Below are 70,409 nucleotides of genomic sequence, written 5' to 3' on the forward strand. Positions count from 1 at the left end.
CATCTGCCAACACATGATCTTTTTTTTCCTAAGCACCATACTACCGTCAGTAGAGGATAATTGATATGAGTGGGGAAATTAACATAGATAACTGTTAGCCTAATAATACATTGAAATTATGCTATGAGTCAAGTAAATATGAACAACATTAGGTTGGGTTTTCTTGTTGATATTTTACAGTAAAGAATTCACTATGATATTTTACTATGAAGAAAAACGTCAACTCTCCTTTGCTGAAAAATCTAACATTACCCTTCAGGATGGAGGTAGAATCTTGGCCAGTGAGGAGAGGGCAGAGATGGGTTTCATGGCAACCACAGGAGGAAGAAAAGGGAGAGATACTTGAACTGACAGGTGTTTTGATAGAAAAAAGTAAGTGTTTTATACCACTCCCTAGACTCCAGTGTATGTGAGATCATCTCACAGCAAAACTTTATGTTCCAATTGTGGTCACAACTATTTTGGTGGCAAATGACAGGACTCAATCAATGTAATCAGGAAATATATAACCATTGCTGTATCTTTGGGGTACACTATATATGGTAGAAATTTGGGTTCCAGTACCACGAGACTCACATTCTATTAGTTAGAGATAGTTTTTTCCTTAAAAGTTCCTGCAAAAGACTGAAAGAGAAGACCCTGATGACTTGGCCAGGCCTATTTAAACATTCATGGCTGGGACAGGACTGGAGGTAAAAATTACAGTTTATTTTTTCAACATGCACATCTTGTTTTCCAGCATAATTGAATTATGTTAGTGAATTAAAAACAAAAACAAAATCACACAACTATATATTTGTAGAACTAATTGTAATCTTTTAGTATTGCTGTAACCAATATACCTATCCCATACCAACCCCACACTGTTTGGCTTATTGTACCTTTATAGTAAGTCTTGAGAGTACATAGTATGAGTCATCTACTTTTATTTTGCTTTTTCAAAATTGTGTTGGCTATTCCAAATCCTTTGTATTTTCATATAAATTTTCAAAGCATCTTGTTAATTTCTACAAAAGCTGGTTGAGATTTTTGACTTGAATTGTATGGGAACTATAGATCAATTTGGAGTGGCTGGAGTTATAAAAGATTAAGTCTTTCAAATCATGACCGTGGTTTATTATTCTACTTATTTAAAGCATCTTTAATTTCTTTCAGCATTGTTTTGTAGTTTTTATTGTACAAATCTAGAACATCTATTGTGAAATCTATCCCTATGTGTTTCACATTTTTGAATAATATTTCAAATGACATTTTAAAAAATTTAAATTTCATTCCTTATTACTCTACAGAAATATTAATCTTTATAAATTTAATTATTTATTCTAATAGCTTTTTGTACATTCTTTAGAATTTACTATGTACATGTTTATTTCTGTAAAAATATTATTTTCTAATATGTATATCTTGTATTTTTTGTTACATTTACTAATAAGTATAAATTCAAAATATATATTTATTTTGTTTTTATTTTGTCTTGACCTCTAGTTTTAATGTTAACCAGAAGTGGTAAAAGTACACATCCTTGCCTTTTTCCACAATTATAGGAGAAATTTCATCCTTCCACTATTAAGTGAGATGTTGCATATAGAATTTCTCAGATACTTTTTATTTAATTTACATGCTTACCTTTTTAAAAAAATATCTTTATTGATTTCATAGAGGAAGGGAAAGGGAGAGAGAGATAGAAACATCAATGATGAGAGAGAATCATTGATTGGCTGGCTGCCTCCTGCACGCCCTACACTGGTGATTGAGCCTGCAACCCAGGCATGTGCCCTGACCAGGAATCAAACTGTGAACTCCTGGCTCCTGATTCATAGGCCAACGCTCAACCACTGAGCCACACCAGCTGGGCTATGTGGTTACCTTTTATAGTGATAGCTTTGTTTTTTGTTTGTTTCATATTAAATGGGTATTAAGATTAATATGCTTTTATTTGCTTCTATTAAGATGACTATGGGTTTTCTTCTTTACTCCCTTAATCCCGTTAAATTACATGAATTGTTTTTCAAATGTTAAAAAAACCTTTTATGCCTGGGATAATCCCCATTTGAACCCCATGATGTAGTATCATTATATATATACTAGTGGCCGGGTGCACGAAATTCGTGCACTCAGGGTTGGGGGTGGGGTGGTCCCCCAGCCTGGCCTGTGCCCTGTCACAGTGTGGGAGTCCCACAATCCATCGCCCCAAAGAGGTAGGTCCCGCCTACCCATCCAGGGCTCCTCGATGGATTGCTCCAAAGAGGTAGGCCAGAGCCAGGGGAGGCCTGCGGACCTCCACGTGCCTGCAGATCCCCAGGCCGGGCCCGTGGCAGAGGGGCCTCTTCGAGCACCTGTGGACCCCTGGCGCAGGTGTGTAGAGAGACCTCCCTGCCGCGGCCCCACCCCCGTCCCCGATGCTGCAAGTCCCTGCCCACCTGTGCCTGCTGCACACGCAGCCTGCTGATCAGTCATTCCTGTGACAGTGTCCCGACCAATTTGCACATTACCATACTATTAGTATAGATATACATATAATATATTAGCTGTATTACAATTGCTAATATATTTTTGCTAAGAATTTTTAAAATCAATGTTAAATGATTATTCATTAAATGAAATGGCAAATATTCCCTTCTAATTCCTAAGAGATTGTGGAATATTATTTCTTCTTTACACATTTGATGGAATTCTCCACTGAAGCTATGTGGGCCTGGCATTTTCTTTGTGGAAAGACTTTTAGTTTTTTTTATATTTAATTTCTTTAATAGTTTCAAGAATATTCATATTTCCTAGTTATTGTAGAATAAGTTTTTAGCAATCAGTGCCTTTTAAGGAATTGCTCCTTTTTATCTAAATATCAAACTTATTGGTATGACATTGTTCATATGGTTTCTCTTGCAATCATCTTAATGTTCTGTTGTGATGGGCCTTTTTTCATTTATGAAATGTCTAATTTTCATTTTCTCCTTTATTAGCTCAATCACTCTACTGAGAAGGTCTTCTGTTTTACTGATCTTTTCAAAGAACCAGCTTTTTGTTTGATTTTTCTCTATTGCTTGCAGTGTTCTATTTTGTGCTGTTATTTTTACTTTCCTCCTGGTTAATTTCTGATTTGAAATCCTAACCTGAAATGTGATGATGTGGGGAAGTGAGACCTTTAGGAGGAGATTAGGCACGAAAAGGGGACCCCGGAGAGCTCTTTTACCTTCTTTCCACCTTGTGAGGGTACAATGGCAAATATGTAACCAGAAGAGAGCTCTCACCAGAACCTGACCATGCTGCCACCCTGACTTCAGAGATTCAGCCTCCAGAACGATGAGAAATAAATTTATTTTGTTTATAAGCCATCCAGTCTGGCTATTTTGCTATAGCAACCCAAGTGTAATAAGACTCTTATCAGTTTGAGGATGGGATTGAAGCTTGTGAGAATGGTGGAAGAATAATATTTCTGAAGCACCAAAGGCGAATTTGATAGAGCTCTCAGAAAGGCTTTATTTTTAGTAATGGAGCAACATTGGCCCTTCAGTGAGGGCTACACCGGTTCCCACCTAATAAAGCTGAAAAAACTCACAAAAGAAAAACTGTTTCCAAGTAACTTAACTGTGCCTCAGAATAAAGTTTAAGTATACTTATGGAACACAAAAATATCTCCAGCATTCAACAAAGTCAAACGGCCATTCTGGCATCCAATAAAAAATTACCAGCCTTCCAACAGTGCAGGGAAGTATTACTCAATATGAAGACATTGGTGTGTGTGCGAGGATTGGTGGTAGCAGACTACCTTGGGGCAGACAATAAAGTGTGCATTATCTTTAATGAATTTAAAAATAAGAATGAAATGGACTAAACATTGTTGCTATTTATTAGCACTAGGGGCTAGGGATTCTAGACAAAGACAGTGAATAAATATTCCTTCTCTCTGAGTGGGCTATTTCTATCAGCCAACCCTCTTGTTATGCCACTGAACCTCCCACTAGAATATGATCTCATAAAGGTACTAAATCTTAGTTATTTTTGTATACGAACTCTCAATGCAGCAAATGGTAAATGATACTCAGCAGCTATTTGTTGAATGTTGCTAAGCTGGATTTTTCTCCTGTGTACTCATGTGGAGAAAGCCTGAAGAATTTAAAAATCCTAAATCTAGAAATTCGTGACATCAAACATAGGCTGAATAATACTGAGGGAAAGATTGAAAACCTCAGTAATTGACTGACTCTACTTATTTCTCTAATAAGGCACCAGTAGAAGGCAGTCATACATAAAGATTTTAAATTACACCAAATGAAGATGATTATTGGTAAGGCAGACAGATAAAAAGAAATGCACTGAATTGATATAAAATTGTCTTTGAAATAATTTCATGGCTATTTTGAAAGTCTAATGTAATATAAATATAATTTTCCATTTCAATAATCTTGAATATAGAAGTGATAGTTATAACTATGAGCACAGAGATTTTAATTTATTTCAACAAGAAACAAGAAAGCCTTGCACAATATTTTTCATACCATTTTTATTTATTTGGAGGCTATATTACCATATCATTTAATGTTAAAAATTTCAAGAAAACAGTAGAGTATAATATTAAGAATGTAATTGCCACATTTCTTCAAGTCAGTGATCAAATATAGAATGACTCTTTTAATAATTAACTCACAACTTTTGTGCTTAAATAAGTTATACTTTACATGACTACAAATATAATTATATCCTTAAGTTTAAACTCATGGCTCAGTGGAAAGAGAGATAACTTCAGTTAGGAGCTCTGAATTCCAGTATGATTGTGTGAATTTGGGCCCATGTATTAACCTCCTTGAGCCAAAATTTTTCACTCTGTATAAAAGGGATAATAAAAGTTTCTCTATCCACAAAATACTGTGTCTATTAAGATATTGTACATCAGAGAACTCTATAAAGTACTATTTGTTAAATATATCTTTATTGTTGAAAGTATTACAAATGTCCCCCCTTTCTTTCCCCATTGACTCCCTCCACTCTACACCCCCTCACCAGGTCTTCACCGCACTATTGTCTGTGTCCATGGGCTATGCATATCCTATATAATAAAAGCCTAATATGCTAAGTGTCTGATCTTCCAGTCAGCCATTCAACCAATCAAAGCGTAATATGCTAATGATATGCTAAGGCCGCTCAACTGCTTGCTATGACATGCACTGACCACCAGGGGGCAGAAAGTTGACCGGTCGAGCAGTCGCTATGATGTGCACTGATCACCAGGGGGATATGCTCTGACTGGTAGGTGAGCTTGCTGCTGGGGTCCAGCTGATTGGGACTGAGTGAGATGGGCTGGACATGCCCTGAAACCCTCCCGCAGCCCCTCCTTGGCTGGCCAACCTCCCATGTCCCTCCCTGGCCCCGATCGTGCACCACTGGAGTCCCTTGGCCTGGCCTGCACCCTCTTGCAATCTGGGACCCCTTGGGGGATGTCGGAGAGCAGGTTTGGGCCCGATCCCGCAGGCCAGGCTGAGAGACCCCACTGGTGCATGAATTTGTGCACCAGGCCTCTAGTATGCTTATAAGTTCCCTAGTTGATCTCTCTCCACCCCCCATGCCCAGCCCCACCTTCCCTCTGAGATATGACAGACTGTTCCATACTTCTATGTCTCTGGATCTATTTTGTTCATCAGTTTATTTTGTTCATTAGATTCCACATATGAGTGAGATCATGTGATATTTATCTTTCTCTGACTGGCTTATTTTGCTTAGCATAATACTCTCCAGATCCCTCCATGCTGTCCTAAAGAGTAAGAGATCCATCTTCTTTAAAGCTGCATAGTATTCCATAGTGTAAAAGTAGTGGTTAAACAAGTTAACATTAGTTCTATGTATATTATCTAATGCATGACAAAATTAAAATAGACTGAAATATTTGTTCAAGAATTCCTACCTTAGAAGTTAGCATATTTTATACTAAACATAAATTTTGGACACACTGAGGTATGTTGAAAGAATAAATATTTATGTTTGATATTGAGGCACTCACTGAATAAGGTAAAAATAAATTACAATGATTGATCAATAACTGTGGTATGATAGCAATTAATCAACCTCTGGGTCACTGCTTAATTAGAAAGCATAGTCTTCTAAAAATGATCTCAAAAACCTCAGCAACACATAATACCATGGTAATTACAGTAAATGTGTACATTGCAATGAGAAAGATGGTCTTCTCAAAGTGATCTGGTACCATGCATTTTATAATAGTAAACTTTCCCCCCAGAGATCCAGCATCACACAGGTAGAGAGGCGTGACTTGGAAACCAAAGAGGTGAATCTGAAGCCAAAATGATATCACCTCTAGACTGATTCTTACTAAAACAGAGACGATATAAACCACAGTGTAGATGGGCTTTTGAAGAATGCATTCTTGACTGATGCTTTTAAATGCAGCATAAACATGGAAAGTAGCACCAGGAACCAAGACAATCACTAGTTGTAGTGCCCAAAACACCTAAAGTATGTCAGAAATATCTTAGTCAAATCAATCAACATATAACCAAAATACACTTTAAAAATTCATTGATTATCAAGAGTGGCTAACTTAAGAATTCCAAGTTTCATAAGTCTTATAAGCAATAAAAATAATATAATGAAGGTAGTAATGAAGAACATATCTCTTTTAATTAATAAATTAAATTGTGAAAATGTAGTCATATTATACTATCATCACCTACCAATTATCTAATATTGTTGAAATACTTTATTTTAGTAGCTATGTAATTTCCATTTTCTAATTACAGGCCTGGAGTATAATTTTAACATCGGTAGATAATAAAATGTTGGAAGAAACTCTCAATCAACTCAAATTAATTTACCTGAAATAAACAACTGGGTAAAAATAGTAATAAATCTAGAAATTATACCTATTAAGGTATTTTTAATTTCATTATGGCATTAATTTATATTTAAAAGGAAACAATTTTATCTGGTGTAGAGTAAGGCTTATGGGCACACAGAAAAACTTACTTGTGGAGTGATTGGCCTGAACTGATTGTAACAGAAGAGGTTTATTTCTCTCCTGTCTGGATCACAGCTGAAGTGCAAAGCCTCATTCCCGTAGACTGCAAAGCCTAACACCCCAAGAAAGAACATTCGGATGGATCCAAAGAAAAGGGTGTGGAATTGACCAATCACAGTTGGAGGCTTCACCTATTATAGTTTTAGGAGAAAAAAATCTTTTGAAAACAAACATTAAAGGAGGACATTTTAAAGGTTTTTATTCATTGTCACATTTTTTTAAAATTTAAGATTCATAAAGTTTTGAGGCAAGAAAGAACCTTAAAGATCACCAAGCCCAATGCAAATCCTGTATTATGAGATTTCACCCCTTTGCACTCTGAAAATATGAAGGGCAACAGTGACAAGTTACTAATCAAATGTATAATTTTGGAAATATTTAAAAAGCTTAAAATTCAATTAATATCCCTAATCCTTTTGTAATAAAATCAAGAAAATGTTAGAATATCTAGGACCTCTTTTGGAAAAGTAAATAACAAATCTAATAATAAACTCAAGCACTAACTTAACAACCAAATAATGATTATGTAGTTCTCATTCCAGTCTATTTCCTACTACTTTATTGAATTGCAAGACAGTGAACTACTTTAAACAGCAACAGCTAAAAGTACTTCCTCAAATATCCTAATTATAGTTTTAAATTCAGAATATTTTGAAGTATATGGTTAACCTTTATATTACCCTCCATATATGTAGAGGAACTTATTATTCATTGACACTCACAAGAATCGTGTTAAAATACACAGACTGGACTGATACATTTTTAAAAAATTTGTATAATACTTACACATCCTTCATAGAAGTTTTTGATGTAATTTAGAGACATGTCTCAGGAGATGTTATCCTCGCATCCCTGTAGGTTAATTCTTGACCCACATTGCCAAGTTTGCTTCTGCCAGAGTCAAACTCATGTTGTGTCATGATTTTTACAGCAGAAATCTCTTATCACTGCACATTTCTTTCCCCTCCTTCTTTTCTTTGTTTTGTGTCCCCCCCCCCCATAGATCTCTGGGGCCCCAGTCAAATTTCCTATCTCTGTCTCCAAACAAAGAAACAAAAGCATAGGGCATGTGGTTAATCTAATAACAATGCCTTGATTTACACTGTCAGCACAGCCAGCCAGACAGGAGTCCCAGCAAAGCAGTAAGCCAGACTGACAAGGGCCCCAAGCATTCAATGCTTCTCAATTACCTGAGAATTGTTCATATGTAAATCAGCAAACTGTGGCTTATAATTTTCTAAAAAATATATCATGACCTATTATTATCATTATTTTGGCTTTTATTTATATGTGTCTGAACAAATAAGTGCAAGGAAATATTCTTGATTCATTCTTGTTTTCTTCCATGGAATAGACCTAATTTCTGGGAAGTTTAAGAAATTATAATATAAGTTATGATAGTTATTACTTCATTAACTATTACTGATGTATTGCTATATTTTTCTTTTGGCTGAATGCTTACCACAGATATGGGAGAATCTGAAGTTAGAGCTCTGTTCTAAGGAAAAAGATAGGGTACTGCTAACCAGGATGAGACCAGGATCTAGCAGAAATCATGTGAATAATTCCCCTTCTTTTGCCTTTCAGTAGATATACATCATCTGCTAGATGTTGTTACGGGTGCTGATGGTCAGCAGGGACCAAGATAGACAAGCAGTTGCCTTCGGATCGATATATCTGCTTAATATCTTCCATCTACCCAGAATGTCATGCAGCCAATGGTGGGTCAAATCTGCTTTCTTCACCTGCCTTTTTCATCTTTGTTTTGTTTGTGATCTGCAAAAGTTGTGACTACAGAAAACTTCATTGCTCTCTTCACCAAGCGGAAAAATGACTACATAACACATGTAACTGTCACCAACCGTCAAGGGACAGTGGCCTTGTTGAATCAGTGTTGTCTTGGATAGAAAAAAAAATAAAAAAGAACAACATAATGATCGTTCAGAGCTGTTGGATAAGGCAGTTTGAGTATTTGTCCTCTTCTCAGAAACAGAATTATAGGTTTGCTATGTGTTGATGTCTTCAAGGGGTTCCCAAAAGTCACAACAAACATTTGCACAGAATGAATTCTGTTGGACTTCTACCATTGTATAGTAATGAATTTTTTTTGTTTAGACAAATACATACCAGTGTCAGACATGTAAAAAACCATCAGTCTTCCTGTGTTCTTTCAGAGATAAACCATATAAACCTGAACCATAATTGCATGTATAGAAGAGAAAAATGCAGCATCATTTTCATTGTTGGTAACTGTGAAGGACCAAGTAAATAATACCAGTCTCACTATTATAGAGTATCATCCAACTGAGTTGTAAAACAAAGGGATATGGCAGATATCACCTGAGTATACTCTTATTAACATAAAGATTAGGTTGGAGGAGAGACATGGCTTGTCTCTTTGGGAAAGTGTTATTCTTAGATGCCATGCACACCTGGTCAGTGCCATATCATGGTTTCCTTTGCTTCATGGAATGCCTCCCTGACTGTAAGATTAATGCATGAGAGGAGCAGAACAGAACTGAAGACACTTGTGGACAACTTGTTCCTAAGGGAAAAGTGCTGCAAAATAAATGACGCATGCCCAGTTTTACCTTCCAGATGTAAAGTAAACTCACCATAGAAGATAGCAATTAATAGTGAAGCTGGCTTCACATGTATGGCAATTGGTAGGGCTGTTAATTAGCATAATAACCTGAGCTTCTTTACATGTGAACAGCTGCAGGGTCTAAAAGTAGAAAAAGAGGGCAATCTCTAATGTGCAAGCATTATTTAATCCTTTGCTTGCTTCATGTCTGCTATTACATTAGGCAAAGCAAGGTAGCGCCAACTCAAATTTAAGAAATAGCTTATGCCTTTTATACAGTCACATTGCTTCAGGGATTGTAGCTAATTTTATATTTTACCACAGTGTGCCCTCTGATCACATATATTCATATCACTCCCACATGTCTTCACCCTCATCCTGGATGTCATCTAATTACAGCATTAGGATTGAAGTCCAGGATTTTGTGATTTGTATCACGTTCAAATCTGGATATGACTCAGATGTGGCTCTTTGTCATCCAGAATCTAATGAAACAAAAGGAAAAGTTATCTTCCACACAAGATCAATGTACGATGGTGACAGAGGGGTAGGATGACTTCAATAGACACTTCCGCTCCAAAAATGGAAGAGCAGGAGGCACACTGGTGTCACTAGTTCATAACAATTCTGAAATCTTTTGAGGACGATATTGCTCGTTCTTCCTACTCTGGAGGGAGGGGAGTGTTCCATGAATAAGGCACAGGACTATTCCCTGAGAGCTGCTCTCTAGTCTACTGTACTCCACTAGAGCAGGTGGGGAAAGAATAAAAACAAGCTAATCTGTAAATGCATTATGCTTATTAAATGGCCTGCATTGCTAACTAGTGTTTTAAACAAATTATCTCCCTGAATTCTTACAACTCCATGAAGTATACACTCTTACAGGTCTATTTTGCAGACAAAGTTTAGAGGGTTTAAGTAATATATTCAAAGTTATAATTAGTAAGCGGCAAAACCAGGTAGTGGCAGATAGTGACTGAGTTGCTTGTTGTTAACTGGTAGGCTACAGGGCACATGAGAATATTGTTAGGTTGATTTCTGGAGCCTTAAAACATGGGGAGTTAGGGAGAAATAAGCTCAGACTTTCTTCTGTGAAGAGCTTAGGGGATTATTGGGGTGTATAGCATCTGGAAAGGGCTTCAGAGCTTGGCCCTTTGCCCATGCTCCTGGCCAGATCTCATGTGAAAAGGAAAGGCCAAACAGAGAACTAACTAAATATCCTATGTGCCAGGGGATCTCTTGAGAAGCATGAAGGACTTCACAGAAATGAATTCAGCACATGCTTCTTTCTCATTTGGAGTCAGTGTGAGGGAAAAGGAACACATGGTACCTAAGATTATGGGCTCAGGAGTCATAGAAACTATGTTTGAACCCTGGTTTTACCATTTGGCTTGATTTCAGGTCTCAAAAAATATTGACTCTGAGTCTGTTTCTCCAATGGGGGATGACAATAGTATTTGCCTCATAGGGTTGTCGTATGTCAATTACTAAAGCATTTGGGGGAACATTCCTCCTGTCTTTAATGAGAGCCTGAGACATCTATTATTTTGTTAAAATATATTTCTATTGACTTCAGAGAGGCGGGGAGTGGGAGAGAGAGATAGAAACATCAATGATGAGAGAATCATTGATCAGCTGCCTCAGGCACGCTTCCTACCCAGATTGAGCCCACAACCCGGGCATGTGTCCCAACTGGGAATGAAACCATTACCTCCTGGTTCATAAGTCAATGTTCAACCACTGAGCAACACTAGCCAGACGTGAACTATCTATTATTTTCTATTAATTTCCCTTTTGTTGTAGATTACAGAAAATTAAAAAAGTAATCATCTTTCTTAAGCAAGGAAGAGTACTACTTCTCCAATGTAAAGAACCTTCATGTTTATCAGAGTACAAAGACTTGATGTCTTTTTACAATGTCTATCTATCTCTTTTGGGAGGGGGTGCACCTTCCTTTAGAGACTATTAAGATGCAAAGACATGGACTTCTGTTCAGCATGGACTAGTGGATCGACACCTGGGAGTGCTTTGAGTAAATTTAATCATTAAAATTACTTCTGTTTTCCCAGCCCTAAAGATTTAAAAAATGACCATAACATCTCCAGCAATTTTCTGAATAAAAGACTAACATTTGAGGAAACCACATTGGCTTGCTTGCTCAAATTTGCTAAAAGCTTTTAATTTCAGATAGAGGAATGAAGGCAAGCTCAGATCTGCCACTTCTATGATGAACACACACACACACACACACACACACACACACACACAAATTGCTGACATTTCTTGATCACCACTATCTTCCAGTACTACTCTAAACCTTGAAAGTCACATATAGTCTTTGAATATATATTCTTGGGGTCCTAAAATTTCTGAGATTAAAAACATTTAAGGCTTGTTTGGTCTAATCCTGAAAGGGGATAGACTTCTAATTTCATGCAGAACCCAAGACAGGATTGACTGAACTAAAAGTATAGAAAAGCACTATCCATAATGGCTAACACATGAAAATCAATCTATAAATGTTATTTATTATTGTCATTTACAATCTTCTCTAATTAATACTTTAAAATCTAGTTACATGTATTGCTTCAGATCTATGCTTTTCCAAATGTTTGTGCTTTTTCACTCGTTTTTTTTTCATCCACCCAATAAATATTGAGCACCTACAGCCACCAGCTGCCCAGCTGCTATGCAAGGTATTGGGAATGTGTGAGAATAATGCAGCCCCTGTCTTCATGGGGCTTACAGAACAACATGTGTGCCTGAATCTATGTATGTATGTATGCATATGGTTGACATATATTTTTGATAATTTGTTTAAAGAAAGTATTTATATTTAATTCTTTAGAGTACAGTCACAAACTATTTTGGATTATTTTACATGTGGCAAAAAAGGGAAAATGACCTCTCTATAAGTATCCTTTTTAACATCCTTTGATTTTCAGAATTTTGCATTTTGTTACTTTACCTTCTTTTTAATGAACTACCCAATGACTGTTGAATAGGATGGAATAGAGGTCAATTTAGATAGTCAAAATAGTATGTTTCACAGAAGGACAGCTGAGATAAGGCAATCTGGAAAGCTGCCTCAATTCATACATCACAATCCTGAACCAATTCACATCTCATTGAAATCTCTGACCTGCCAAAATTGGGTTTGTCTTTCTGCATGAATAATTTATATTTTCTGCAATGAAATTGGGGACTGCTTAGAAGAGAGGGTCAATAACCAATGATGCTATTTTAGGTAAATGATACAATCTACTGGGTTGCATTTCCATTGCTCCAAAAGGAATAGACTGAATTCTACAATCTGTAAATAATTTCACAATTCTATGGTTTTATGGTTCTAAGTATTATAGCCATACCGGGAGCTAGTGTACTAGCTCTGAAATTTATTGTCCGTAATTTGTATTGTGCCAGTGATTGCTTGAACTAATGCTAAAATCAAAGGCCTCATTTCCTCCTTTATCATTAGGTTTCTATTTCAAATGTTTCTAAACTACATGATTTCTACTTACAGAATGCATATGCCTTATTTCTTTTTCAAGTACTCTATCCATATAGCCAAGTTTTACAGGAGAAGACAGTCTGTAAATCCAGAAGACCTGCGGTTTATTCTACCTGTCTTTTTCTACCAGGACCTCCCCCTGGCAGAGTCCAGCCTGAAACGGAGCAATACCGTGATGTTTCAGACTGGTTGTTTTTTAAGCATTCTGTGTTAACTCTGTGACTTTAAACTTTCCCATCTGTCAAATGGGGAAATTATTCTTATCTAATAGAGATATCATAATTGAATAAAATAGTATATACGATAACATCTAGCACAGCACCTGATATATAGCTGGTTTCTCAATAAATATGATTTTCCCTCTTGTTGTGAAGACTAGACTCATACCATCAAGCTTGAGAGGAAGTATAACAAATAAGTAAAAACTTGGGTTTCAAATCATCAAACAGATTTGAATCATAGCTTGTTGTGAAAATGCCTCCGGAAAATAATCTAACAACTCCAAGCCTCAGTTTTCTCATCTGCTTGGAATTTGTTGAGCTTTCTGAATCTGTGAATTTGTTTTCAACAAATTTTAGGGGGGATATCAGCCATTATTTCTTCAAATATTATTTCTGTCCCCCTTTTTTTATTCTGGGACTCCAATTACATATATGTTAGACTGCTTGATGTGGTCTCAAATGTACCTGATCCTATCTATAAATGTTTTCTATCATTGTGTTTCATTGTGAATAGTTGTTATGCTACTTCCACTGATCTTTTCTTATACAGGATTTCATTGGAAGTTAATTCTATTTAGGCTTTTTATTTCTGACATATTAACCTCTAGATCAAGAGTCAGTGAACTATTGCTCATTGATCAGACACACCCTTTGTAAGACACCATTTATGGCAGCATTCATCTAGATATTGTCTATGGTCACTTTTGTGCTACAAGGAGAGTTAAATATGGGCAATGGAGATCATATGGCCCATAACCTTGAGCTATTTACTATCTGCCCTTGTAAGAAAAATTTTGCCAGACTTTCTAGAGCCAACCCATTTCTAGAAGTTGAATTTGATTATCTTTTTTAAATTTTCCATTTTTCAAATCAGAATAATAATATTTTTCTCTACCCTAGTTCCATCATTTCTACCTTTTTTGTGTGTGTCCATTTATAATGACCGTTTTATCTTCATTATGGGTTTTATATTCCTGTATGTGTTTTTTTCTAACCTGGTAATTTTTAACTGAATGCCTGACATTTTGTTGGCTACTGTATTTTATTGTCTTCCTTTTAATAGTGTTAAAATTTTCTCTGGCATGCAGATAGGTTACTGGAATCAGTAGGATACCTCTGAGGCTTGATTTAAGCTTGGCTCAGATAGGTTTAGATTAGCTTGTGGTACAGGGCAAGTTTAGGCTCACAACTAAAGTAACGTGCTTCTGAGCATTCTAAAGGATGAGCATTGCATGGCAAGGTCTTCCCAATCTGGCTGTGTAGACAGAACTATTCTCAGCCCAGTATATATTTATGAGTATTTCTTTCTCAGGCAATGGGATCATTTTCTCAGGTATGAGTTGGTCAGTACATAGCCAGAGCCTCAAGTGGATACCTGCAGACTTCTGGAGTTCTCTCTGTTTGGCTCCCACTTCTGTAGTACTCCACCCTTCCAATTCTATCCTTAAACACTGATCTCTGGTTCTTCAATTCAGTGCCGACACTGGGCTCAATTAGGGTTTCCATTACCTGAGCAGTATGTGGCCTCTTAAAGCTGGCCTTCCTGAAAGCTGCCTGAAGGTCAAAAGCTCAATGCAATCAGGACTGGCCTGGTCTGCTTTCCTCTTGCCAATGATTACAGTCCTGCTTGTCTTCTAATAGCTGTCTTCTATTTTAGAATGATTGTTACTTTTTGGATTCAGTTTTATAGTTGTTTAAAGCAGAAAGCAGAAAAGAACATCCAATCCTCTTTACTTCATATCTACCAGAACAAAAATCCTTTCAAACTGGTTTCATGTTTCTCAACAAGTCTGAAGAGTTAAGATCATGTGACCCCTGAATAAATGTAATACCAATTTTGTAATATTTGTAATATTATGAAGTAGATCTGACTTTGTACTTAAAATTAAGATGTTAACAGAGTTCTGTTCAAGCATCAAGTAGTATGTGATCAGTAATATGTCAGACTGTGTAGATCATTTAGAAAAAGGTCTTACAATGAAGACATCTGAAACCTTTCCTTTCAATTTTTGTTATCAAGTTATCAGTTGTGTGATATTGGATGCATTTCTGTTTTTAGTTTCTGGATTTAAATTTCCCATCCTTAACAAAAATAATAATAGCCACCTCATAGGGTTGCTATTAGGATTAAATGAGAAGGGTTATTTTAAGTATTTAACACAGTACCTGGAACTATTCGTACCAAATTAACATAAACGATTATTATTATCATATTGTTGTTATTGATGTGGTTGTTATTTAGAAGTTGGTCGTGTGTTGTACTCATGTGAAGATGAGTCTATAAACCTTTAAGTGCCCACATGCTAGAATACATAGAAATTTTTTGTGCTTTATGTTTTGGATGAAAGCAGACCAGTTTACTTGGCCACAGTTGACCAGACCAGCTCTTAGGGCACTAGCCTCACCTTATCATAAGATGATGCAGAAGGCCAGGCCCAATGAGGCCTGGTTCTTATTTAATTGGGGGTAGCCTGACCGAGTCACAACTCCTTTCTTGGTGTGGTAAAAGCTATGGTGCTTTGCCTATGCACCATCCCTCTGCTGCTGGAAATACTGGCTGCTGGAGGCACACAACTACATTCTTCACTGAACAGAGCCTCCACTGCAGGGAACGATCTCACCCAAGCTTATGTCCAGCCCCAGAGGGTGACACACAGCCAGAAACTGCCTGATGCAGCTCTAAAAGGCCTGCTTCCATCTCATTTCAGAACAACTCGAAACAGCTTCAGGGCGACCTTTGGAACTGCTAGAGACTTCAGTTGCAACCACATTGCAGGTGTTTTTTCATCTGCTCTGTCTTGCCTTCCTCATTTTCTTACAGGGTCAACTCCTTAGAACACTCCTCAGTAAACCTCCTCCACACTTGTTGTCATCTCAGAATCTGTTCCTATGGAACCCAATCTAAAACACGTGGGAAGTTTGAATGTGCCACATATGCAAGAGAGAGAATGTTGTATTTTGAATTCAGATAATACATTACTCTGGCTCTCTCTGAGAACTGAAATAAGTCTCTGAACTGGGAGTATTGAGACCAAAAGTTGTACAACTGCTAACTTAATTTCCTATATCTCTCTTCCCTGTGGTTCTTAACCACACCTTTTGCCAATGAAAGAAACCTGAAAATGTTTTATTTTTTTAAACTAAAAATCTTTATAATATATGTGTTCCTGACTACATTTCAAGCCTGCTGCACACGAGCTTAAAGAGGAAGAAAGGATATGGAGAAAGTGGAGAAAGAAAGGCAATAGTTAGCCTAACTACCATAGTCCCTTCTGCAGTAGAAAAAAATATATAGCTCAAGACAGCTGAGGTGTTCATCCTTCAGGTGTTTCAGAAGATTGAATATTTCTTGTCTCTTAGATTCACATCAACTTCCCAAACACTTCTAGGTCTCCTGAATTATTTTTGAATAATTCACATCTTTCAAAATATCTTTAGACATGGACATTTCTCCTAAAAGTGATTCTGAGATAGACCTGAAGAGTTATTAAGATAACTCTTCAATTAATAGATTCTTCTAATAGGAGGCAATCTACATCATATAAACGTGTCATTGGAAGGCTCTTATCTGAAGTTATCACAAATTGCTATTAGCAAATGAGAAACTTAGGTATTAAGCTTGGCTGCATGAACACGGTTAATATTTTAACAACTTAGTGATGATCACAAATATTAGTACATTAGTGTATACCTTCAAATATGCTCAAGTTTTCAGATTATTTCAGTTTATTTCAAGGAGTTAGTGAACATTATGCACTGTAACTAGATCCTTTAGGTTTATTAATTGAAGATAATACTTATCTTTCTGAAAAATACTGAATTTTTAAAACTTGTGGTTGCCCAGTTTTATTTTTTGCTTTCTGTGAAGCAGGTATCTATAGGGAAGTAAACATCTGACAGTCAATGATTTCTGTGAAATTATTTGCTATAGAGTCAATCTCAGAAGCTCAGGCTTAATCCTGTTCCTTTGTCAATGCTTATTCCCGACTTCACCCCAATTTTCATCAATGTAAGTTCTGTAAGTCATCAATTTGTTATAATTTTTCAGTGTTGGACATAATGAGAAAGTATTAATGCTTTAGTTGCATGCCTTAATGTGGGGAAAATTAATGATTATTTATGTTTGGCAAAGCAATATACTCTGTTTCTTAATTTCAGTACATGTTGAAATCATATTTTGTATTATAATATACCGAGCGTTCCTTTGATTTATGAAATGCTTGTAGAATCAAATGTAAGTGTATGTACACGGTATATGATGAACTCCAGATTACTGAATTAAAACTCTGTGCTAAATAGTTGTGCTATCATCAGAACTTCCGTTCCTTAGTCCCTTTGTGACATGTTACCAGGGAAAATTCATTGCTTTGAATAGTAATGAGCTTGAGACAAATTTAGCTTTTGAAAGCTGATTAATGTATTCCCCTGTTATGAACACCCAATATAAAACCACCTTTGCTCCCTTTTACAAGAAAATTTAATGTCCATTTTTCTATGAATTTCTACTTATTAAGTATTAAGATGTGCTAATTTATCTTTAAAATGTTAATATAGATCTTGGGATGCAAATGTACTAGAGCTGGTGAAATATGAAACCATATGTGAGATGATTATATTAATATTCTACTGACTATAATTATTTGAGTTTTATGAGTCATATGAACTAAAACTGTCACATATTCTCTAATAGTCTCGGATGAAATTACTTTTTCAGTTTTATATGTTAAAGGTATATAGTTTTCAAGGTGCAATGAAAGGTCTTGTGAATGTCTAGTGATCTTATCATCACAAGCATTCTTGTACACTACAATGAATGGAAAGCAATCCCAGCATTTATGTTATTGAGATACAAATATTTAAGATGAATTTATGTGCTGAAGGTTTATAAAAATGTATATACGGGTAGGACTTCCTAACTTATTTTGGGTGAGGTGGCAGGTTTCTAATCATGATGTTAGAAGTTAATAATTGGTTAAAAGCAATTGTGCTACCAACAAAGGTAGTGATTATGGGGTTATTTGGATAACAGTGGATAAAATTTACAGTAATAATAATCTGAATGGTGATTTTATGCCAATAGACCTGTTATGTAACACTGACTTATGAATGGAAACTTGAATGGATAAGAAAATTTAAAAATGTCTAAATAATACATGGCTGAAAATTGCTAATCAATTGTCAGATGACACAGATCTTGAGAAATAGCGAAACCCTGCTGGAATGAATTCCCTTGAGTTGGTATATGGAATAATTTGGAATCAACTGATATCACTGATATGATATAGAGACCTTCCACTGATTCCTGATAGGTCAGAACACAAAAGCATTCGGCTTTCAGTATCTACTCAAAACCTACCAGGGTTTCAAGACTGTTAGTGGAGGTACGGTTTAAGGGTGAGTCCATAAATGGCTCTAAAAATTGAACTGTTTGAAGACATTTGTCTGTGTACACAGAAGATTTTAATAACTCAAACATCCCCTTTAAGCCGAATATTCTATGTCCAGGTTGAAGATATGTTTTTGTGTAGGTGTGGGTGTATGTGTTTGAGTAGGTATATCTTTCTGTGGGATTAAGAGGATGCAGCCTTGGACCATATGGCTCAGTTAGTTGGAGTGTTGTCCTGTATACCGAAGGGTGGTGGGTTCAATTCCCAGTCAGTGCACATACCCAGATTGTGGGTTTGATCCCCGGTTGAGGTGTGTACAGGAGGCAACAAATCAATGTTTCTCTCTCTCTCACTCTCCCATCCTCTCTCTAAAATCAGTAAAAAAAATATCTTCAGGTGAGGATTAAAAAATAAAAAAGAGGATATTGGATATTAAAGTTCCTTCTTTGATTTAATAATTCTACTAAATGGCAATTCAAGATCTTTAAATAATTTTTCATGATCATTATCCCTCTGTCAAATTCCAAAAGATCTAGTGTTTTAACTTGATACCTACATGGACATATATTAGAGCTAATAAGTTTAAAAAAACACAAAAACTAACGCTCACAGGACGACAGAACAAAACTGAATTTTTAGTATAGATTATTCCTCCTCTTCACTTCCACTACTTCTATGCTAGTGTGGTTCAGGTCTGGTATAATAATTTCTCAATTGTCTTCTTATTGCCATATTACCTGCACAAAAAGTTCTGTGCCCAATATATAATCATCTCATATCTGGTTTTATTGTTTCCCTCCAAAATTTTCTATTGCTCTTTAAATCTTAATAACCATAGACTACACACCTTCATTTAGCATTTTGAGTATTCCACAAGTTGTCTTTTTTCCATGGGATCTTGGATCTTTCTAGAAAAATCTATCTATGCTTCAGCCACTTCAGACTATCTTGTATACCTTAAATGTGCCTCATTTTTTTCAACAAATGGATCCTTTGAATTTTCCAAAAGACCCTACTTTACCTACTCCCCAACCCACCCACACACTGTACTCTTAATCTTCCCCATTAAAATCCTATTTGTTGTTCAGACTAAATTTAATTTTTTTATGTCTATGATCCCACTCCTAATAAACTGAGCCAATAGCAAACTTTTCTGTCTGGATCTTTAGAACATTTGGCAACATGCAGGGCTTAATACTAGGCCACTTGAGGTCTTTGTGCAAATTGGAAAAACTCACTCCATTTGAGCCAGCAGTCCCACAGGGACACAGCTTAGTGAACAGACTGACTCGAAGTGAATTAGAAAAAAGGAACTCTTTTTTTTTTAGAGGAATGGATAAAAAAGCTGTGATACATTTATACAATGGAATACTACTTGGCCATAAAAAGAAGGAAATCTTACCTTTTGTGATAGCATGGATTTACCTAGATAGTATTATGCTAAGTGAAATAAATCAGCCAGAGAAAGACAAATACCACATGATTTCACTTATATATTAAAACAACAACAACAGGAAATCTTAATTCTTGCACATGCAAGGATTAGCAAGTAGAGATTCACTAGACTTCAGTTCTCTTTTGGTCAAGGGCATGTACCTGGGTTGCGGGCACATCCCCCGTGGGAGATGTGCAGGAGGCAGCTGGTCGATGTTTCTCTCCCATCGATGTTTCTAACTATCTATCTCTCTCCCTTCCTCTCTGTAAAAAATCAATAAAATATATTAAAAAAAAAAACAACAACAACAGGAAATCTTAATTCTTGCACATGCAAGGATTAGCAAGTAGAGATTCACTAGACTTCAGTTCTCTTTTTTGTCACTGTGTAGCCGGGTGACCTTGGATATATTGCTTTACCTCTCTAGATTTAGTTTTATCCCTCATAAAATAGGGATAATAATATGGGGTTCATAGTGTTGGTAAAAATATGACATGAGATAATGAATGTAAACTCTTTAGTTGGATATTTGACCTATACACTCTAATCAGTAAGTAGTACTGACCTTTACAATTATTATGTTTTATGCTGCCACCCTTAGTTTCAGGACTAGTCTGTTGTTTTTCATTGAATTGAAGTTTCTGATAAGGAAATGTAATATATTTGTAGACACAATGCATTTTTTGGCTAAAATTTTTACGGATGATCATTATCAGGCTAGTACCTCTTAAATAAATATTAGCACAACTACATTTCTTGAACTGTGATGCATTTTTATCTGCTGTTGACATTAGCTAGACACATACGTACATATGAACACAGGGAGAGACAATAGATATGAGGAAGGTAATAGTCTTATTAATACCCTGACCTTGACTTAAAATTACGATGGATTTTGAGAAAGACATTTGTTAGCATGATCAATTATTCCCATTCAACTAGTGAGAACACTTTCCATTTTCTGAAAGACAATTTGTGAAAAAATATCAGATCACTGACCACAAAAATGTCAAAACCACCTAGTTATCTGGGATGTGTGTGTGTGGGGGGGGGGGAGGAGGATGTGGGGGGAGGCAATAGAGATGATTCTCCATACAACACCAAAGTAAAAGGCTTTAGCCATGACCTGTGGAGACTGCTTTCAAGGCAATAAGGTAATTTATTTTTTAGTCTAGACTCATTCAAATTCTTGTTTTCTCTGGCAATATAGCTGCAGGTTATATTCAGTGGACCAAATTCCTATCAGTCTTTTAACCTCTCCAGAGCACTTTGCAACAGCATATATCAGCTTTGAGTGGAGCTTTTCCTATTTTATAATTGGCCTCTATATGGTGAGAAACCTTTGGGGGATTCAGAGGGGCAGCCAGGAAAATTTGAATGTAGGAGGGAATTGGAAAAAGGGAAATGCCTGTTAAACATTAACATACTTGCATGTGCACAGTGTAATTGACTTTAATATTTTGGCTAGGCGTTTATTTACAATATATCAAAATCTTTATGTGGAAAGGAAACATTTGGGCAAAATTGACAATCCAGGCAAAAATGATAAATATTTAAATGTTTACAGATATTTAGATGTTTCCAAATTGGTAAGCTGCTTGTTATACAGGTGGAGACTACAGATAAGAAAATATGCAATGTGAGCATTGTTTGATTCCTCAGTGTTCTACCTGCATTAGGAATATGGTAGGAAAAAATGACTGTGGTGAATGTCTTTAATCAGATATGTGAATTATATTATTTTTACTTTATTCTTAATTATAATGTTATGCTGTTTTATTATTATTGTTATATTAGGGAGAGGGACAGAGAGCCAGAAACATTGATGAGAGAGATCGATCAGCTGCCTCCTGCACACTCCCCAGTGGGGATGTGCCTGCAACCAAGGCACATGCCCTTGACTGGAATCGAACCCGGGACCCCTGAGTCCGCAGCCCGACGCTCTATCCACTAAGCCAAATCGGTTCGGTGAATTATTTTATTTTTACTTTATTCTTAATTATAATGTTATGCTGTTTTATTATTATTGTTATATTACTTCAGACAAGGTCTACATAAAGGTAATGAAAGAGCTAAAGTTTGCGAGAAGAACTTTTCTTATATAGAATCATTCTGTTTTATAAAACTCACCAACAGTTGAATATTAGTGACCTTGATACTTAACTACATTAAGTTCTTCATGTACTTCAATAATTTCAAAAAAATCATAAGCTTGAATTACTAGCTTTTCATAGGTAATGTTCGGTGTGTATGAGTCAATGCATATTTAGAACTGAAAAATAAGTGACTTTAAGCTATAAAAATAACTCCTTTATTTTTGTTAGAAATGAAAATTTACCAACAAAGTGATTCTAAACCATCAAATGTAGGAAGTCTCTTTCCAATGAAATGAAATATTCCAGCTTTTTCAAATGCTTAGATCAATTGAACCTTAAGTAGCAACCTAGCTTGGATAAAAAATTCAGTTGTAGCATTTGGAAAAAATTAAATAAACTTAAAATGTCACTTCATTATGGGTTACATCATATAGAATGTTTTACATTTTTAAATTCTTTGTGGTTACCAAATATTTTTCACATGCATTATTTTATATAGTTGTTATTATAAATCTGTAACATAGGTAAGGCAGGTATGGCTTAATATTTGCTTTATTCAAGCTAAAGCCTCTCTTAATCAAATTAAGTATCATACTTATATAAATGAAATTTAAAGCTAATTTTTCCTGACATCCATTGCTCTGGCTACTGAACCTATTCTCAAATAGCTTGGATGAAAAGAAAATGCTGTAGGTATAATCATTCTATTGTCATCCTTTTGTTACTTCCACTTAGTTCTTTTTGGGTGTACATAGCAAGTTGACTTCTGAAATGTGACCAGCACTCGGTAGGTGGCACTAATGAGACATAAAATACTGAACTGTCAGCTACTGTCAAAGATTTATTTGTTATTGTAGTTTAGTAATAAGGATGTTAGGGGTAAAGACAGGCTGATTGTACTGTCTCCCATTTGAGGCATGCTGATGCCACATCAAATTATTTTAGAGATTTATTCAATTCCTACTTTATACTGGATTTGAAGATAGTGTTGTCTTTCTTGTTTACTTCATAATATTTGAAAAAAATATATAATAAAGCATCTTCTTCCACTGAAAACTAAGCCTAGTTGTTTGCCTACATGAACTGCCTTCTGATCACATGTTGCAAGAGGGGGAAATAATTGATCACATTGTGGTGATTCCGTTAAACTCAAATATAAAATTCAAATGAGGTTCTTAGGAGCTACTAACACAAAAAATTGTAATCCTGTTTACCTTTGAGAATACCTAGCAGATTACTAGGCCAAGGGTTTCAAGTTGGAAAATTTCTTTTGATTTTTGGCTCCACAACATTCAGAATGAAAATCAGATGTATTGTGGCAATTAAATGGACCTTTCTGAATAAGAAAATACTATTTAACTAGAAAGGATTGAAGTATTTGCTTACTTTGTCAATCTAGCAACACAAATAACATGCTTTTGTATCAGGTATTGCCTTGGGGGCTTCTGAGCAAGTTCTTTGAGAGATATCCCACTAAGAGAGAATGAGCTGAATTTTAAATGGGAATTCAGTGGAATTTTCTAAGAACAGACTAATGCATGTTTCTACACGGATTAAATTATCATTGACATTTCTGGTATCCTAAGGTTTTCAATGTTTAATTTTTTGCTAATAAAACCCAATGTCATTCCAATTCTATGTTCTAATTTGCATAAGGTAATTCATTTCACATTGTGTGAATCTTAATTGAAACTAATGGATAGATAATACTATTTTAAATAAGTTTTCTTTTAAAGGACAATGGTTAAGAGACTGCTGCATAAGTGAAGGTCTAATTCTTTTATAAGTAACATTAACAATTGGAAAAATCATAGAAATTGCATTATATAACCAAAGCAAATTTTTTCTTACTAAAGAAAAGTATTTAATGTTTTGGTTTATATTAACATTTCAGAAATTATGACTGTTGCATTTACTGCCCCTTCCCAACAGAAATGACCTCTTCCCAATACTAGGTTTTGTTGTGTACAGTGAGTAAACCAAAAGCTGTGCATCAGTGAAGTCAGGGTACAAGTATTTGTGGGCATAGCTACATATCATTTTATTGTTTTATAGGATTCATTTGAAATAGTTTCCCTTTGGGAGGGGTCTTCTAAAAGAGTCAACCAAGTTCTCAGTGGGATTATCCTATACAATAAAAGCCTAATATGCAAATCGACCGAACAGCAGAATGACCTGCAGAATGACCAGTCAATATGACATGCACTGACCATCAGGGGGCAGACGCTCAATGTAGGAGCTGCCCCTGCCCACAGGCACCAGGCCAGCCAAGGTGGGTGCGAGTGAGGCCCCCCGCCGATCACCCTGCTGGTCGCCCCTCAGATGGAGGCGACCAGCGGTGGGGGTGGGGGTGGGGTGGGGCTGGTAACTGGGTGGCACCAGGCTGGCCAAGGCAGGTGCCATTGCCCCAGCGATCAGCCCTGATCGCCGGCTAGGTTTAGGGACCCTACCCGTGCAAGAATTTCATGCACTGGGCCTCTAGTCTGAGATAAATTTACTGTAACTCCTGTCCCCACATGGTCAACAATTGCATGTGACTTATTTGTATTTATTCTTTTTTTAAAAAAAACATGATATTTATATGGGGGGAGGTACATGGAGATGGGAAACTGGATAGATAGCTTTGATTATTTATTTGCATACCCATGATAAATGACTTACATTTGCATGCTGGCTTGGCAGTGTGCTTCATTATTATTCATACTAGTCGCAGTGACATTATGAAAGATATTTAATAACAGCAATAGTCTCCCAATGGGTTTCATACCTTTCTTGAAACCAAGTTGGCAAGGAGAATGATGTGAATTACATCCCTTATTTAGAAACTTCCATAATTTAATGGCTGCATAAATTTTCTATAAGTGGAGCAAGCAGTAAATATGATAAATTGATGATCCTCTTCTTCCTCCTTCTTCTCTTCTTTCTTCTTTTCTCTTAACACCTTTATTAATATATAATTAATATATCATAACACTAACACATTTAACTATGAATATATTATAAAGCATTTAATTAACACATACAATTAAATGCTTTATAATATATTCATAGTTGTGTAACCATCACTACAATAAATTTAAAAATTGTTACTGCTCCCAAAACAAAACCTATACCCATTAGCAATTTTCCAAATTTCTTTCCATTTTTCCCCAAGTTCCCAGTCAGGAAAATACTAATTTTCTGTCTCTATAGGTTTGCTCATTCTAGACGTTTTGTATAAATTTCATGAATTATGTTTCATATACATACTAGAGGCCTGGTGCACGAAATTCATGCACTTGGCGGGGGGGGGGGCAGGTCCCTCAGCCTGGCTTGCGCCCTCTCACAGTCTGGGAGCCCACAGGAGCAGGCCTAAGCTGTCAGTCGGACATCCTTAGTGCTGCCGCGGAGGTGGGAGAGGATCCCGCCACCACCACTGTACTTGCCAGTCATGAGCCCGGCTTCTGACTAAGCGATGCTCCCCCTTGGGAGTGCACTGACCACCAGGGGGCAGCTCCTGCATAGAACGTCTGCCCCCTGGTGGTCAGTGCGCATCATAGCAACTGGTTGTTCTGCTGTTCGGTTGATTTGCATATTCATCTTTTATTATATAGGACTAGAGGCCCAGTGCACAAAAATTTGTGCACTCGGGGGGGAGGGTAGGGGGGGCCCTCAGCCCGGCCTGTGCCCTCTCGCAGTCTGGGACCCCTTGGGAGATAACGACCTGCTGGCTTAGGCCTGCTCCCAGGTGGCAGAGGGCAGGCTCAATCCCTAGGTGCAGCCCCTGGTCGGGCTCAGAGCAGGGCTGATTGGGGAGTTGGGGCGCTGCCCCCTGTCATGCACAGAGCAGGGCGGATTGGGAGGTTGCGATGCCACCCTCAGTCACGCTCAGGGTATGGCTGATTGGGGGGTTGGGGCACCGCCCCCTGTCACACTCAAGGCAGGGTCGATGGGGAGGTTGCGGCGCCACCCCCTGTCACGCACAGAGCAGGGCCAATCAGGGGGTTGGGCGCTGCCCCCTGTCATGCACAGAGCAGGGCCCATCAGGGGGTTGGGGAGCTCCCCCCTGTCATACACACAGCAGGGCCGATAGGGGAGTTAGGGCACCGCCCTCTATCACCCACAGAGCAGGGCCGATCAGGGGGTTGCGAGGCCACCCTCAGTTACGCTCAGGGTATGGCTGATTGGGGGGTTGGGGCACCGCCCCCTATCACACTCAAGGCAGGGTCGATGGGGAGGTTGCAGCCCCGCCCCCTGTCACGAACAGAGCAGGGCCAATCAGGGGATTTGGGCGCTGCCCCCTGTCACGCTGATCCGGTGCCAGGAGGCCTCGCGGCTCTGCTGATCCCGGTGCTGGGAGGCATATTACCCTTTTACTATATAGGATAGAGGCCTGGGGGCCGGCTGGTTTGCCCTGAAGGGTGTCCAGGATCAGGGTGGGGGTCCCCACTGGGGTGCCTGGCCAGCCTGGATGAGGGGATGATGGCTGTTTGCAGCTGGTCACACACCCTTCAGGGTGGGGGTCCCCAATGGGGTGCCTGGCCAGCCTGGATGAGGGGATGATGGCTGTTTGCAGCTGGTCACACACCCTTCAGGGTGGGGGTCCCCACTGGGGTGCCTGGCCAGTCTGGGTGAGGGGCTGAGGGCTGCTTTCATGCTGTCGGTTGTTGATTGAAGCTCCCAACTGCTCCTTTTTTTTATTTTATTCTGGGCCAGCTTTAGCTCTGGCTCTAGCTCTGAGAGCAGGTATCTGGTTTGTTTCGGTTCTATAATCGAAACAATGTATAACTTCAGCTCTGAGATCCCGGCCTATATTTGTTAGAATGTTTCAAACTGCCAGCTCAGAGGCCGTTGGAGTCTGCAGTCCCTGGAGCAAGCAAGCCTCATGTTCGCTTCCAGCTGCCTGGCTGCCGGCCGCCATCTTGGCTGACAGTTAATTTGCATAAGGATATGCTGATTAGCCAATGGGAAGGGTAGCGGTCGTACGCCAATTACCATGTTTCTCTTTTATTAGTGTAGATATAGAATCATACAAAATGTGGGTCCTCTCAAAAGTTTATTTTGCTGTATGAGTCACACTTTTCTAATTTTTGCATTTCTCATAATTTTGTTGAGATTTGGACATTTTAAATAATATATTGTAGCCACTTTGTATACTAATCCTTTCCCCAGCCACTTGTTATTGTTTGCTTATTTATTTGTTTAGTCACTATGTGGGGCTGTTTCAATGTAGTCTGTTTTCCCTGCATCATGCAGCCTCTGATATCACTCCTTACCAGGCATAGCCTTTGGGGTATGTACAGTCACGCTGGGATGAAGTGGTTTTAGCAGTGCTCTCTTTTCCTGATCCTTATGTTAAGCTATCTGCCTCTGTAGGTACAACATGGAGCTGTTAGCCTCCACTAGTTGCTGGCTGGCTGCTGCCTTGTTTTCAATAATTCCTTAATGGCATAAACCCGCCCACAGTATGTTCCAATTAAATGTGGCCTCTTTGCAAGAGCATTCTTTAAGACTTGCTTTTTATGTTTGTTTCAACTCCACAAGGATCCTTCTTCCCTATCTTTCTCCAGTTGTAAACTTGTACCTGGCTTACATTTTATTTTGCTGCTCTTACAACCAGCCTCCTCTTAATTTCTTGTCACTATAATCTCCATTGTTTTCAGGAGCATCCTTTAGCTTGAATTTACCCATACTCTAGTCCAAGGGTGGGCAAACTTTTTGACTCGAGGGCCACAATGGGTTCTTAAACTGGACCGGAGGGCCGGAACAAAAGCATGGATGGAGTGTTTGTGTGAACTAATATAAATTCAAAGTAAACATCATTACATAAAAGGGTACGGTCTTTTTTTTTTTTTTTTAGTTTTATTCATTTCAAAAGGGCCGGATCCGGCCCGCAGGCCGTAGTTTGCCCACGGCTGCTCTAGTCCCAGTAAAGTCAGTTCCCTTAGGAAAAGCTTTGGAGTTCATTTTGGGGTCAGAGACTATGACTCTTTTTCTTTGAGTGACACCCCTGATTTATTAGCAGGGCATTGGGCAGGGTGGTAGCTTCTGGTATCCTTGGCTTGCCTTTTCCAGCACAAAATCTCCCCACTACAGCCACCTAGGGTGAGGGGAATTGGGGTGTAATATTCATACCTGCTGCACATGGGTAGAATTTCTGCCCTAGTAGTAAGGGTTGAGTGTGATAAAGATAGGTCCTCTGCTTTTTTCGGGAAGAGAGCCTGGAAAGGAGAAGGATGAGGATTGCTCTGTCCTGCCTGCCCCTTTGGGAGGGATACCACCGCACTTGATGGGGAGCTTTGGGGAGAGGAAGCCCTGTGTTCTTGGCTGCTCTCACATGGAAAGAAGCTTCTGTTGTGCTGAGCTGGCAGTATAGGGGCTGAAGTCTCAAATTGAGTCCTAAATGCCAGACATTGAAAGTTTTTTATTGAGATTTAGTAGACATCTTACCTAATAATAGGCAAATATGTAAATTGACTGTCTTTCCGCTACACTCACCAGACAATCAGGAGAGTATGCAAATTAACCCGACAAAGATGGCAGTTAATTTGCATACATAGGCACCAAGCGGCGGAGCGAAGACTGAAGGCTCCGGCCAGAGCGAAGGCCTGGGTCCAGGGTGCCGTAGGAAAACTGGTGCTGGCAGCCAGGGGAAGGGAAGGCCTATTGCATGAATCTCTTCATGCAACAGGCCTCTAGTTAATGAATAATATTTCTTCATTTGCTATATGCAGTTTGGACAATTTCTAGAGACATTAAACAGCTTCTTATGTTTATTTATAATTTGAACCAGTTCTAGATGCTTCACTGGAGCCCTTTATGCTGCCATTTCAAAAGTTGTCCTCCCACCCTGGGCTGCCTCTGCTTCCATTTGTAAGGGTATATCTAACAGCCCTGCTGGATTCAGACTACAAGTGCCTCCACCATTTTTGTTCAGTCATGTTTTCTTAACATTTATTCCATTTAGAAGAATTTAATTAAAGCTTCTTTACCAGACTAAAAAGCTTGCTATCATTTACCTGCTCCCTGGAATAGGATAACCGTGGGGCATCTTATCTGGGCAAGAAATTTCTATCCTCTTAATGTCTCTGCATTAATGGTGAATCCTGTTAGTGCTGATTTTCTTTTGTCTAGTCCTACCTTCCCTAAAAGTCTTTTTGATCTGGTAGTCAATTTTGCTTTACCTACCACATATGTTGTACCCATTGTATGCTAACTGCCCGAATAAAATTATGAAATGTTATTGATACACAAAATTGTTGTGTTTTCTAAGACAAACTCATGCAGTAGTGGTTACCCCTAAATATCCCTTTATCTATGTATGCCTGAGGGTCTCTCATAGACCACCTGAATTACAGGAGCTGTGGTTAGTCTCCAGTGTGAGTCCAGTTGTGTTTCTCATTAATCTGTCTTCTTGAGTAATATTCATGTTATATATTCTTTAAAAAAAAGGTAAGATAAAAAGTGTTTTGACATTTATGACCTGCTACGTAAGTGGCAGACAACTTTCAACCACAACTTGGTATTTTTGTAAGAGATGGTCATCAAAATTTATAGTTACACAATGATCTTTGGCTCAACTATTGAATAGGCCTCTTAAGGGTTGATCGGGAGGGAAGTCATTCTTATAGATGTTCCAGAAGGGTTTGTGGTAGTGCATGTCATCGGTAAATTGAGAGACAACAGGTAATCACATTAGTGTCTCTTCATTTAGCCAGTGTAAGAGTTTCTGTGGTTTTATCAAATAAATATGAACTAAGTCACTCTAATAGCAATGTTTCACAGGTCTGCTGCCCCTCAGGCCATTGCATTTTGTTTCAGTAATGGCAGAGGCTTCAGCCAAGAAAGTAATTTGCCCTGATAGGAATACAATTCAAGATTAAGAGACAAAATTATTGGTATCTTCCTAAACGTATCTCACAAGACACTGAAGTTATGTTTACTTTTTCCTCTTGAATAATTGATTTGTTAGCTCCCTTCTTCAATTATAATTCACCTTCTTTCATTAATTTGCATAATTTATTTACCTAAACATATCCTCCCAATATAAGTCCAGTTTGTCAGGTGATTTAGTTTGGCAGCTGAACTATCATCGTACCCCAACCCCTATACATTTCCTATCATATGCATTAACAAATCTGTATGCCTTTTCACTGATTTTCTTGCTTTAGTGCAATATCTCTGTACAAACATTAAATTAGATGTGGTAAGAGCAGATTCATTCTCTCTCTCTCTCTCTCTCTCTCTCTCTCTCTCTCTCTCACACACACACACACACACACACACACACACACATCTCAGGAGAAAGGCATTTAGTCTTTCATCCATAAGTATATAGGGCTCACTACAGGTATTTTTTGTAGATTTTAAAAATCATATTGACATAGAACGCTTCTATTTCTTGTTTGCTGAGAAATTTTATTGTGAATAGATGTTGGATCATTTCCAATGCCCTTTCTGCATCTATTGAGATGTTAATATGGGGGTTTTTTTGTCTGTTAATAGTGAATTGCACTGATATTTGAAGTGATAAGCCAATGTTGCAATCCAGGGATAAATTCTACTTGGTCATCATGTATTGTCTTTTGTTTTCAGTGGTTCTCAACCTTCTGGCCCTTTAAATACAGTTCCTCATGTTGTGACCCAACCATAAAATTATTTTCATTGCTACTTCATAACTGTAATGTTGCTACTGTTATGAATCATAATGTAAATATCTGATATGCAGGATGGTCTTAGGCGACCCCTGGCTTAAATGCATAATTTTGGATTTGATTTGCTAAAATTTTAAGAATTTTCATATTTGTGTTCATGAGAAATTTTGGTCTACAGTTTATTTTATTTCCTTGTACTTTCAATATCTGATTTCAGTATCAAAGTAGTGCCAGCCTCTTAGAATGAGTTGGTAAATATTCTTGCCTCTTCCATTTTATAAAATGTTTTGTTTAAAATCAAATCATTCCATCATATTTTCTTGACCTGATTTATTTCTTTATAGCATTTACTTTGTTTTTTTGTTTTGTTTTGTTTTATTTACTTTAATAATCTTTGTTTAAAATTGGCATTATTTCTTTCATAAATATTTGGTAAAATTTAGCGGTAATGTCATCTGGACCTAGAATTTTCTTTATGGCTACGTTTTCAAATGTAATAGACTATTTAATATAAGACTATTTAGATGATTAATTTTTAAAATGTTGTCTTTGGTAATTTGTTCCTTTCCAAAGGAATTTGTCCATTTCTTCTCAATTGTTTAATTTATTGTCATAGAATTACTCATTGTATATACTTTAAAGTATCTATAGAATGTATTGACTTCATTACTGGTATTTCTCATTTGTCTTCTCTATTCTGATAAATCTGGCTAGAGGCAAATCAATGTTATTGATCTCAAGTGTTTGCTTTGATTGATTTTTCTACTGTTCTTATATTTTCTAGTTCATTGAATTTTCTTTTACCTTGTATTCTTTCTTCTGCTTACTTTGGGTTTGATTTATTATTTTTGTTCTAGATTTTTAAGATATAAGCAAAAGCATTGATTCTGCTCTATTATAGGCATTTAGTGCCATAAATTTCCCTCTAATCACTCCTCTATTCTATACATAGATTGTGCTTTTGTAAATTTTATTAACTGGAATTACATCCTACTTTGCCTTTTGATTTATTCTTTGAATAAGTCCTTTAGAAATGTTTTATTTTACATAGATTTGAGGATTTTCCAAGTAACCTTTTATTATTGAGTTCTAATATAATTCCTTTGGTGTTATTGAAGAGAATTTTAAGTTTTGAATTCTTTTATATGGTCTAGAATATCTTTTATCATTGTAAGTTCTCTGTAGGCAGTAGAAAAGAATGTACATACTGCCATTGTTTAGATAAGTAGTTTATAAATGCTAATTCGTTCAAGTGGGTTGATAGTATTGCTATCAACCTACATAGCCTAATTATCCCAGTCAGTTTGTCCCAGTCAATGTTCAAATAATATTATACCATTTCATATATAGATAAGAACCTTGCAAGAGTATACTTGCATTCCCCTCTCCCTTTTTTTGTTCTATTATTATCATGTTTTACTTCTGTGTATGTTATAATTTACATAATATGTATATATTTTACTTTTGCTTATTTAATTATCTTTTAAAGAGACTTAAATAATAACAAGTTAATTTACATACTCACCATTTACATGATTTTATTCATATTTGAAGATAAAGATAGAATCATTTTACTTATAGCTGCAGAACTTCTGTTAGCCTTTTAGTGTGGGTCTGCTAGTGATACATTTTTGACCTTTTGTATGTGTGCAGTTATATATCAAATCTTGTTTTTCAAAATTATTTTTTTAATATAAAATTTCAAGTGACATTTTCTTTTCTTTTAGTATTTTAAACAGACTGCTCCACTGTCTTGGGCTTGCATTGTTCCCAGTAAAGTGTCTTTGTTTTATTTGTGTCTCTGTACATGGTTGTTTGCTTATTATTTTATTTATATTAATGGCTGATAGTAATATTTTTTATTTGTCATTGTGATTTGATTATGATGCTTCTTGGTACAATTTTTTAAGCCATAGGTGTAGTCTATTTAAAATTAAAAACAAACTCAAGTCCCGGCCAGCAGGGCTCAGTGGTTGAGCATTGACCTATGAACCAGGAGGTCACTGTTTAATTCCGATTCCCAGTCAGGGCACAAAACAATAACAACAACAACATAACATCAAGTGAGGTTTCTCTTGACAGTAAAATTTAAAGCAGATAATCCTGACAAGTAATTTTCATAAAGATAGATATCTAGGTAAAATGTAGCACCTTATTAGATAAATATAACTTTTTTATATTTATCTTTTTAAAATTAGATTTTAATTTTTAGAGCAATTTAAAAGCAGTTTTAGGTTCACAAATCAAGTGAGCACAAGGTACAGAGATTTCCTATATGCCTTCTTTCCTCACACATGCATAGACTCCCCCAGTATCAGTATTCTGCACAGAGTAGTACCTTTCGTATAATTAATGTACCTATATTGACAGAGTGTCATCACCATTTGCATTAGAGTTCACTCTGGGAGTTGTACATTCTATGGATTTTGACAAATGACACATGTACCCACTATTATGATACCATACAGAGTAGTTTCACTGTCCTAACTGTCTTCTGTGAACTGCCTCTTCCTTCCATCCTCCTTAGGGTAACCCCTGGCAACTATTGCTCCCTTTGTTCTCGCTGTAGTTGTGCCTTTTCCAGATGTCATGCAGTTGGAATCATGCAGTGTATAACCTTTTAAGATTGGCTTTTTTTTCATTTAGTAATATAGTAATATGCATTTACATTTCCTCCATGTCTTTTCATGGTTTGTTAGCTCATATTTTATGGTAGAGCTGAATAATATTCCATTGTCTGAATATACCACAGTTTATACATTCATCCATTAAAGGATATCTTGGTTACTTTCACATTTTGATAATTATGAATTTTATAAATACCCATGTGCAGTGCAGGATTATGTGTAAAGTAAGTTTTCAACTCATTTGAGTACATATCACAGAGCACAACTACTGGAATATATTGTAAGAGTATATTTACACTTGCTAGAAATTGCCAAACTGTCTTCCCAAGTGGCTGTACAGTATGACATTCACACTAGAAAAAAATATAGGCAGTAAAATCTTGGACATAATCTCGTAGCAATGTTTTTTTCTGGTACGTCTCCTTGGGCAAGGGAAACAAAAAAAATATATAAGCAAATGGGACTATATCATTGTTGTTTTAATTTGCAACTCCCCAATGACATATGATGTTTAGCATCTTTTCATATGCTTGTCATCTTTACATGTTCTTTGGTAAGGTGTCTGCTCAGATAGATCTTTTGCCTACTTTTAAATTGGTTTATTTGTTTTCATACTGTTGAGTTTCAACTGTTCTTAATAAATTTTTCTTCCAGTGTGTGACTTGTCTTCTCATTCTGTTGACAATACTTTTTGCAAAGCAGAGTATTTAATTTTGATTAGCTCATTAAGCCATGCTTATCAATTCTTTCTTTCACGGATTTTGCCCTTGGTTTGTGCAGTCATGCAGTGCTTAACAAATGGAAATGCATTGTTAGTTGATTTTGTTGTGCGAACATTACAGAGTGCATTTACACAAACCTAGATGGTATAGCCTCCATTTTCAGAATAGGGTTTTATCCCTACTGAATATTTGCTCTGGCAAGTAATTTTCCTCCAAAATCAGCTTATCTAAAATTTTCCAAAAATTCTTCAGTTGCTTCTACATCAGCACTCACAAACTCACCAGTCACATGCACATTATGTAATAAGTAATAATACTTGAATTGTTTAAAGCACCCAGAACTAGCAGTAAGTCTAGCATTGTAGTCAGGTCCAGACTTTTCTTTCAACATCACAAAAACAAACTTTTTTATTTGATCGTGATTGTCATGGTGCTGTGAGGGATATATTTCTGTGTCTGGTCTGCAATCCAGGTCATTAGCATTTTGTCCAAATTTGATAGAGGATCTTTCTGAACTTTCTTAGTCTCATTGCCTTCAATGAAGCAGGCCCTTTAACAGCTTCCATCATTTTCTTCTTGTTTTTCAGATCATAGCTATGGTGGAATGGGACATGCCTGATTGGTGAGGCATAGCCATCACAAATTTTCCAACCTCCTAGTCCTTAATCACTTTTAATTTCATTTTCAGGTCAATCACTCAATGTGGCCTCTTACTGAAAACATTAGCAATGGATTTTGTGTGCTTAGGGGCCATGATAAACTAAACAGCACACGACTGACTCAAGCACAAGAAAAATAATGCAATCAAGAGCCATGGTAAACAAGAGATGTATGAAGTTGCTACTGGTCCAGCATCACATAAATTAGTGTTTTACAGCAAACTCTTTTTATAGGTAGAAAAATATACTCTAAAATAATGACAAAAAGTATAGAATAGTAAATACATAAACCAGCACCATGGCAATTCATTATCATTATTATTAAGTGTTATGTACTGTATATAATTATATACTATTATATTAACATAATGTATTACCTGGAACATTGATTATAATAAAAAAATCTTATTTCTTTAATGGATGTTTATTTCTGATATACATTGATTCTATACAATTGAGACAATGCCCATGTACTTATAGATAATTTGATGATGACTCTAAGTAATATGAACATAATTATAATAACTTCATGACATTTTAATAAAGTATTAATAAGTCTATTGCTATTAAAACATTCATTATATTCTCTACTCCCATTAATCCAACGCTTTGAGTAAATACATGTGAATTCACTAGAAATGGAAACAATTCAATAACCCAGATGCTTATTTCTATAATGCCAGACAGTTGGATATTTGTTAATCCAGTTTATAGGCTCAATAATTTTTTTCATCTAAAATAAACAATTAGCATAATATGGAAAACATTAGAAGAAAATATATATGTGTATGCAGCAATTTAGACTGCAATATGTTTTCATATAAAATAGATTAAAATAAGATGGTTATAGTTTGAAAGTTTGAGAGATTTCATCATTTAGATTGCTTTAGTAATACAATTTGCATAATGTGATTGGATGTTAAAATAACAAATTTAAATAAACATAAAATAGTTATAGACTAAAATTTATATTTATGATAAATATGAATATAATCTATAATAATAAAAGAGTGATATGCTAATTAGATCAGACATCCTTCCGATGTCCTTCCAGAGGTCCTTCTGAACGACCTTCTGGATGAGGCCGCAGCAGTGGGGGCTGAGGCGTTCATGGCAGTGGTGGGGACCGGGCCCCTTGCATGAATTTTATAATTTTGTGCATTGGGCCTCTAGTGTTTATATATAGTCAGTTTTATGTATATGAACATTCTATTTAGCCAACTTTCACTTAGTAACATTATTTTAAGTAATGAAATCCAGAAGACTATATTGAGAAGAGTATCCAAGAAGAGGAGATTGAGTTAGAAAACATAACATTGATTACAACAAAAATGTTTGCCTTCTCCAACATATATATATATATATATATATATATATATATATATATATATAGTGAGAGAGAGAGAGAGAGCTGGCATTACAAAGTCATGGGCATACATATGTTTAGCCTTAAATGATATTGTCAAGCAAGACTCCAAAAGAAAAGTTGAAAATTTCTTTGAAAAATTGTCAATTTCTATTAAAGTTGAACATAATCACTGTAACCTAGCAAATTTACAGTGGGATTCAAATATGCACCAGAAGAGAGGCACAAGAATATTTAAAGAAACACTTCAAATTAGCTAAAACTATAAAGAGTCCAAATTTCAATAGCTTTAAATGGGATAAACAGTGGTATATTTATAATGGAATATTATATAGAAGTGAAAAATTCTACATACAAAAGCATGGGTGGATCTCACAAATATAATGTTGAGTGAAAGAATTTAGTCACAAGATTACATACTTTATAATTCCATTAATGTTATGCTCAAGAACAGCAAACTAATCTTAGATGAGACAAGGCAGAACCAGTACTGGTTACCTTAGAGACAGTGTTTAGCTTGTAGGTTCTGAATGGTGGTTAGTTTGAGCTGTACATTTAAGAAGTGTGTATTTTATGCATGTTATATTTCAATAAAATATGAGTTTAATAATAATATTCCAGCTGTAGGAAATGAGAAAATTGGATCAAGGAAGAAAAAGTGACTTAGGCAGGAAGATGGCGACCGGCAAGAAGGTAGGGAGGGAGAGAGTGTGAGAGAGCGAGGGAGTGATAGAGTGTGTGGATGTGTGTGGTGTGTGTGTGTATGAGATAGGGACAGTTAAATTCTGCAGGTCTACCAAGGGGCTGCCAACCCGGGCAGTCTTAGACGGCGGAGCCCCGCTCCCTGCGCGGACACTCCTGGGCAGCCAGCGTGGGCACAGAGACTATGCCATCCTGAGAAACAGAGCTGCTTGAGACAAGGATCCTGGCCTCAGGACAACCCAGTCTGGTCTCAGACGCAAACTAGGACCCTGCAGCCACTGGGGACAGAGACCTGCGACCACAGCTACAGACCCACAGACACCAAGAATCCAGACATCCCAGTGGCAGATTTCTGTGAGTAACAAAGCCCATCCCCCTCCCGGCAGGCTCACAGGCAGCGCCATAGTGACTGATAGACCCGCCCCTCACACAGCGTGTGCCATTGCAGGAATTTGAGACTGAGAGCTTGCAGACACTGGGAATCTGTTCCCCGCAGCACCTCTGTAGGAACTTGAGCCTAGGAGGGCTCAGACACTGGGAATTTGTTCCCCGCAAGGCAATGGGGCGACCAAACCCTAAGCCCATGCAGGGCTGTAGTGCTACCTGACTTTGATTCTGGGCAAGCGCTCACTGAAGTCCCCCAAGCTGACTGGGACCCTGATTCTCCAGGAGGGAGGCAGCACTAAGCACCAGTGACTTGACTCTGTTTCTTACCACACGCGCCTGGGATCCCTGATTCCCAGTGCATTCACACTAAGAGCCAGTGACTCCAATTCTTGGTTTATGCGCACACAGGGACCCTGAATCTCAGCACGAGGCTGAGATACTGGATTCTTGGGGAACTCTGACCCCTGGCACACGCTAGGGGGCTCTGATTTTCAACACACGCCTGGGGGGGGGTCCCTGTTTCAGCGGTGCAGGCGGGGTCCCTGATTCTACTGTGCGCACACCAGGCCACACTGAGTGCTGGTAACGCTGCCTCTGGGTGAGCCTGGTTTCGACCAACCCACGACAGTCACACATCTTAGTGTCGGAGCTCTTCAGTGACACTAGGGTGGTGCGAAGCTCCCACTGCACATGGCCCAGGCCCACGCAACTAGACTTTGAACCTTCTGGTGATAGTCAAAATGGGGAGACGACACAATCCCCAGAGGAAAGAAAATGAGGAGTCGCCAAGAAAAGAAATTAGTGAAATTGAAGCATGCAACATGACAGAAAAAGAATTCAGAGTAATGGTTGTACAATTCATTCACCGGATGGATGAGAAAATCAACAACCTATGCAAGAATCAGGAAGAAATGAAAAGTGATATAGCTACAATCAAAAACACCATGGAAGGTTTCAATAGTAGACTAGAAGAAGCAGAGGAACGAATTAGTGAGTTAGAAGATAAGGTAGAGAAACAAGCTCAATCTGAACAGCAACTGGAGAAAAAAATTAGAAAGCAGGAGGAGAGCCTAAGGGAGCTTTGGGACAACATGAAATGAAGTAACATACGCATAATAGGGCTGCCAGAAGGACAAGAAGAGCAGCAAGGATTAGTAAATCTGTTTGAAGAAATAATGACAGAAAACTTCCCAGATATAGCAAAGAAAAAAGTTACACAAGTACAGAGAGTCCCAAGCAAGATGAACCCCAAAAGACCCACACCAAGACATGTCATAATTACAATGGCAAATCTTCACGACAAAGAGAGAATCTTAAAGGCTGCAAGAGAGAGACAGAGAGTTACCTACAAAGGATTCCCCATCAGATTATCAAATGATTTCTCAATAGAAACACATCAAGCTAGAAGGGAATGGAAGGAGGTATACAAAGTGTTGCAAAGCAAAGGTCTGAATCCAAGAATACTCTATCCAGCAAGATTATCAATCAAAATTGAAGGAGAAATCAGGAGCTTCACAGACAAAAAAAAGGCTAAGGGAGTTTATCACTACCAAGCCAGCAATGCAAGAAATGCTAAAGGGAATGCTGTAAAAAGAAGAAATAAAAAGGTAAGAAAGAACACAGGCACAAAAATAGAAATGACTACAAACAAGTACCTTTCAATAATAACTTTAAACATAAATGGACTAAATGCTCCAATCAAAAGATATCGAGTGGCTGAATGGATAAAAAGACATGACCCATATATATGCTGTCTACGAGAGACCCACCTCAGAACAAGGGACTCACACAGACTGAAAGTGAAGGGATGGAAAAAATATCTTTCAGGCTAATGGAAATGAAAAAAAAGCTGGGGTAGCAATACTTATATCTGACAAAATAGACCTCAAAGTGAAGGCCATAACAAGAGATAAGGAAGGCCACTTCATAATACTAAAGGGATCGATACAACAAGAGGATATAACCCTGATAAACATATATGCACCCAATGCAGGAGCACCCAAATACATAAAAAAAACTCCTGGAAGATATCAAGGGAGAGATTGACAACAATACAATCATAGTAGGGGACTTAAACACACCACTGACATCATTGGATAAATCCTCTAGACAAAAAAATCAGCAAAGAAACAGCAATCCTAAATGACTCACTAGATCAAATGGACTTAATTGACATCTTCAGAACATTTCACCCCAAAGCCACAGAATATACATTCTTCTCAAGTGCACATGGGACATTTTCAAAAATAGACCACATATTGAGTCACAAGCAAAGTCTCCCCAAATTCAAGAAGATTGAAATCATACCAAGCATCTTCTCAGCCCACAATGGCATAATATTAGAAGTAAACTACAATAAAAACAATCCAAAATACTCAAACACTTGGAAGCTGAATAGCATGTTATTAAATATTGATTGGGTTACCAATGAGATCAAAGAAGAAATTAAAAACATCCTGGAAACTAATGACAATGAAAACACAACAATCCAAAACCTATGGGACACAATTAAAGCAGTCCTGAGAGGGAAGTTTATAGCTCTACAGGCCTACCTCAAAAAACAAGAAAAAATGATAGTAAATCATCTAACTCTACAAGTCAAAGAATTAGAAAGAGAGCAACAAGAAAAGCCAAGAGTGAGCAGAAGGAAGGAGATAATAAAGATCAGAGCAGAAATGAATGACATAGAGACCAAAAAAACAATACAAAAGATCAATGAAACCAAGAGCTGGTTCTTTGAAAGGATAAACAAGATTGATGAACCTCTAGCCAGACTCACCAAGAAGCAAAGAGAGAGGATCCAAATAAACAAAATCACAAATGAAAGAGGCGAAACAACAGACCCCACAGAAATTCAAAGGATTGTTTAAAAAAATATGAACAACTCTACTCCAACAAACTAGACAACCTGGAGGAAATGGACATATTCCTAGAAAAAGACAACCTTCCAAAACTCAATCAGGAAGATTCTAAAAATCTCAATAGGCCAATAACTATGGAAGAAATTGAAGCAGTCATCAAAAAGCTCCCAGCAAACAAAAGCCTGGGGCCAGACGGCTTCACAGGGGAGTTTTACCAAACATTCAAGGAAGAACTAAAACCTATCCTCCTCAGACTATTCCAAAAATTTCAAGAGGAAGGAACACTTCCAAGCTCATTCTATGAAGCCAGCATCACCCTAATACCAAAACCAGATAAAGATAACACAATGAAAGAGAATTATAGGCTAATATCCCTCATGAACATAGATGCCAAAATACTCAGCGAAATTCTAGCAAATCGGATCCAGCAATACAGCAGAAAGATCATACACCATGACCAAGTTGGATTTAACCCGGGGATGCAAGGATGGTACAATATCCACAAATCAATAAACATGATACCTCACATAAACAAGTTGAGAGATAAAAATCACATAGTCATATCAATTAATGCAGAAAAAGCATTTGACAAAATCCAGCACCCTTTCTTGATAAAAACTCTCAGCAAGGAATAGAAGGATCATGCCTCAACATAATAAAAGCCATATATGACAAACCCACAGCCAACATCATACTCAATGGTCAAAAACTAAAACCATTTCCCCTAAGAACAGGCACAAGACAGGGATGCCCACTCTCACCACTCCTGTTCGACATAGTACTGGAAGTACTAGCCATTGCGATCAGACAAGAAGAAGAAATAAAAGACATCCAAATTGGAAAAGAAGAAGTAAAAATGTCCTTATTTGCAGATGACATGATACTGTACATAGAAAACCCTAAAGACTCCATCAAAAAAGTTATTAGACTTAATAAATGAATTCGGCAATGTAGCAAGATACAAAATTAATGACAAGAAATCTATGGCATTTCTTTACACCAATAGTGAACTTACAGAAAGAGAAACTAAAAAAGCAATCCCATTTACCATCGCACCAAAAAAATTAAGATACCTAGGAATAAACTTAATAAGGAGGTAAAAGACTTATATGCGAAAAACTACAGGACACTGAAAAAAGAGATTGAGTAAGACATAAGCAGATGGAAGAACATACAGTGTTCATGGGTTGGTAGAATCAACATCATCAAAATGTCCATACTACCCAAAGCAATCTATAGATTCAATGCAATCCCTATTAAAATACCAACAGCATATTTCACAGATCTAGAATGAACATTCCAAAAATTCACCTGGAATAAAAAAAGACCTCGAATAGCTGCAGCAATCCTGAGAAAGAAGAACAAAGTAGGTGGGATCTCAATACCAGATATCAAGCTGTATTACAAAGCCACTGTTCTTAAAACAGCTTGGTACTGGCACAAGAACAGACATATAGATCAATGGAATAGAATAGAGAACCCAGAAATCGACCCAAACCACTATGCCCAATTAATATTCGACAAAGGAGGCAAGAGAATACAATGGAGTCAAGACAGTCTCTTCAATAAATGGTGTTGGGAAAATTGGACAGATACATGCAAAAAAATGAAACTAGACCACCAAGTTACACCATACACAAAAATAAGCTCAAAATGGAGAAAGGACTTAAACATAAGACGGGAAACCATAAAAATACTAGATGAATCCACAGGCAGCGAAATCGCAGACATATTCCAAAGCAATTTCTTCACTGATACTGCTCCTAGGGCAATGGAAACTAAAGAGAAAATAAACAAATGGGACTACATCAAAATAAAAAGCTTTTGCACAGCAAAAGAAAAAAAATCAACAAAACAACAAGAAAGCCCACTGCATGGGAGAACATATTTGCTAATGTTATCACTGATAAGGGTTTAATCTCCAGCATTTACAGGAAACTCATACAACTTAACAAAAGGAAGATAAACAATCCAATCAAAAAATGGGCAAAGGACCTAAATAGACACTTTTCAAAAGAGGACATACAGAAGGCCTAATGACATATGAAAACATGCTCAAAGTCACTAATTATATGAGAGATGCAAATCAAAATGACAATGCGGTATCATCTCACACCTGTCAGAATGGCTATCATTAACAAATCAACAAACAACAAATGTTGGAGAGGATGTGGAGAAAAAGGAACCCTTTTGCACTGCTGGTGGAAATGCAGACTGGTGCAGCCACTGTGGAGAACAGTATGGAGTTTCCTCAAAAAACTAAAAATGGAACTCCCATTTGACCCAGTGATCCCACTTCTAGGAATATATCCCAAGAAGCTAGAAACACCAATCAGAAAGGATATATGCATCCCTATATTCATAGCAGCACAATTCACCATAGCTAAGATTTGGAAACAGCCTAAGTGCCCATCAGCAGATGAATGGATTAGAAAACTGTGGTACATATACACAATGGAATACTACGCTGTGGTAAAAAAAGGAGTTCTTACCATTTGCAACAGCATGGATGGAACTGGAGAGCATTATGCTAAGTGAAATAAGCCAGTCAGAGAAAGATAAATCCACATGATCTCACTCATTTGTGGAATATGGTGAACAACATAGGCTGACGAACAGGGATAGATCCAGAGACAGAGAAGCAGCGATAAGACTGTCAAACCTCAGAGGGAAAGTAGGGGAGGGTGGGGGTAAGCGGGAGAGATCAACCAAAGGACTTGTATATATGCATATAAGCCCAACCAATAGACACAGACAACAGGGGGGTGAGGGCATGCGTGTGTGGGGGGGGGGAAGGGGGGTTATGGGGAGAATGAGGTCACATATGTAATACCTTAATCAATAAAGAAATTAAAGATTGAAAAAAAAGAAAAGGTGGGGAGAGAATTTCATTCATTTACTTCATCCTTTGTCACTCACTCTCTTCTCTAAATTCACTGTTACAGCATCAGACACTTGCTAGCCTCCCAAATCCTTAGAGGTTCACAAACTTCTGGCTGGGGCTCCTCCAGCTCTGAGGCTGGTATTGATGGATGGGTGTAGGGACACACTGTGAGACAGAGAGCTCTCAGATCCCCTCCAATCCCACACAATACAATAGGAACTGCGAAAACAAGAGCGAAGCCGTGGGATAAGCAGAGTACCAGCCGCCCCGCGCTAGTTCCCAGTGATTCAGCCGCGGTTCGCTGGACAGCGACAGGATGACTTCCTCCCCTCCCACAGACCCTGCAGGCAGGTACTTTTAGTAATCCCAGAGGGACGCATCTCTGTTCACCAAAGAGCCTTTCTCCAGTGGAGACTGAAACAAAGACGCAAATTGCTTTGCTTTGCTTTTTTTTTTTTTAAATTCGGAGCCAATGTGCCTCTTCTAGAAGCGTAGGAGAGTGTGGACAGATTTCTCACACGCCCGTCCCCTCCGGGACGCGCAGTGTGACGCGTTCCCCACAGGCTGTAAACTTGTCACGGAAATCCACTTTTCAGGGCACCTGCGCGCACGAAGACTCCAGCGCGCGCTCCTGCAAAGAAGACCATGCCCCCCAGGTCTCTTTGCAACCTCTCCCAGCCCGCCGGCCAGAATCAGAGCGGGTTCTTTCCGGGGCTGTTGGACGGGGATTTCCTGCCCGCCTCCCCGGGGACCACCGCGGAGCTGGTGATCCGCTGCGTGATCCCGTCCCTCTACCTGCTCATCATCACGGTGGGCTTGCTGGGCAACATCGTGCTGGTGAAGATCTTCATCACCAACAGCGCCATGAGGAGCGCCCCCAACATCTTCATCTCCAACCTGGTCGCCGGGGACGTGCTGCTGCTGCTCACCTGCGTCCCGGTGGATGCCTCGCGCTACTTCTTTGACGAGTGGATGTTCGGGAAGGTGGGCTGCAAACTGATCCCGGTCATCCAGCTCACCTCCGTGGGGGTGTCCGTGTTCACGCTCACCGCCCTCAGCGCCGACAGGTAAGGGAACAGGTATCCGTGGGGCGGTCTGAAAAGTGGTGGAGGGGGGCGGGGAGTGCACCTGGGGAGGAGAGGGGGGCAGAAAGGAAAGGCTGGGAGGATGAGAGGGAGAGTGTGTATCTGGGAATTAGAGTAAAAGAAGGTAAAGACGACTGAGATGTGAAGTTTGGAAAAAATATGAAAATTATTACTTTTAAAAGAACTAAAATTGCATTAGTTTGAAAGTAGTTTTAAAATTGCATATCCTAGTCCTCCTCTTCCCTTCCACACACTTTGGGAGTTTTTATTCTATTTCATAGAACAGCTATAGAATACATGGGCAATAGTATAGCTACCTATTGTTTTTTTAACCTTACAAGTTTTTCAGCAACTATGGTTTTATTGGTTTTTAGAGAGAGGGGAATGGAGAGGGATAGAGAGAGAGAAACATCAATCGGCTGCCTCATGCATGCTCCCACTGGGGACCTAGCTGAAACTCAAACCTGGGCATGTGCCCTGATCAGGAATCAAACCTCTTGGTTCATGGGTCCATGCTCAACTACTGAGCCACACTGGCTGGGCCAATGTAGCTATCTTGTATAGGTTTTCTCTGTGTGCTTAAAAACTTAGATGTGCAGTTTTCTTATTTGGTAGCTTAACAACCTGATTAGTCAGAATGTCTTCCTTAATATTGGGGAAATGCTTCATTTTGACTTTTTTCCAAATAAGGAGAAACATTTACACTTAACAACTAAATTATACTATTTACTTGAAGCACAAACAACTAGAATAGTAACTGTTCTTCTGACAGATGACTTTAACATTTTGTTTGTTTTAATACCTCAAGTCAAATGATATGTTGTTTGTTTTTTCACGAACAGGCAGGTACCAAATACTTGTATTTTAAAACAGTATTGTAAAAATACATCTTTGGCATCAAATCTGCTTTTCACATATTTTAAGGGTGGGAAGTGTCCACTACTCTACCTTGCAGATCAGCTAGTCCAACTGGACCATTTTCCAGGTAAGGATGTTGAGGCACAAGGAATGTATAGCAATTTCCTGGGCAGAGCTGGGAGGAGAACTCAGGCCTGCTGGACCTGGGTCCAGGGCTGCTGCTGCAGGTTCTCTATAACCATGCTTTGGGGCATTTAAACAGGAGGGATGAGCTGGATGGGAGTGGGGGCAAAAATGGGCATGTCCAAATGTGGAGTGATGTTCAAGTGGGCATCTTTGCATGAAGCTATAGTCCAATTCCCTTGGGGATGGAGTGTTGACTTAAGCTATTTAGATAAACTATTTAACTCTGATGATTAAGGTGGTGTTCATCCTCCTCTTTAATTTACATATTAGGCTACTAATGAAAAGTAAATGCATCTAAATTTTCTGGTATTTGCAATAATACCCTTACATTACTTTGGTTTTAGGAGTTAATTTTAATTAAAGGAAGAAAATATTCAGTGGCGATTTGAGAGCTATTGTCTTTTTAAACTGAATAGTTTTGGTTGGCTTTTTAGTTTGTGTAATATTTTCTCTAAAACCACATTTCTATGAAGATATGTGCCTTTGGATAAATTATCCATCTCATTTTGATTGACATGATTTCTATTATCTTTTTTTTTTGGAGTTTTCTTTGGATTCCATAATTAAAATGTGACTTTTTATTTTAACTACCATTCTTGAGGGAACCCATTTTAAATAGAAAATTTGAAGAATTACTAGGTAAGGATTGAGATAAAACTTAACAGTTATTATTGCAATAGTTAAAATTACGATCATTATGCCTTCATTTTTAAAGGTAATATCTGGAACAAGATCCAGGGCTTAAATTTATTTCACACCATTTTTCTCTCTTGTCATGAAGACACGCAGATAAATTGGCCCTGACAAAGGTCAGAGAAAATGCTATTCCTCACACATTTACTGACTTTCAGTTTGTTATGTGAATCGTGTGCTCTGTGAGAAAAGCATGGATCCTTTAATAATAATGATAAAGAAAAGTGGGTTGTCTCTTCTCCTGGGTCCAGAAGCTACTCTTGCCTCTCAGTGTGTTTTGGAAATATAAATTGAGGAACTGAAATCACTGGTGGTGAAATCACAGGCTACATTCTCAAAGTCACGCAAATGGCTTGGAAATGTTTTGTTTTATGTTGTGTACACTTCTGTTGTTCTTCCAGAACATAGGAATCTAGGTGTTGATTTGTACCTGATCTCCTCATACTTTATCTCTCCAAACATTTTAATTTCTTGTGGATTTGGAAATAAGAATAAGACAAATTGCACACAGCACTGTGCTAAGTGTTTTTGTGTGAGTGTATCATCCTCACAATACCATGAAGTGGGCACTATCATCATTACCATTGAAAAAGTAAGGAAAATTAAGGCTTGAAAGTAAGCAACATTCTCCTGATCTCACAGTGAGGCTAGTATTTGAAACCAGTTCAAAGCCTGCAGTCTTCACTATTAAGCACATTACTACATTTCCTCCAGGAAAAAGAAATTACTAATTTTTTTCTATTCAATGACAGACTAAAAAATTACATTTAAAACATAGCACCAAGATTTAAAAAAAATGCCAAAGCTTATTCATTAGATTCAATAGAATGGGGAAAAATGTAATAAATGTAACTGCCAAATACAAAAACACACCCTGAATTCAAAATTAAGTAGTAATTGTAGCAATAGGAACACTTAAAAAAAGCCGTTATTAGAGTTTTTAAACAACAAATGCAGTTGTTTGTTAAAACCAAACTAAATATTTTATCCTCATGAGATGGCTTAAATAAAGGGAGAAAAAGAAACAGACAGATAATTAGATTTTAGCAAGCATATCCCAATGTGAAGTGGAAAGTTAATTATATGTCATTGATGACAGTATCACCAAATAGCAGAGACTGAAATAAAAAATGAATATTTATGAATCTACCTTGAGGCCTAAATCACCTTGTTTGATGTGGGTGGTATGGATAACACTGTGTGGTAGTTCTGGTTATTAATCTTCGACTTCCCAAATTCTTTTGAGGAGTTTCAGCTGATTCATCCTTAGGAAAGATTGTTGTGTCCACAGGAATATACCTTAGAGACATTGCATAACCTGAATGGGAGGAAAGGCTGTGCATAATCTGAAATGGTGATAGTGGTGTTACCAGTTTACTTTTAACTTTTGTGTTGAAGAATTTTTTGTTAGTATATAAAAAATATACTTCTTTTGCTTGCTCGCATTAAATAGCTAATAAAAAGTATTTGCATATTCTGCACTGTGTCATTTCTACCAGTTTTACACACACGCACACACACACACTTTCTCCCCTCTCCCACTGTTGAGACTTGTGTGCTATGATACTAGGTAGGGGGGACCCCATAAGCCACACTTTGCTTATGATTGACATGACAGAAATCTTCTTCACGACCTATTACAGTAGCTGTATTCTAAACTCGGGATATCTTTCTTGAACTCTTAAAAAGACATTTTGGCCTCCAAAATCCCATATTTTAAATGGAAGTAATTTTTAAGAATGAGTTCTCCTTTTTCCTTTATAGCAAAAAAAAAAATTCCCACAGACTTCTAGTTCTAAAGTATAAACTTCATTATTTTGTGTACTTACAAATGTAAAACTAGAAATAAATTTCTTATGCTGTTTTTTAATATAAATGTTAACTAAAATGCATTTATAAATTTAATTCTAAAATTCTATAAGACAATAAAAATGAAATTAATATTAATTTCACCTATCAGGTTATGTTGTTTTTCTGACACTCTATAGCCAATGTTGGATTGAATGCAAAAATAATGTTGCATCTAATCAGACTGAAGTGCTAATGTATTATTTCAAGCCTTTGTTTGAAAGTTAGGATAAACATATTTAATTCCATAACTGAACTCGTGCTCTTAGATATGAACCCTTGAATCATTAACATTATTTGCATTTATATCAGTGCAAACATATATTTCCTTTACTACAATTATTTGTTAAAATATTGAAACAGATCAAATGCGGGCCCTCTGTCTAACACTCTGGAGGCCTTGGGGAGCTTTTTTATCAGTCTTTGTCCAGAGGTGAAAGGGAGTGCCATTATCTGTTTGCTGGTTTCTCACCAGAGCTCCTCACAGAAGCTCAGGTGTTGACTGAATAGCTGGCTTTTGTTTTGTTTTTTTTGGTGCATAGCCTGGGGCAGTATGCTGAGATTGGCTCAGAGTGTGCTTCTAAAGCTCTTTTGAGGAGTTTGGGCTGGCCACACATACCTAAGGCAGTAATCCACACTCACCCTACCAATAACCCAAGTTTCCAGAGTGATTGTTATCAGAGAAAGAAGTGCCTCTTCTTCTCCCTGCTAGTGGGAGGTGGGTTCTTGGAGTACCACTGTAAGAAGCATTTCCAGAGGCCCCATGAGAGAATGAGATATGGTAGAAAGCTTTATTTTCATGGAATTATACCTCATTTCCCTCAGTCCAGTCATAGACGTGTAGCTCGAGTTTCAGTAAAGCTAACAGCAAAACTTGTTTCCTTTCCATATTGGAGCTGGGTCCACACACAATGCAAGGGAGCAGGAGCAAAAGAGCCCCACAAGCCAGGAGTCAAGTGCAACACACAAGGGGCACTAAGAAAGCGGCCTCCTTTGTGTAGGAGTGCATCCCAGATCTTCATGGACTTGCAGTGGCCATGCCCATCTGGCCAATGACCTCTGCTCGCAGGTGTGACTGACAGACCTCAGCTTCCCTAGTCACCCAAACTTTACTGGACAGGCAGCTATCTTTCCTTTATCCAGTCCCCTCCTTTCCCCCAGTGTTTTGCAGGGAACATGCCTTCCCTGTCTCAATGGTGGGAGAGGGTTATTTCCCTTTGCTCTTTTCCTGTTATTAATAACTAGGTAATTACAAGGGTATCATGATAACTTACCTATTTTCAACTTGTTTCAAAAGAATTTAAGGCATCTAATAGATAAAGGTACAAATATAGTACAATGAGTATAAAAAAGGGAGGAAAACCAGGTATAGGGAAATAAAAGTTGAAAAACAGAAAGTGACCCATACTTTCAGGCAATGTGAGTCCTACGGTACATTTGTCTGAGAGCTTTCTAGCTGCCAATTCAAAAGGAAAATTTGTTTTGCATAACAAGTGCCCAGTTGTTGTTTTTACATGACCATAGAAACAGGATGAATTGTAATCTGCACTTAATTTATTAGTTAATTTGAATTTATATGGTTTCTCATTAGCTAAAAGCTGTTATTTTTGCCTCCAATAATCAGATATATTTTATTCATTAGTCTCAAATACTTCTAGCTTATTTTCTTTTCCCTTCTAATTCACACATTAAATTAGGTGCTGTATAGTCCTTATAACGTTCACACTATTGCTATTATTTATATATTGCTATCTAGGTTTTAAAGATTATTCATCCACCTTGATCGAAAACCTTTGGGACACACTATATAAATAGAGAGAGGATGCACCATCTGGGGCTTATGGCATCAGAGTGCTAGTTCTGACTCTATTATGTCCAAATGTTCAAGTTGGAGAAAATGATAAAATGGCACTAAAGACATGCCCACAAATAAGTATTTTATTTATTTACAAAATAAAAATAATGTCTTCAACTGTCGAGCTAAGGGTCCTAAGATGGGACCCTGTTACCTCCTCTCTGAGTATTGAGCAAACAGTGACGCAAAGCGAACAAGGGACACTGATAACGGGTGAGGCAGCCATATGCTCAGCCCAGTGCTCCAGTGCTTGCCACCACATCTCAGACAAGTCTCTCATTTAATAACTTATGCTGGCTCTATTTGTACACTTCTCAGTGGGAAAAACGACCCTCTAAGATGCCCCTCTCAGTCTTTTGCTGGTAGTAATGCATTTGACATCTGTTCTGGCTGAGCCATTAAGTCAGACAGTCAAGTTCAACGTTTTCCTTCTTGTTAGTTGTCACCGGCAGTACAGTTCCTATTGGTGTTTTTCAAAACCCAAAATAACTTACCTTGGCCCTTTCAAATGCAGATTTCTCAGGAGGGCTCACCAATTTCCAAGGTCTTGTGTAGGTTGTAGATCATAGTGTATGTAACCAGATTACTTCCAGCTCTTTGGAGAACCTGACCCACATCCCCAATTCACTGACAATCTGGTATTTCCAAAGTTTATTAATTTTCTGTACCAAAGGGCCCATGTCTTCATTAGACATCCTTTTATTTTTAATTTATTTTTAATTTTTGTTAATCCTCACCCTGAGAATAATTTTCCACTGATTTTTAGAGAGAGTGGAAGGGAGAGGGAGAGACAGCGAGAAACATTGATGTGAGAGAGACTCATTGATTGGTTGCCTCCTGCACACACCCCAACTAGGGTCAGGGAACCTGCAAACAAGGTACTTACCCTTGACTGGAATCAAAACCAGGACCCTTTAGTCCATGGGCCAACACTCTATCCACTGAGCCAAACTGGCTAGGGCAACATCCATTTATTTTTTATTGTTTGTTGTTCTTTGTTTCTTTATTATCATTCGTTTCCATATGATCAAGGTTATTTTCATTTTTATGCTCCAAAGTGATGATCCAACTTAATTTTGCTTGCTTCAAACTTAATGAGCTATCTTAACTTATTGTTTTAATTATTGATATAAAATATTAAATGTTATTAGTCCATACCCTACTCCTTATGAACACTACTGATTTATTAAGGCTCTTGGCAGTATCTTCTATTTCCAGTTACTCCTAGGTCTCATGGGGAGGAGAAATAAACACTAAACCTTCACTTCTCCCTAGCACTTCCCTTGACTCCCTTGAGTTTTAATTTTTTTTCTTATACAGATTTTCATTAAGGATCTTTTAAAACTTTCAATGTAGACCTCCTTCTTCACAGTTATTATTTGTGAAATTTTGGAGGGAATATTTTAAAAATTAAAATTTTATTAAATGTGGTTGAATTCAAATAGATTTTGAAAAAGAACCACATTTTAAGAGAGAATGAAACATTTACCATCTCATTTGGAACCAGATTTAGATTATGAAAGTTCAACCTACAAATGATTATAGACATTTATATAGAATCTATGAAAATGCAGTTTTAAGAGATGAATAAAAGAATATGAAACAGTGCTTGCTGATACTGTTGAGGCTTAGTTTCTCTACTATAAACATGATCCATTAAGAAAGCATAATTACAGATATAAGTTAAGTCTTTGCAGTTAAAAATACCATTGACTTTATGAAGATAGCAGATGAAATGTCTAAAAATTGGTAGATAAAGCATTTAATGCTTCAGTTGTATTCTCTGTAATATGCTATAGTTGAAAACATCAAATCTATAATCGCAACATGTGAGTGAATTCTGAGTTTTATGCTACTGGCTCTGTAATCATTTAAGCATCATGTAATCCCTTAGTCTTGATAAGCTTTTCTGTAAAATGAGCACACTAATCAGTTTAGCAGCACAGGACTATTTTAGCAAGGGAAATAATGTGAAAGCATTTTTAAGCTGTGGGTTGCTGTGTAACTACTTCCATGTCACCTATGAGTCAAGATGACAAATGACTCACTAATTCAAATCAGTATTTATTCACACATGCAGTTAATTATCAGAAAATAGGCACTGAAGTGGAGAGCAAAATGGTTCTCTTGTACAATTAATGATGATAATCTCTTCAGCATCTATAGCCTTTTCTCAATTCCTTTATAATCATAGACTGGCTAGTTCCAATCATTGCCTTCATCAACCTAAGTTGTCATTATCATTCTCTTTCTTATCAAACATTTGTGTCATTTAAGTCACACATTTTAACGAATTAAGAACAAAGTGATTTTTCCCCCTGGTAAAGAACAATTAGAATTGCTGACCCCTCTGTAATGAGAAAGGTATTTCTCATCTTTTCCTAAGTAACATCCATATTATACATTGTTTTTAATATGTTATTTATAATTTTAGCATTCTATTGTATGAATATGCTTAGATATTTTTAAATGATAAATTTAGTAATTTCGTTCAGAATAAGTATTACTTCTAAAAGTTATCAATACTCTTAAAACATGATATGACACACTGTGAAGGCATCTGATTCTCAAACACTGAACTTCTGCTGGGTTTCTGCTCCTCACAGATGCTGAATGTGTACGCATCACAGGGAGCCTGTGGAGAGATGCTCACTGCCACAGTCAGTCTTCCGGAGAGGTGGTTTCTAAACTTGGTTTATAGTGAGAATCACTTGAAAATCTTATAAAATGCAGAATTTCTCCATTTGCAGGCTAGACACTCTGTGCTAATGTTGTAATGTACCCCATGAATAGCACAAAGGATGCCCCAAGAAGTCAAATTAAGGAATCATTTATTCAAAAGCAGGCGGCTAAGAGGGGCATTAGCTCTCCAAATCTCGTAGTCCTGAGTGACTACAGTAGCGAGCTTATAAAGGTAAAAACCACATCCTGCTAGACGTTGGAATGTGGGGCTATCTTGTGAAAGCAGATTGGACAGAAGCAGAATTGAGCAAAGTTAATAATCTCTAAAGGTCATCTCTACAGTCTCAGTTCCTGGAGCCACTGAGTCAACGGGAAGCAATCTTTTGTGGTTCTGGTTCTCAGGCACAGAAGAATAACCTCTGTGATGTGGGCTGGCAACAAAATGGGGTGATTTATGTGAGTTTCCAGGTCTCAATCTGGAAACTGAGGTAACTACCCTATTGTTAAAGCAAGAGTGTATAGAAGCCAGGATAGCAGGGTTAAAATTTAAACAACAGTTTTTACCTGGGATGAATGTTACTATGCTTCAGTGCTTCACTAGTAAGTCTGGGAGGAAATGTAATAATACTCTCTTTTCAGTGCTCTAGGTGGTTCTGGAAATTGATCCAGCTTGGGCATTAGTAGACTAGACTGTTCCTATTTCTCACTTCCATACTCACAGCAACCTAATAGCCAGCAACTACCACCCCACTCTACCCAAACTGCTCTTAATAAAATCATCTCCTTGTTGCCATGTTTCTACACAAGTTCAGTAAAGATTCATTGAGAATCTACTATAGGTCAGGCATTGTGTTACACATTACAGATAACAGCAGAGAGCAGGACACAGGCTCTTGTTTCAAGAAGATTTTTGTCTACTTTTAGAGTATTTGACACAGAGGCCTATACTGCTTTTTGAAAGTCGTTTTAAAATATATATTTTTATTTATTTCAGAGAGGAAGGGAGAGGGAGAGAGATAAAAAACATCAATGAGAAGAAAGAATCATTGATCAGCTGCCTCCTGCATGCCCTGCCACAGGGGATCGAGCCCACAATCCGGGCATGAGCCCTGACTGGGAATCTAACGGTGACCTCTTGGTTCATAGGTCAGCACTCAGTCACTAAGCCATGCTGGCTGGGCCTTTTTGAAATTCTTTCTTTTGCTTCCATGAAATCCTCTACTTGTCAGATAGTTCACCTTGGACTTTGTTGGTTCCTGATAAATAAGTTTGGTATAAAAAAAGAAACTATGGGTGGTATAACTAGAAAGCTTTGCAGACATTTAAAGATGGAGATTTTTAGATGTCTTGATAACTTTACTAGTATATGAGCTAAAATGATCTAATTTTCATTATATATTGGGTAATATGATTTAATTTAATTACCTCTTTAGATTCAATTAAGACTGTATACAAATATAATAAGCAATATTCAAAACAGGCATCAATAAAGAAGCATATATATTTACTGATATTTAATATGTGAATGATGATTATGTCATTTTTATATGAATTTTGATGGATTAGTTTCCAGTTTTCAGTTAAAGATGTCTTTCTAAGACTATCTGCATGAAAAAACACACCCACTTTTTATGCATACTATTATGCTACTAAATTCAATGAGAGAGAATACTGAGGGACTATTTCATTCCTACATTTTCATAAATATTTAAAGGAAGTATGATTAAATATGTTCATATTAATTTGCACTATGTGTTTTTACTTTAAAAAATGCACATGAAGTATTGGTTAGTGTATAACATTATTTGACAGTTATAAACTCTGGTTTAGTAGTAATAATGACCCTTCAGTAATCTGTGTCTTCAACTATAATTTCTTGCTTTATAAAATTTGGAATATTCTTTTTTTTAAAATATATTTTATTGATTTTTTACAGAGAGGAAGGGAGAGAGATAAAGAGTTAGAAACATCGATGGGAGAGAAACATCGATCAGCCGCCTCCTGCACATCTCCCACTGGAGATGTGCCCGCAACCCAGGTACATGCCCTTGACCGGAATCGAACCTGGGACCTTTCAGTCCACAGGCTGATGCTCTATCCCCTGAGCCAAACCGGTTTCGGCGGAATATTCTTTTTTGTTGTTAATCCTCACCTGAGGTATTTTTTCCATTGATTTTTTTTTATTAGAGAGAGAGGGGGGCGGGGGGAAGACACAGAGAGAAAAACATAAATGTGAGAGAGAAACCATGACTGGTTGCCTCTCAAACACAACCTGACGGGCCCTTGACCAGAATTATACCTGGGAAACTTCAGTCCACAGGTTGACACTCTAACCACTGAGCAAACCAGCGAGGGCAATACCCTTTTTGATAAAATGTGTATCATTTAGTAGAAGATCCATGGGATCTATTTTCCCTTTCCTGCAGGAGGTGGCTAAGAATCATCCTATTGAAAACGTGTGTCCTGACTCCCACTAGGTACTCCTTCTCCACCAAAAACTCTGGATGTGTTGCTAGCTTTACCATGACAATCTTATCAGGAAGGGAGAGTCAATACTTTTATTCCTATTTGAACTTTTCCCATCATCCTTAATGATTGTAGTGCTTCTGCAAATGTGCTTTGCTATGGGGTAGAGGTGAGAGTAGGGAAGTGACCTTTCCTCCCTTTTAAAATCATGAAAGCCCTAGCTGGTTTGGCTCAGTGGATAGAGTGTTGGCCTACGGACAGAAGGGCCCTGGGTTTAATTCTGGTCAAGGACACATACCTCAGTTGCTGACTCCTCTCTTTTAAAATCATGTGTTTCTATCACATCTATGTTTCCTCTCTCTTCCACTCTCCCTAAAAATCAATCGAAAAATATCCTAGGGTGAGGGGTGAGGATTAACAACAACAACAACAACAACAACAACAAAAAAAATAAAGGAAAATTCAGAATATTCTTTGTTCTTTCTAACAATCTAAAAAGAAAGTCTAGTTAACTAGTCTATTTGTAGTGATCAACAGCACCCCATCCTGCCCCATATTTCTGTCTTTCCCTATTCTTCCACATACAAAAGAATTTTAATCAGCCTTTTCTTACTTTGATCTTAAATATGAATTGTCAGGCAGTAAATATTTAACTTTTGAGGAGTTGTTCTAGAATAAAGAAACTAAATAACAACAAAACAAACTTGAAACTATTCTAGAAGGAAAAGAAAATGAAACATTTTCTGTATTATTTCCATAGCCATATAATAACTGGAAAACTAGAAAGAACTTCTAGAATTTGGGCTATAAGGGGTCAATGGGAGAAAAAAAAGGAGACATATGTAATACTTTCAACAATAAAAATTAAAAAAATTAAAAATATAATAAACAATCTAGAAGAAAGGAAGTAAGCTAAAGCTAATAAGACAGCTTAGAAAATAAAACCCCAAAGAAGATAGAGATGAGTTTGATAAACTAAAAAATTAAGAAAGAAGAATATTTGAGATTCAATCAGTGGGACTCCAGGAAGTTGATGAAATGGCATTTAGAAAAGGATTAAATTCAGGTTAATGGAAAATCATACAAATGAAAAAAATTATTAAGTAGCAACTCTAGGAAAATCAGACATGCATATAAGAAAGAGAATGTCATAATATACTACTTACTTAGGCAGTGAGTGATATAATATACTACTTTCCTAGGCAGTCATAATAATCTATTGACCATTTACTAGTATAAATAATATAACTTACTAAATCAGGAAACTGGGAATGGGGGAAATAGAGGTTGCAGGGAGAAAATCTTCAATTACAAAATGGGATATCAAGAGCTAATATCTATAATTTTTGATCCGGAGACAGTGGCAGAATTATATTTCCTATATACATGGAATGATGTGAAATTTGTTTTAACATAGGAGCCAGGTTTGAGATGTTTTTTACAAGGGACTTCTATTTTTCTTTATAGTACTCTTAGTGCTCTCTGAGTTTAAAACAAGCAAATAAACCTCTTTGAATGTTATCAATCTGATAAAAAATTTAAAAAGCAGACAAAATAGCTCATTCTAGTTACTGATTGTAATTAAGTTTCTTAAGAAGAATGTACAAGTAAACAGAATAGTAATAAGATGCTATGTGTGAAGTCTGAGCAAAATGCATGACTCATGCTATTTTACTTAATTTGGTGTTGAGGCCCTTTGCTGTTGTTCTACTTTAATTTCTATGCTTCCCATTTCACATGGGAAGATCCTCCAGATCAAAATGCAAATGAGCTTCTTTCTATTGAGGGTCTGGGGATGACGCTTGGATTCAAGCCCCAAAGGAGAAAGAGGCTTCCTCAGAGTGGGATTGAGGCTGAGGGCGCTCTTCCTCTCCTGGGGGAAATAGAAAGCATCCTCACAGAACCTGAAGGAGGCCTTAAATGATTGTTATCCAGCTTGAAATATTTTTAATTTTTAGAACATCAGACTAAATCAAATGTAAATAAGGAGAAGGCACAGGGTCATCACATGGTTAATATCTGCTAATTGCCAGGCACTGTAACAGGTACTCCATACATTATTTTCTAATCATAAAATTTTGAGGGAGATGTTTTTATCCCCACTCCATAGAGGAAAGGAAAAGACCTTAAGTGATTTTCCAGTGGTTATCAGAGATACAATAACACTGCAGATTTGTTTGACCAAAATCACTTTTATCTGTATCTTGTTAACCATGTAGGTATACTCTAACCCAGCCGTGGGCAAACTACGGCCCGCGGGCCGGATCCGGCCCGTTTGAAATGAATAAAACTAAAAAAAAAAAGACCGTACCCTTTTAGGTAATGATGTTTACTTTGAATTTATATTAGTTCACACAAACACTCCATCCATGCTTTTGTTCCGGCCCTCCGGTCCAGTTTAAGAACCCATTGTGGCCCTCGAGTCAAAAAATTTGCCCACCCCTGCTCTAACCTAACGTATCTTCAAAGACAAATATAAATAATTTGAGGTTTACATACAATTTTGGTTTGTTTGCATTATAATTGCCCTAATGTGCTAAGTTAGCTGCAGAGGGTTTGGATTGCTGAAGCCTTTATGTTCTGGAGTGGACCCTTTACCACTATGATGGTGGCAGGTGGGATGAGAGAGGACTTCATGAGGTCTCCATATTAAATAAACTTGAAATTTAAAGATAGAATATCATTCCATTTCTCTCAGTCCTTATAACTGATGGATGATGGGAAAAAAATCCCCATTTAAATTAGTCTCTAAAATTTACTGATCTTATATAATAAAAGGCTAATATGCAAATTGACTAAAAGGTGGTCCGACTGGTCACTATGATGTGCACTGACCACCAGGGGGCAGATGCTCAATGCAAGAGCTACCCCCTGGTGGTCAATCCACTCCCACAGGGGGAGCACCGCTCAGCCAGAAGCCAGGCTTTCGGCTGGCAAGCTCAGTAGCGGTGGTGGGAGCCTCTCCCAACTCCATGGCAACACTTAGGATGCCTCGGGGGATGTCAGACTGCCAGCTTAGGTGGACATCCCCTGAGGCAGCCGGACATCCCCCGAGGGGTCCCGAACTGCAAGAGGGTGCAGGCTGGGCTGAGGGACACCCCCCACCCCCGCAGTGCACGATGTCGTGCACCGGGCCTCTAGTATCCTTAGAAAATAAGTGGGCTACTCAGGTTTATAAGCTAAAGAAGTGTATCAAGGTAGAATTTAATAAATATTTTGTGGGCATTTTATGGTTAGTGCATATTATAGCAATTATAGTAGCAATAGATTTTTCAAAAATAACAGTATTTAATTAAAAGTATTCAATAAATAATGACACTTATTGTGTAGATTTAGAAAAAAACTTGTGAAAGCAGTAAGCAAATTACTGCAATTTGGGAAATAACAGTTTCAGATATTTTTCTCTGTCTTCTTGTCTTCGGTGCTAATAAGCAGTAGAATAAGCAGACAGAGACGCCAGGGATCTCAGTACAAAACAGCTAGGGCATAATGGAGTTTGGTATCTCTCTCTTAGCAGGTAAGATTTCTCTTTCCTCCCTCCCCTCCTCCCTCCTTTTTCACTTCCTTTCTTAAGAGTAATTTTCGGCCTGTTGTCTTCCCAGGTACAAAGCCATTGTAAACCCCATGGACATCCAGACGTCAGGGGTGGTGCTGTGGACCTGTGTGAAGGCCGTGGGTATCTGGGTGGTCTCGGTGCTGCTGGCTGTTCCCGAAGCAGTGTTTTCGGAAGTGGTGCGCATTGATAGCTTGGATAACGGCAGCTTCGCAGCGTGCATACCCTACCCTCAGACTGATGAATTACATCCAAAGATTCATTCAGTGCTCATCTTCTTGGTGTATTTCCTCATACCCCTTGCTATTATTAGCGTTTATTATTATCATATTGCAAAGACCTTAATTAAAAGTGCACATAATCTTCCTGGAGAATATAATGAACATACCAAAAAACAGGTAAGCTCGGTGTGCGCGAGAGTGTGTGTGTGTGTGTGTGTGTGTGTGTGTGTGTGTGTGTGTTGGGGGTGCCCTGGTCAGCTGCAGTACTGCTATTTTGTGTCCAATTTCATGGGTTCTCAATACCAGGAGGTATGATAACTGAGACAGAGGGCCCTGGGACATGCACTGGCCTGAACTGGGAGAGCATTGGGGGGTCTCTAATATGTGGCCATGTCCCAGCTCTGAAAAGGCCCACTAAGGTCCTGCTATTTAATACAAATAGAAGAGGTTTATAATTAAAATGAACAAATAACTTTAAGCTAGAGGAAAGTATTTTAAAATAAGAGACTTTTTTTTTTAGGATCACAGTTTTCACATAAAGACATAGCCATTTCTTAATATTTTATTATCTAGTCTTGTATAAACCATAAAATTTAATGAATGGGAACAGTGTAGTGACCACAATAGGCTGTTGAAATCATCCCATTGTTAAGGAAAATAGTTTTGGTATTTTGGGTGTGTTAATGTGCTAATAAGTTTACCCCTATTATATCATGAGTTTTGGATGTGGCTGGCTCCCTTTTCATTTTAACCAATGGGCCTTTTCCTTGTACTTGCAGATGGAAACTCGGAAACGCCTGGCTAAAATTGTGCTGGTCTTCGTGGGCTGCTTTGCCTTCTGTTGGTTTCCAAATCACATCCTCTATATGTATAGATCTTTCAACTATAACAAGATTGATCCATCTCTGGGCCACATGATTGTCACTTTAGTAGCCCGGATTCTGAGCTTTTGCAATTCTTGTGTCAATCCATTTGCCCTGTATCTACTCAGTGAAAGCTTTAGGAGGCATTTCAATAGCCAGCTCTGTTGTGGGAGGAAGTCCTATCCAGAGAGATCAACCAGCTACTTAGTCAGCTCTTCTGCAGTGCGTATGACATCTCTGAAAAGCAATGCTAAGAACCCAGTGACCAATTCTGTTTTGATAAATGGGCACAGCATAAAGCAGAAAATGGCACTGTAATTTTGGCCACTCAGCTTGCTACCTGGAAATAACTTACTTGTTTTATTTCTATTGAGCAGAGCAAAAATAAACAATTTTCTTTCTTAATATTTCTGAGTGAATTCATTAGACAATTTATGATTGACTTAGAAAAGGCAAGACAAACATAGCTAGCATTTTTCTCTGAAAAGAACTTTAAATTACATAAATATACACTTGAGTGGCCAGATTATTATGACCACCTGACGTTTGTCGGCAAATGAGCTATAATTTTGCGCTGAAGTTGCTAGAGGGCCAGATCATTACAAACATCTGAATAGCACAACATACCTAAGTATCATTGCTGATCAAGTTCATCCTATCATGTTGATGGCGTATCCCAATGGAGATGGTTTCTTCCAACAAGACAATGCGCCATGCCACGGTGCTCGTATTGTGCAGGAGTGCTTTCAAGAACATGAGGGAGACTTTACCTTGCTTAGGTGGCCCCCACAATCACCAGATCTCAATCCAATTGAGCATTTGTGGGACGAAGTTAAAAGAGCCATCAGGCAGCTGGTTCCACAACCATCAAATCTCACAGAACTGGACAGTGCTATTCATCAGGCATGGTGTCAGATTCCTCGCATCACCTTTCAACATCTCGTGGAGTCAATGCCAAGAAGAATCGCCGCAGTATTGAAGGCAAAAGGTGGCCCAACGAAGTATTGATGAGGTGGTCATAATAATCTGGCCACTCAGTGTATATGTATATACATATTGTTAACATTAAAAGGGACTCAAAAACCAATTCTACATGAATATAAATAATCATTGCTTCAGGATTTAAGCTTTTGGTAGAGCCAATGCTAGTGTTATCTTAAATTTGTTTTATCTTGAAGCAGGAAATAAATTTCTATATTGACTCAATGATTTAATGAGTTTAATATTCAAATGTCTAATATTTGAAATACAAGTCATGTTTTTGGGTGAATTTTATTTATACTTAATGCATGTATATATTTCCTTTGTTTGAATAACATAATAGGAAATCCAAAGGTGGAGCTTAATCAGACGCCAATATTTATTGTGATTCTTTGTGTGATAAACCATGATTTCTAGAAATAACCTATCTGTAACTTCTAGGTTTGCAGGCATTTATATTATAAATAGTAAAATAGAGGTCATCTGAATAAGATTTACATTATGAATGTAAAATAGGTATCATATGTTCCAAATGTAAAACTGTGACACAAAAATTGGCATGGCCTTTTTTGAATATATTGCTAAATCCCTGGATATTTGGATGATTCTGTATAGCTATGATAAGATTTGTGTAATTCTGGTGAGTTCATCCATCTACTCATCTTTTCTTGTAACAGCCACCTGACAAGGCAACTTTACTCTGCATGGCATCATAGCTTTATCTGAATAAATGTCTTGGATTTCTTTTGCCAAAATAAAATTCTAAAGCTAACCCTTCTTAGTATGATCAATAAGTCTAATATTTGAATTAATGTATTTCATACTATTTCTCTTTCCGAATTTGTTGAGTAGAAAGAAAACTTGGCTAGTATACTAAGCCATTTCTTAAACAACCCTAACCTACACTATTTAAGATATAAAACTCTCAATTGTATGCAGCAATGGGAAGAATAAACACATACAAATTGCCTATGATAGTTGATAATCATGAGAATGAATATTAATGAAATGTTTTCTGTGTTCTTAGCTTAATCCTAAAGCTTTACATGTACTATCATATAATCCTTAAAAAAACTCCTGAGGTGAAAAAGAGAAGGATCCAATATTGATAGTGTATGAAGTTACACAATTTGGAATGTCTCCATTACAACACACACACACACACACAATGTTGCAAATTTTACAAAAATACTTGATGATATGAACACATTTCCAGGGCTCTGAATTTAAGCTTAATAGACTTCATAGTAAATCCACTTCTGAAATATGTCTTGTTATTATCTTTATTTTTAAAATTAGGAAACTGAAGCTCAGAGATATTACAAAACTTAATGAGGATTACACAGCCATTGAAAGGTAGGATTTAAGACTGGTTACCACACTGTGGTGCCTGCACCCACACTTCCACCACCACTCAGTCGTGGCTTTCTTTTGTCTTGAATAGTTGTTCTCAATCATTGAGAAAGTTGTAGAGCCACTCATCAGAAAGGTGCAAGATATTGCACACAAATTTTGTATTGACTCTGGGTATTATAAATTTTTAAGATTCATCCATTAAAATTTAAAGAACGAAGGCTAATCCTTGGCCAATGCGGAATCTTTTTTCTTGCTGATATTACATTGATGATAGAAATGAAGCTAAGGGACATACATCTTAAGTATAAAGTACTGATAATTTAAAGTTTAAGAGAATAAGATTTTCAGATAATCTTTATCTGATTTGATTTTCAGGAGTGAAATATATTTATTCATTACATACTTTAGAAGATTTTATTTATACATATTTTGTTAAGAATGTTTTTCTATAATGACACTAGTGAAGTAAAAATGGCAATACAAATTTCAGTTTTCTTTTTTAAAAAGAAGAATTTTAACAGTAGCCAAATAAACTCTTGGCTGCATTTAAAGTTTTTCCTTCTGGTCACTATTTATATTAATAGTGAAAGTCAGACTTTCTCTTGAGGTTGGTCCCTGTTTTGTTAGAATCAATAAATACTTACAACTCTGTTCATAAATTAATAGTTATAGGACTGTGCAACTTTTTTTGAATCTGGCTGTTGTACTCTACTGCTGAGTTAGAATTCCAGTTAACTCACTGTTATGATTTTTTATTTTCAAGAAGTCCTGTGAATTATACCATTTTCTTAAATATGTCCTTTCTTAGAAATGGATACCTGAGAGGTAATATATTAGTACATATTATATACTTAGTATGACAAAGGCAAATATTTAATACTAGAGGCCTGATGCACGAAATCCATGCAAGGGTAGGCCTTTGCAGCCACAGCTGCCGGGGCCAGCCCCCCCCACCCCCTACCTGCTCCCACCTTGGCCTGGTGCTGCCCCCATCCACCGCCACACACCCCCGGTTCTCCAGTTCCACGGAGCCCCCCTATCAATCGCCCCACAGAGGATGACCTGGGCCTCTCTCTGTGGGGCAATTGTGGGGCGATGGCACCCCGCCCCCGACCAATCGCATCACACCCGCCTTGGCTGGCCTGGCGCCAGTGCGTGTCATAGCGTGGTTGTCCAGATGGTCAGTCATTCCGCTGTTCGGCCATTTTGTCGATTTGCATATTATACTTTTATTATTATAGATTTCCTTTTATCATATATATTTCAAGTCACACAAAACTCTATGCCTTACACACACAAACATACTCTCAAACTCATGAGAATGGGTTCATTTTAAAATTGAAATTAAACTTTTGCATTGATTGAATTTTACATATTTAGTTTATATATACATGTTTTACATACTTATTTTTGAACTATTTATTCTGGGCATTTAAAGATTTTATTGTTCTTCTTATTAAAGAATAACATAAAAGAAATAACCCCCTAAATTTATTGGTGAAATCAAAATACAGGAGCAAATCAAACTAATCATGCATATTAGTGAGAGTATACAAAAATGTCAAATTCCAAATCTGGTTCAAACATAGAGTGAAATGAAATAGACCTTTAAAAAAGTAATCAATTTCCTGATTTATGTAATTCACTCTAATCGTATCTTGAGTCAAGAAAAAGTTAGGAAAAAAACCTTGGCTAATATGGTAATATCTGCCATAATGGAGGGAGATATCACCAAATTATTGTTTTTAATGTAAGAATAGGATTTATCCTTTTATGTCAATTTTCTCTTTAAACCAAGAGTAGTTGAAAAGAACTACAACACGCTAGGATCCTTGGAATGCTTGAACTGGAGAATAAAATGGGTTAACATTATGTGTTAAATTAGATAGTGCATGTTAAGTATTCATTTGGTGCCTGACACATTAGTAAGTTTCCAGTAAAGGTAGCTTTTATCATCATGTTTTAAAGTTATTTTTCCTCATGTAGCAAAATAGTAATAAAGTTTATTAAGCATTTACTATGTGCCAGATCCTGTGTTATGTCCTTCACAGGAATGCTCTTGTCAGCTCACAAGTCAGGCATTATCCTGATTTCCAGTCCATGAATGAGGAAACTGGGGGTAATAAGCAGACAACATGAGGGTGGAAGAGCCTGTTGCTGAACTCTTGTCTATTTGAATTTAAATTTATATATCGTTTTTAGAGTCAATACTTGCAGTAATTCACTGGAAGATAGAAATAAGCATGTCAACATTTTCCTCCCTGAGATGCAGAGATTACCTGAAGATAAAGGATAAAAAAGAATGGTTCTCTGAGTTTACTTTAGGTAATAATAATAATAAACTAAATTCCAGGCCACCCATGTGAATAACTTTACAACCACAATTTCTGCCCCAAATTTGTTTCCCCATTTTGTGCTTGCTATATAAAAAGAGGGGAAGAGAATAATAAAAATTAATGAAACATTTTTGATACCAAGGCAAATATTTAATTTGATTATTGCGTGTTAGGATGTGTTTTAAATTTTTATATGATTCCATAGAGCTGTAAAATAGTTAATGGATTTTGAACAAGTATAATTTTTCCATTTACTAATGTTTTATTACTAGTTTCATTGCACACTTAGGAAATATTTCTATTAAGCTTCTGACAAATGAAATGTTTCAAGCATCAGGCTTCTCTTAAAATAGAACAAGCATGTATTCTATTTTAACTCCAAATAAATTAACCTGTGTGCATATTTTACTCATATTTTTTCAAAACAAGGGGGCAAACTGTGAGTAAATACAGTCAGTTTTGTTGCAGAAAGCAATGTTTTAGTCATTGCAGGATAAAAAGAAGAATGCTAAAGAAAGTCTGGCTTCACTGTATCTTTAATGATTATTGGAGGAAGTGTTTTATTTTCTAAATTATTTTACAAAGTTATTCCAAGAGCTCTATTTCCCATATATTGTATTTGAAGTAGCATACAGAAAAATTTAACCAAGATTTCATTTCTAGGGATTAACTCTCTTCTCTTGGGCAATAAACATAATAATTACTCTGCATAGTAGGAAAAGAATATAAATTTAAACCACTTACGGACTTTAAAAGTATTTTAATGGTACTTAATAGAACTATTTGAAATGGGAAACCTGTAATCTCTTGGTGTATCTTAGCATTGAAGTTAACCAAATCTGAAAGTGAAATACTTGAACATTCATATTATTTGCATATACTGCAAAAACTTAATTGAGGAATATGAGCCTATGCTTAAAACTTCTTAATTTTCTGCTGAATGTTAGAAATGTACCCATTTGCTTTGAGTGTGTGGTATTCAGTTACATTCTTTAAATCAAAAAGTGTAAGTGCGCAGCAGTATGACCCATCCTCTACCATTTGCACATGTTTGTTTACGTGCATGTATAATAAAGGAAATAAAGAAAAAGAGTATGTAAAGATGGTCCTATTAAAGGGCAAAAGTACAAGAAAAGAAAAACTCATTTTAATATGAACCTGTTGTCTCCATTGGACCTGTTTATCCTCCTAAGTTCTAGTATTCAATTGGTAAGGCTTCTTTATGGCAATGGAGGAAGAGTTTGGTTAAATAACTATATGGTGTCTTGCAGATACTTAATACAATCTAATAGGAAATTGAATTTAGTGACACTCTTAATTCATTTTAAAAATGCAAATTTATCCATATAACAAATTGCCAAGAGTAGTGTTATTTCTGCTTATGAGTTCAATCCAGTAAATCTCCCGGAATCAACAAGGACCATTTAAGAGTCTACGGTAGATTTCAGGTGTGCATGATCCGCCTGCATTAATTTCAGCCTAAGCTATAACAAGCTGTCTAGAGTATTTAAAAATTAGAACTGGTTTCTCCTCTCCAGGCAGTTTTCCAAGAAGCATATTAATGAAGTGTATTACTGTTGGAAAAAAATGATCTGGCCTATATGACTGCATAGGACAGGAAGATGTATTTTTTTGGAGAATTTATTATTAGTGAGTGAAACAAAAAAATAGAAAATAAAGATACATGTTCAGACATTTTTAATGCTTCTAGTTTTTTATATTGACCTTAGTTTTAGAATACCATATTGGCTTCTTTTTAATGAATAAAAGCAGGGTGAAAAAGTACATATTTGAAGACAAAAATCACAAAGTTCTGGAGTCCAGTTCTACAGTCTGCTTAGAATACTATTTTGGTGCCCAGCAGAGAACCTTCATTTAAATTATCTTGTAATTATGCTTTTCTTTACTATCATTTCCTAATACCATTCAAAATCTAAGTATTACTATATGTGTAATTTTAGGTTAAGATAATGATATAATTTGTAACTTAAAACTAAAATCCTGCTAAGTACTTGTGAGGATAAACTTCCCGTATGCAACTGTAGAAGCAAGAGTTAGAAAGGGAATTGGTGTCAGACTGTACACAGTTTGAGAGGCACACCACCACTGGATTCTGTGTTGCAGATCAAGGGCAATTGCTGACATTGAGCAAAGGCATGTTTTAATTGGAGTTGTTCCTTCAGGTGATTAATATGAAAGTAGCCTGGATAGTTTGCTGAAGGGGAAAACAGTTAAAGACAAGATAGAGATTATTGCTCAGAGTAGTGCAGATAAACACTGGGAAGACCTGAACTAGGATCTTGAAAGGGGGAATCGAAAGAAGATGGTGAATACCAAAAATAATTTCAAGATAAATTGAGCCCACATGGTATTCAATGCAGTATATGGAGTTGTACTAGGTACTTATTCTTTACTGTAATAATTGCCTGTATAGAAGACTTCTGACTGGTACAATTAGCTTCCTTATGGAGGGAACCTGTGAAGTAGAAATTTTCTTGACCTGGAAAGAAAGCAAGGGCACCCAGACCAAGACTCAACTTTCACCCAGTGCAGAGAAATCTACTAGCATCACCAACTGCAGGTAAATGTTTGTAGCCTTGCAGGGTAAACTAACCAGATACAATTAGAAATGGATCAGAGTTGGGGATTCATGCTGGGACAGCACTGATCAAGGAGCCAAAACCAAGGGCTAACTATAGTATTTCAACTCTCCTCATAGGGGTATTATCTGGGGTAAGTGCTTTAAAGTCCCATTTTGGTCTTTTTGAGTCAGTTTTACTTGAGGCAAGTGGTAGTGATATTGTTCAAATAAAATAACAGTTTACTACTATCACTGCACATTATAATGTTCCTTAGTTACCTCAATTAATCTATTATTGATAAGCACACTCTAACTCACATTTGGGACAGCCTACATATAATCTTCCAATTCATAAATGAAAGGTTTCATGGAACCGTTTTTACTTTGTGAGTCTGAAATTCCACAATTGCGCTGGATTTAATCATAGGGAAATGTTTTCCTTTTAGGAATGGTAACATCAGTATTGGAATAAATAAATCACTCATTCAAGTAATTATGTTTTGTGCCTAATATTGTAAAGAACAGATATTGCAACAATAAACTATTCTGGTAGAACATATATCTGCCTTATGCATTTAAATTTTAATTTACTGTTATGTCTGAAATAATGAAAATTCAGTGTTGAAATATATATACACTAATTAAACTACTCTTTACTCTCTTTAATCTTTGATTTGGCTGGCGTCTTAACGTTTTGGACTGATGATTACTTGCTACCCACAACCAGTATTTAGTTTCAATGACTGTGTCAACTTTGCATACATTTTAATCAGCTCTTGTACCATGTTAGAGTATAGTTCGATTCTATTAAATAATTTAATTTGCCATTAAATTCACCTCTCAGTGGTGGTGTTTATTAAATATGGTGTCTTGGAGAAAATCCATATTACTAAACGTTCACTGGTGACATGAATTATCTCCCGAAGATGGTGTTGTGATTCGATGCCATAAGTTACTTGGACAGCTCTTACGGTAACTCTGTTTTACTCTGTAACACCTCATAACTCACTGCTGTCAGCTGCAAAGGGTGGGAGGAAGTCCCCAGATCCAAATGCCCTCTCCCATTAGTCCTCCTTGCATTCTTTCCTTGGACAGAAACACTCTGTCATAGTAATCACTGGCAGAATTTCCCTTTGAACCTCAAGGCTTATATGCTTTAAGTTTTTTTAACTAAAACAATTAAATAACCTCTTGAAAGAAGTGGGAAGATTCTGATCCTTTCAATCCCCAGTGTATCCATCTTTCAACTTTCTGGAACAAATATTTGCATGAAGACATCCTCACTTCTTCATGCTCACTTTGGGACAAAGGGCTTATTTGCAACTTGATGAGGTCACTCATGGACTGTCTGAGTGTGTGTCACCTCATTATGCTGTTAGAAATAGCAGGAGAAAATAAGGGGGGGGCGGGGGGGAAGGAATCTTATGGTTAAGATGCAGAACTGATACAATTATCTGTCATTTCAGACAAATGCCAGAAGATGGCAGTCCTATTTGTTCAGGACTTTATGAATTTTGCAAGACCCATGGGTCCTCTCTGGTTTCAACATGATCATAGCTCATGAAGAAACCCAGAAATTAGTTTTTGTTACTATAGAAACCAGAGAGAATGATCTTTAAAAAAGAAACAGTCTCAAAAAATCAAGTAAAAATAACAGAGTACAATATTAGAGGGGAAAAAAAGAGACAGTGAAAACAAAACACTTTATTTTTTTACCACCTATAGCAGCATTATGAAACCCTTGGGCTCTTAAAAGTTCTTTTGGAGACTTTTTTTTTCTGTGTGTTTTTTTAACAGAAATATGTTCAAAGTGGCTTTTGAAATTGTCTATTCCTTTAAAACAAATTAATTTAATCTGTATTGTTGTAAGTGCAATCAATATATGAGTAGGAATCTGAAAGGATTTGTTTCACTACAAGATACAGACTAGGATACTTTTCATGCTTTTTAGGTGGGTATAATGGCTTTCAATAAAGAAATAATCTAGAACAGTGCTAAATTTAGAAAACAAAATTGTTTTGTTTCTTCCTCCTCAAGAAATTAATAATTCAGGTAATTGCTTTCATTGACTTTACTATGTGATCTGCAAGGTGCAATTGATCATTTTTGACTACTCCAATTAGCACCTTTAACATTAGGACACTCAAGATCTCTCCTTGTATTTAGGATCTGCTGGGGCTTATGTCTATTACCTTTACATTTCACATGGGATCTACTAGCAAGGGAGCATAAGTAATACATATAAAAACTGCACTTTAAGGAAGTGCCTTTTTTCTATATCTTTGGAGTAAACAATGACATGATTGTACCATATCAATCATGACAATCCTTGCAATCCTCACACGTCACCCAGGGACAGTGACGATTCATGAGGAAGATATGCTCTACAGGATCATCAAGAGCAGCTAGTGCAAACAAGCTGTATAACGATTGTACTCTGAAAGACTCCCAGCCTTTAAAACCCTCCCTTAACCTCACCTGGGAGGTATAACCCTCCCCTAAATGTCTTAGAGCACTAGTCTATCATGTCCAAGGACTGGATTGATCCCAGTGTTATACAGTTCAGCATTTTTTCCCCTAACTGGGGGTATTGTGTTGTTGTTGTTGTTTTTTACTATCTTTAAAATAGACCTCCTAGAATGCCCCTCATTTATTACCTGGGCTCCTTCCTGTCTCATACCATAACCCTTGTTTAGGTAATCTAATCTTCTCATTTATTAACTAGGAGCCCAGCGAGCGATTCGAAATCGCACAGCGCTGCCCAACCTCAAGTCGCTGGTCTGGCCCTGCCTTGCTCTCCGGCCCTTGAAGCAGCCTCGACCGCTGCTGATCAGGCCCTCCCACCGCACAGGTGCACAGAGGCCTCTGCCAGCCCACCCCAGACTCTGCGCGGGCAACCTCCTCCTGTCCGGTCGACCCATTACAGCGTCCTGGTTAATTAGCTTATTTGTCTATTATATATATAGATACTAAGTCACTTTATTCTGGGGAGACAAGAACCCTGATCTTGAATTATAGCGGGGATGTTGCTCACCGCCTGTTATCTGATGGCTGATCCCAGCTACACCCTCTGTGACTCTGCATGTTATTCCAGGACTACCCCCCCCCTTCCAAACCTCTCCTCCTACATCTCTTGAGACCCATACTCTACTGCCTTGGTCACCCCTGGGCTCACCTAGACTGTGATCTAGCAACACAAAGAGATTCTTGCCTGTGTTTTATTTTCTGATGGAATCCTATAGTTATACTTGCAACTTAATATGCTCCTAAGTTGTGCTCACAACTTCTATGCAGCACTCTTAGCTCCAGAATTTGGCTTAGTGGCTATAAGTGGAAATATTACATAATGGGTGCTACTGCACATCTCTTATCTATTCTGTGACATCATATTGGTAGCTTGAAATCAGCCATGGTGGGCTTACTTACTCATGTGAATTGGGGAGCTCTAAAAACCAGTGCCCCCACACACATACTGCAGAACAGCAGGTGTTAAACAATTATGAGAAAAATCACTATCCCTCAACCTTCACATGGCCAACATTGCCCTTTCCCTAAAAGTGATCCTTTGCCAGTGTTATTGCAGAAAATATCCCATTCACCCAGGGGTTCAAGCCAGAACCTTGAGAATAATCTCTGATGTCTACCTTTGAAAAGCTCTTGACTGAAACCGTGTACCTTCTCTGCTGCCTTGCTTGAACGGTAGCAACCACTTCTACATATCCTCCCACTCCTCCTCTGAAGTG

At 37.4% G+C, this 70,409-nt stretch overlaps 2 protein-coding genes across 2 annotated transcripts; one reads left to right on the top strand and one right to left on the bottom strand.

Annotated features, from left to right (window-relative positions):
* Positions 1-6,064: 6,064 nt before the first annotated feature.
* LOC106696294 (gap junction epsilon-1 protein) lies at positions 6,065-7,852 on the bottom strand. Its single transcript, XM_014451970.2, has 3 exons — positions 7,814-7,852; positions 6,976-7,158; positions 6,065-6,460 (listed from the first exon to the last, which is right to left on the bottom strand). Exons 1-3 carry the CDS (start codon positions 7,850-7,852, stop codon positions 6,065-6,067), a joined length of 618 nt encoding a protein of 205 aa, XP_014307456.1.
* A 35,848-nt stretch (positions 7,853-43,700) lies between these two features.
* On the top strand, positions 43,701-59,766 carry NMBR (neuromedin B receptor). Its single transcript, XM_006084408.3, has 3 exons — positions 43,701-44,169; positions 58,378-58,726; positions 59,329-59,766. The coding sequence occupies exons 1-3, from the start codon at positions 43,748-43,750 to the stop codon at positions 59,728-59,730; spliced, it is 1,173 nt and encodes a 390-aa protein (XP_006084470.1). The 5' UTR covers positions 43,701-43,747; the 3' UTR covers positions 59,731-59,766.
* Positions 59,767-70,409: the final 10,643 nt, after the last annotated feature.

This window comes from Myotis lucifugus, unplaced genomic scaffold (genome assembly GCF_000147115.1).
Source record: "Myotis lucifugus unplaced genomic scaffold, Myoluc2.0 scaffold_11, whole genome shotgun sequence".
NCBI lineage: Eukaryota > Metazoa > Chordata > Mammalia > Chiroptera > Vespertilionidae > Myotis > Myotis lucifugus.

What these genes read in the sequence shown, in the direction of transcription:
- LOC106696294 (XM_014451970.2), bottom strand. Translation starts at nt 7,852, where the DNA reads ATGTCTCTAAATTACATCAAAAACTTCTATGAAGGATGT. An exon ending in AAAACTTCTATGAAGGATGT is followed by an intron (nt 7,159 to 7,813) that starts GTAAGTATTATA and finishes AAACTATAATAG; the next exon opens with GTGAAGCCTCCAACTGTGAT. An exon ending in TCAGGCCAATCACTCCACAA is followed by an intron (nt 6,461 to 6,975) that starts GTAAGTTTTTCT and finishes GACATACTTTAG; the next exon opens with GTGTTTTGGGCACTACAACT.
- NMBR (XM_006084408.3), top strand. Translation starts at nt 43,748, where the DNA reads ATGCCCCCCAGGTCTCTTTGCAACCTCTCCCAGCCCGCCGGCCAGAAT. An exon ending in ACCGCCCTCAGCGCCGACAG is followed by an intron (nt 44,170 to 58,377) that starts GTAAGGGAACAG and finishes TTGTCTTCCCAG; the next exon opens with GTACAAAGCCATTGTAAACC. An exon ending in ATGAACATACCAAAAAACAG is followed by an intron (nt 58,727 to 59,328) that starts GTAAGCTCGGTG and finishes TTGTACTTGCAG; the next exon opens with ATGGAAACTCGGAAACGCCT.